At 36.1% G+C, this 72,089-nt stretch overlaps 2 protein-coding genes and 1 pseudogene across 3 annotated transcripts in view; 2 read left to right on the top strand and 1 right to left on the bottom strand.

Moving 5' to 3' along the window:
* The window catches only part of LOC148940526 (uncharacterized), an 18,104-nt pseudogene extending 6,659 nt beyond the window's left edge, over positions 1-11,445 (top strand). Inside the window, exons 2-3 of the transcript XR_016143399.1 lie at positions 8,237-8,410; positions 10,047-11,445. The product of XR_016143399.1 is annotated as an uncharacterized LOC148940526 (transcript). The remainder of the gene's footprint in view (positions 1-8,236; positions 8,411-10,046) is intronic.
* Positions 11,446-42,630: 31,185 nt separating this feature from the next.
* Positions 42,631-44,076, bottom strand: LOC148940525 (uncharacterized). Its single transcript, XM_089105008.1, has one exon. It carries the CDS (start codon positions 44,074-44,076, stop codon positions 42,631-42,633), a length of 1,446 nt encoding a protein of 481 aa, XP_088961134.1.
* Positions 44,077-46,522: 2,446 nt separating this feature from the next.
* On the top strand, positions 46,523-69,589 carry LOC148940524 (uncharacterized). The gene is made up of 4 exons (XM_089105567.1): positions 46,523-46,798; positions 55,128-55,244; positions 57,052-57,225; positions 69,356-69,589. Exons 2-4 carry the CDS (start codon positions 55,202-55,204, stop codon positions 69,574-69,576), a joined length of 438 nt encoding a protein of 145 aa, XP_088961693.1. The 5' UTR covers positions 46,523-46,798; positions 55,128-55,201; the 3' UTR covers positions 69,577-69,589.
* The last annotated feature ends 2,500 nt before the right edge of the window (positions 69,590-72,089 follow it).

Genomic DNA, 72,089 nt, shown 5'->3' with positions numbered 1-72,089 from the left:
GCAGGCCAAACTATAAAGTCTTAAAAAACGAATAGACTTAAAGTATTATTTTCTTTTTTCCTGAAAAGACTATGTCAATATAAAACGAACAGAAAAACAGTACTGGTATTCTAAATCTTTTATTCGGATAAAATATAATGGAGTAGTTTCTGATTCAAATGTGTTTATTCGGTGTGGGGTCTGTCAAGGTGGTGTACTTTCTCCAAATATTTTTAAGTTATGTATTGGTCCTATACTTTCATCTTTGCCTTCGACTTTCATTTCTGATGGAATTGATGTCTCGTATCTCGCTTATGCGGACGATGTTCTCCTTGTCAGTCGTTCTAGGGCTGGGCTCTCACATTCTGTCAGCTGGATCTCAGACCAGTTCAGACGGATTGGGCTTATGTTGAACGTTGATAAGTGCAAATATACTTCGTTTAATTTGAGTGTGAGTCTCCCTCATAACTTTTCGGTGGCTTGGTCTTCACATTACTAATAGTCTCAAAAAACATCGGGCTCTGAAAGTTTCTAATGTAAAAAAAAAATTCAGATAGGACATTCAAAAATTGTTGCAAACAGAGGGAGGTACAATATAAAAGTTTCTGGGAAATTATATTCTTCATTTTGCGATCATTATATTCTTTTTTTTATCTGGTTTTCTTCCAATTCTGAAGTCTAAAGATCTGAAATCTGTCTGGATCTATTATTTTTAATTTTCTTTAAAATTTTATCTTTGCATTAAACTTTTCTGTAAGACCAAGACTATCTGATTCTGCAGATTAGATTAGAATAATTAATTTTGATTAGTACCATATGATTTTCACTTATTTGGATCTACCATGAAATAAATATTGTCTCGGTGCATACTTGACTCCAAACATCTGTTGTTTTTTTGCTTTGTTTACCATTAGCACGAGTTACTCTTTGCTTTAATTGTAGTTGTTTACCAAAATCTGTTCAATTGTGCTATAACGAAAACAAGAAAAGTCAGCCATCCTTCCCCCTAAAAGATGTGTCTTCTTTTTTTGAACTTTTTTTAGGAAGTTTTCTTTTTAAGAATTTCTTTGGTATATTTGCCTTTTATTTACTAATAATAAAAAAAAAACGCTGTATTAAGATGTTCTGTTATATCGAAACTGGAGTGGAACCCGGACATTATTCAGCATGGATTTCTGACAGAGTTGAACATTTAACGTTTGGTATTTTTTGCCAGTGACATAATCTTATTCTTTAGTGTTTGTATGGGTTCATTTGATGGAGATTTAAGATTCGAAAGACAGGGAGGAAAAATATTAGATGTCAGGATTGTTAAATTTAGCGAAATGTATATTTTGGAGATAATATCTTGTTGGTGGATGGAGTTCTCTATAACTTGTTTCGCTTTTTCTATCTGGCAACCAGCATAAATTATGTTTTTTTGCTTTTTGACGTCTTGAAATTTCCCCGAGAAAGCTCACACATATGTGATAGTAAAAAGAGGATGGGAGAAAACACTACGTCACCTACTCTTTACAACTAAGACATTTGAAAATACAAAACAAATGAAATTTAAAGAGCTTCACTATAAATTTGTTATTTGCTTTTAAGATAAATCTTCTGATCTAGAAGATTTACTTATTAGTAAATCTTCTCGTAACTAATGACACTACGGGTATTTAGTTGAAACGTGTAGGGGAATTTTCAATTAAACAAAAAAACTATACGCATGCAAGTATTACAAGGGCATATAAGCAATATCATAGGTAGCGCTGTTCTATCATAGCAAGTAATGTCATTGATATTTTAAAGTAGCTAATTTGATTTGAAATTCTAAGTTCTAGTATCCTTTTTAAGAATGGAGTTGATACAAACCGTCAAAGCCTGGGGGCGAGAGTTCTAAGTTAAGCCCCCCCCCGAAAACGCGCTAATCACCCAACGCATCTGATTGGAATCATGAGATAGTGACTTTGTTTAAATTAGTCCTGAGAACATATAATAATGCCTCTAGGGTTGACAAAACCCTCCAGCGCCCTGAGGATAGGGTTGAAAAGTATTCCATGAGAGTATATAAGGTTTGTATGGAATGGGCGATCGTATAAACTTCAGTTGGGGCTCATTTGATTTGAAATTGAAATTTATAGTGCCCTTTAAAGAGTCATAGTGATTTGAGAGAAAACAGTCACACCCTCCACGCCCGTCATTTCTATTAACACCTCCAATCAAAATTTGGACAGAAAAATTTTTTAGTCTAGGGGTCCGCAAATTATATCTGTGAGGAAAACAAACCCCCTCCCCTACAGCTTTCAGGGCAAGAGTTGTAAGTTATTTCCTGGGGGCATATAAGGTTTTTATAGAAAGGATGGTCGTATATGCTTTTTAGGGGACACATGTTAATGGTAATCAGAAGTTCTAGTTCCCTTTTTAAGAGTCAAAGTGATCAGGGCGCAGTCAAATCCCCCCTCCCTCTCCAAGCGCACACAAACACGTCGGATTTTACCGAGATGCATCCAATAGATATTTTGAGACAGTCTTTTTATTCAAAATAGTCCAAAGATCTTATAACAAGGATTTTGAGGTTGATTCAAACCCCCAGAGCCCGAGGGCGAGGGTTGTAAGTTGCCCACTTTAGAGATGGCTTCTTTGGTTGAAATTCGGAGTTTGTGTTCCCTTTTAAGAGTCAATAGTGATGGATGTCAAATAGCTCCCCTCCCGATTACCCCTCTTTTTATCAAATGTATCTGATGGAAATTGAGCGATGACAATTGGGTTGGCAATAGTCCAAAGAATATATAACAGTGCCTCAAGGGTCGGCACAACCCCTAAGAGCCCTTGGGTAAGGTCTTTGAGTTATGCCCTCGGGGCATATAAGTTTTTTAGGGAATGGGTGGTCGTATTAAATTCAGATGGGTCTCATTTTATTTTAAATTTGAAGTTATAGTTCCCTTTTTAAGAGTCAAAGTAATTTGAGAGAACCCCCCTCACCCCACGCCCAACATTTTCCATAATCAACATCCAAACAAAGTTTTGAGCCTTTTTTTAGCACTGTTGAAAGGTTCAGTAATTATGAGTTTGGGGATGCCCCCCCCCCAAGGCCTCAGGCAGGGGTTGCAAATTATGCAGTTTGTTCATTGTTCACATATAGTAAATTTTATTGAAAAGAGTGTGCATGTTTGACTCAGGAATGACTGAGTATATTAATTTGGAATTTTTAGGAAATGGTAAGGGAGATGATCAATTGACCAAAATTACTGCTACTACTATAACTACATGTGCTACTACTACTACTACTACTACTATTAAACCTAAGGGTATTAAGAAACAAATTTTGGGCAATATTGTAACTGTATTGACATACACTATGCCCATATAGGTTTTGCTCTTAAAGTCAAAAGTCTTAAGAGTCAAAAGTGGTTGGAGGGCAGTCAGCCTTCCTCTTTATCTCATAATTTTCCAAACACTTCCATTCAAAATTTAAGATAGCCATTCGGTTCAGCATTGTTGAACGGTCTTGAAACTGTATATATAGGGCTATTGCGTAGGTCAAAGCCTCACAATTATCCAACTCGCCCATTATGTTTTAAAAACTGAATATTCCCTTTAGGTTAAATCCAAAGCATTTTGTGTATGCTAATTTTCAAGAAAACATCTCAGCATTATCCCAAGAACGAATGAGGGTATTATGTTCAATCTTTGGGGCTGCTTCTATAACCTGTTCTGCTCTTAAAATTTATCTAAATCAAAAGAGTTTAAGTGTATCCAAGCTGTCAAAGAGCATAGATATATTTTTTTTGAATGGTATCAAGTTTTATATTTCTGGTCAGCTAGAGGAGGTAAAAAACTAAATTAAACACTACTATTTGTTTTCAGATTTTTAAAAGGGTTTATATTGTTAAAAATTGTCGAAAAATTTACTCCATCATACTAATAGCAGGTCAAACTATACATTTTTAAAAAAAAATGAAAAGATTTAAACTATTATTTTATGTTTTCCCTGAAAAGATTATGTCAATATAAAACGAAGAGAAACTAATTAAAAAATACTTTCCACAAAAAAGTTTTTTCAAAGAAAAGTAAAGAGCTCCATTAGACCATAAATGAGCCAAAGTAAAATCAAATAATCCACCACAAATCAAGATCGATATATAAATAAAACCCAATGCGAACAGAAATTACAATAAATAACCAAGTCAAATTCAAAACGACCAGAACATAATTTGCACTTTACTAAAAAAACAATTTCCTAATGTTATTACTTTAGGAAAAAAAAACAATTCCCTATCATTACTTTAATAAATCAATTATTATTAGCATTTTTGAGGAATTAATGTCAGCTTATGTATACTGAACTGACTATTTACATTCATTTGTATTTTTTAAATAAAGTGCAAAACCTTTTGGTAAAGCAGCTGCACCCTCTGACATGCAATCTGACCAAAAGAATCTTGAAATTCTTGGGACTTGGGCTGATACATGGCTCCTCTCTTTCAATTCTGATAATTGACATGTAATACACTTCGGCAGTTATAATCCACATCAACAGTAAAATCTCCATGGTAACCGCCTCTCTGCAGTTTTTGAAAAAAAAATCTTGTAATTATTGTTGATCATCAACTTAAGTTCAACACCTATGCAAAATCTGTATCGTCGTCTGCCCTACAATCTCTCGGAATGATCAAAAGAACTATCTCCAGCAGACGCCCAAAAGTATTTATGAAGATCTACAAGGCACTTGTTTTTGTCAGCGCCTAGAGGCTGGAATGTCTCTGGCGTCACTCTACTTCAAGAAGGACAAGGAAATAACAGAAAGAGTACAACGAAGAGCAACCAAAATGGTTGAAGGCCTCAAACAAATGCTATACGAAAAAACGTTTACGTAATTTGAAGCTCCCTACTCTCGCATACTGGAGTAACCTGGCAATTTGATTATGGCACGCAAAATTATTTCCAAAAAAATTTTCTCCCTGGGCTCCTTGCCCCCCCCCCCTTCCAGAACGCTATGAATATGGAGACATTCAAATAAAATCTTCAAGAAACACTCCTTAATCTGAAAAAAAAGCCATTTCTTCAGCCAGTAGGTAGCAAACTTGTGAAATCAACTCTGAAAATACAGTGGCTGCTGATTTGACGGGAGCATTCAAGAAAAATCTGGACAAAGAATGGCTAAAGCAGAAGTTCCTGTATAACTGGGAAGCTATTGAGTCCTCAACTCAAATGTAGCAAACAGTCCACAGAAGTCATCATGGAGTATCAAAAGGACGGAAAATCATTAGATTCGCTCCAAGGTTCTTTATTATAATATAGCCATAAATTACACAATTTCATTCATTTTTTGGCGAGCAGAGTTCATATACCAATGAAAAAACAGTCAACAGAATTAACTCATCATGCCACTGAAAGAAACACAACTATTCTTGCCTGAATTTCTTAATTAAAAAATAACATTGACATGCCACTCCAACTTACTGCCAACAAACGTTCATTCGAGACAGGGCTTACTTTATAATACCAATTATCAGGCTATAATGGGCAGGGAGTGCAGACAGATCATATCTAAACAATCACAAAATAATAGAAATAATAAAAGCAAGACACCATTCTTCACCAAAATAAGTTTTTAATTTTTAAAGCATTGAATAAGCAACGTTCAGAGCCGAGGTCTAATGGCAGTAAGTAACAACCTTACATTTGTAGATGCAACAAACTTTTACCAAATCAATGGAATCCTATACCGCACTGGAAGGAGACGGTAGAAACGACTTAAGGACACGAGCAGACTTATTCTGTAGCTTTGTATTCTGTAGCTCACGTATTCTGTAGACCTCTCACATTTTGGCATAGAGATTAATAGACGAGATCAGATTGAGTAGAAATGGGCATTTTGGACATAAAAAGCACAGTTTCATTTGATAAAACTATTTAGGAAGAGCTCCACGGTCAAATTTAACTTTAAACAAAATTAAAGAAGACTGGACACTAAGACTCAGCGGGTGCATATCCACAATATTATATGACGATTATGTAATTGATTTATTTGGCAAAAAGTAAGGAGACCGTAGAAACGACTTAAGGACACGACCAGACTCATTCTGTATCTTTTGAAGTGGAATAAGAATAGACTTAAACGTATTGAGGTAAACAAATCCCGCATAATCAACACGAGATTGTACTAGAGTAAAACTTCAGTGCCGAGTAAGGAACCAGGTTTTTCAACTGGTTTATAATACCAACACCCCGTGGCGCTTTCGCACGAATAACATTGATGTAATCCTTCCATGAAAGATTCTCGTTGATAACCACGCCTAGATAATGAATACTTCTCACTCTTTCAATGGATGATAAACAGTCTTCTATCTTAAAGCAGATGTTAGTTAGTTTTGGAATCCTGCACCCAACTCTAAAATAAATAATAAGTTTTTTTAAATAATAAGTTTTTTTTATTAAGTGCAAGTTTTTTTTCATGAATCCATTTCGAAATACGACTGTATGCATCGGAAATTATTTATTTGAAGCTCATTTAAAGACTTACTGCACCCAGAAGCAGCTATATCATCAGCAAATAGTATATCTAGAGAAGATGAACCTTAGCAAAACACAGATCGTTAATATAAAGTAGAGTGAAAAGAGGGCCCGTAATTGAACCCTGAGTGACACCAACCAATGAGGATGGTGGAAGGACAGAAGAAGCAGAATCATTAATTGCAGTAATTTGTATTCTTTCTGAAAGATGTGATTTTATTAAATCCAATGCTTTCCTACGAACCCCTAAATTATTAAGCTTAGAAAATAAAATTAAATGAGAAATTAAATCGAACACTTTTTGAATGTCCAGGAATGAGCTTGCAGAAATCTTGTTAGTAATGACAGACTCACAAACTGGTTAAATGATCATAGGATAGTCAGTCCCATATTCTGTTCGAAAATCAAGTTGAAGCTTTGAAAACAGTTCTTGTTTATCGAATAAAAGTAATGATCCAATTATATAACGCTCTTTTACGATTTTATAAAACGCAGACAGTATTAAAATTGAACGAAAATTTGGCGGACTATTATGGTCTTCCAACTTGTGTAGAGCAATAACATTTGAAGCCTCAAAAGAAGTGGGATAAGTCTTGCCTGAAATGTTAAATTTATTGTATGTGTAAATACAGTCTTAATACCAGGTATAAGGATTTTCACAAGGTTAGAATAAGAAACGTCTAATCCTTAAGAAACGTCTAATCCTTCAGAACTGCCACGCTTCATAAGCATAATGATGTTCATCACCTCGGAATCAGTGACTGGGGACAGGAACATTGATTTGTCCAAAGGTGGTGGCAGGTACTTATGGCAGGAATCATAATCTGACAAAGGTGATGATAAATTTGCTATTTTTTTTACCGATTCAAACAACATGATCATTTAAAGACATCAGAAATTTCTTTTTTATTATGTACAAGAATCCCATCTTAAACAATCATTTCACTCAGTTGTGAAGACTTCTTATGCTTCCCATCCAACGACTTAACTTAATTCCATGCCTTTTTTACCTTGTGATTGCGAAAACTGAGCCTCAAAATACAGCGTTTTTCCATTACAAATAAATTTTGATAATGTATTTTTATAATTGAAAATATTTGATTTATTCTCCTGATCAGGTTCTGAAACAAATTTTTTTAAATAATGAATTTTTTACCTGTATTGATCTCAAAATACCTGGCGGTATCCACGGCTTAGTAGGCGTATTATATTTTTTACACATACGAGACATAAACGAACATTCTTCGTTTAGAGCGTTTTGAAATTTTTCGAAGAACATCACTGTAGAGTTTTTACTGCACATAGATTCCAGAATATAATTCCAGTTCATTCCTGACAACTTATTTTTGAGATTAAAAATAATAAATTTGCAAAAATTTCATTTCTAATATTCATAACATTTTTAGGACGATAATTTAATCATAAATCATACATTACAATAAAGCGGTCACTCTCATCATTTAGAAGAAGTCGTGTTTGTAAAATATTAATTGAATTAAAAATATTATCTAATAACGTTGCAGTTTGCTCGGCTAATCTTGTAGGAATTCTACATGACGGAACTAATGTTTTCACAAAATTCAGACACGGAAAATAAAGTGACCATTTTTGAGTGTAGCCTACTAATTACGCAGGTCATAAAAATTTTCTAAAAGAAAGTTTTCTTTTAGAAAATAAAATTTGTCTTTTGAACTTTTTTACGCATTACTAAATCATTAATCCAAACTTTTTCAGTAAATTAGCTATAAAATTACTTTAGAGCTTGAAGATGCACTACCAAATGATGATGAAAATCTGTTTGAAAGTGCATATCCTTTTTTGTTACCGAAAGAAGAAGTTATGCAAGAGAAGACCTTTTTCACAGATGCTTCTGCAAAGCCTGAATCTAATTGCCAGCCTCTAAAATTGGAGCCAAGTATGAATTTGGACGGTGGTATGTTTTTTTTCCTGTACATTTGTGTGTTTAGCTGGAATATTAAATTTCCTAGTCCTTGAATTAAATTTTCCTAATCCTTGAAAAAATAAGCCTGAAACTCAGACAAGCCGTAGAGGGATTTTATAAACTCTAGAATACTTGACAGTACAAAGGTATACCTAAACTATTATTAATCATTTTGATAGTGTGGTTTAGTCTATTGTTATCTTTCGTACAGATTAAGAAATGTAAATGGTATCTGAAATATTTATGGTATAGGCTTTAAATCTCTGCTGCAGTCGGCCTTTGATTGCAAGTATAGGCAAGCCTAATTGCATCATAATGTTATTATAACAGTTGTTGACTTTGTTATATTTAGTACTATATTTGGAATGGATTTAGTTTGTTGTATTGATGAAAGTTAACCTAAGTGCATTAATCACAGGATTAGCAGCAAGAACAAGATGCAGAAACAAATCAAAGTACAAAATGGGCGCAACAAAACCCAATAAATTAATCCAGAGCATAAGCTTTTAAATTAACCTAAAAAAGGAACCAATCGACAAGAAGGAAAAAGGGCATCTTTTTAAAAAGTTGATATTTTTCTGACGATTTTGGTCTTTTTTTGAATAATTTAGGATTATATGAAGTATATGTGAATCTAATAGTTTTTAAATGAACTTTTAAGTTGAAATGAACAGTCGTAAGGGTTGTTCTCATGCCCTTGCAGAGCATGAGAAAAAAAGAGAACGGCCATATCAATGTTTCAAGCTCTTTCTTGAATTTACTAAAAAAAAACATAACTAATAGCAAAATGTATATTTTGGAGATGTTATGTTGTTGGTGGATGGAATTGTCTATAACTTGTTTCGCTTTTTCTGTCTGGCAACCAGCATAAATTATGTTTTTTTCTTTTTGATGTCTCAAAATGTCTTGAAATTTCTCCGAAAAAGCGCACACATATTTGATAGTAAAAAGAGGGTGGGAGGAAACACTGCGTCACCTACTCTTTACAACTAAGACATTTGAAAATGTAAAACAAACGAAATTTATAGATCTTCTCTGTAAATTTCTTTTTTGCTTTTAAGGTAAATATTCGATTGTTTTGACCACCATTTACAAACATTTTTGATAATATGTAGCATTATTTAAAATACCATATAGAAAACAAAATATAGCAAATTATTACAAACTAATATCAGTATTATATGTGAATAAACTGAGTTACTTGGTGAATGTAGAAAGTTAACATAACATAGTCCATGGATAGCATATAGAAATATCTAATAGAGGAACCCACGTTTAAGCAGATTGATGTCTAACCATAAGTTTAAGATTTTGAAATAACCGAACTGCTATAAAAGCTTTTTTCATTCAAATTCAGTAGGTGTTGGGTTTTACGTGCGATTCTTAGAAAACAAGGACTAAAAGTCAAAATTTAGCGTAGAAAAACAATTATAAAAAATACGTCGGCTCTTTATTGAGTACCAAAGGAATAAAGAATTCGTAACAAAATTAGAATAACGTTTCATGTTCACTGTTATAAACTAATTACTTACAGAAGAGTCATTGAAAATTAATGTATGTAGCTATGTAAGGTAAAAATTTTTAAGAGTGGGATGATTTATTTTGAGTAAATTTTACATTATTTTAGCGTTCCCTGTGGCAGCGTTGTTTGATAACGGTATCTTGTGGAAATGTATGGAGTGTGGAACATCTAGCATGCCCGGTGTGACAAGAATATGTCTAAAAACAGAATCGAATTTGAATTGTCAAGGTGAGATACCAAGTAACATTAGTGTATTTGCTGAAGATAATGTAACAAAATATGAGGATTTTAATGGTGAAGAAAAATCTTTCAAGTGTAATGTATATGAAAAAACATACTGCCAAAAATCCGATTTATCAACTCATCAAAGAACTCATACTGGAGAAAAACCGTTCGAGTGTGATACATGTGAGAAATGTTTTACTTCAAGTTCCAAATTAAACAGACATCTAAGAACTCGTAGTGGAGAAAAACCTTTCAAATGTGATATATATGAGAAAACATTCTGCCTGAAATCCGTCCTATCATCTCACCGAAGAACTCATACTGGAGAAAAACCATTCGAGTGTGATGTATGTGAGAAACGTTTTACTTGTAGTTCCAAGTTAAATGTACATCTAAGAACTCATACTGGGGAAAAACCTTTCAAATGCGATATATGTGAGAAAATATTCTGCCAGAAATCCGTCCTATCGTCTCACCAAAAAACTCATACTAGAGAAAAACTTTTCAAATGCAATATATGTGAGACAAAATTCAGCCAAAAGCCCCACCTGGCTATTCATCAAAGAACTCATACTGTAGAAAAACCGTTTGAGTGTGATGTATGTAAGAAGCGTTTTACTTCAAGTTTTGGTTTAAATAGACATCGAAGAACTCATACTGGAGAAAAACCGTTCGAGTGTGATGTATGTTAAAAACGTTTTACATCAAGTTCCGATTTAAATAGCCATCGAAGAACTCATACTGGGGAGAAACCTTTCAAATGCGATATATGTGAGAAAAGATTTCGCCAAAGCTCCGCCCTGTCTTATCATAAAAAAATTCATACTGGTGAAAAACCTTTCGAATGTGATATATGTGAGAAAACATTCAGCCCTAAATCCTCCTTATCAGATCATCTAAGAACTCATACTGGAAAAATACCATTCCAATTTGATATATGTAATAAAGGTTATACATCAAAACAGGGTTTATCTTATCATCTAAGAAATCATCCTATCTGATCCACCCTATCTGACCATAAAAGAACTTATACTTTAGAAAATCCTTACCAATGTTAAATATGTTATTAAAAATTTCCCAAAAAGTCCTAGTTATCTACCCATCAAAATACTAGAGAAAAGGCTTTCGAATGTGATGAATGTAAAGAATGTTTACTTCAAACTCTACTTTATGCAATCATCAACAAACTGTACTGGAGAAAAATATGTCAAGCGTGATTTTGGTAAGATACATTTTACTTTCAGTTAAGATATACGATTACCAAAATTGTATTGACGATGAGTTACGTGAGAATTTATACATGTTAAAAATAGACCGAATATGATGTATGTCAGAAACCTTTTACTTCAAACTGTAATTTATCTTATAGTGGGAAACTCAAGGATTTGTTGTACAAGTTTATTTTATATGTTCGCAGTGTTGATTTTTTTGACTACCTGCTGTTTAATGTAAAATTAACTAAAAGTATAAATATCGATCCTATGTAAAATAAACATATGTTCTACTTTTATTGATGCACGTGAACCCGCTGAGACTTTTTTAATGTTTTTTTAATGTATTCAAGTTACTATATTTAACATTTCTTGTTGTGTTAGTAAGAACAACCAAAATTTGTAATTTTGGTTTTTTATATGGAAAAAGTCGAGTTTAACTTATTTTTGCTTGTTGTAAAACATTTGATCCATAAGATATGAATCATCTTAGCACAATTGATTATTTCTCATGAAATAGGGGAGAGAAAAAATTTTGCTTCTGGGTTTGGTAATTGGTGTCAGGGTGCTCGTAATAGGAAATAAAACTTTTTCCAGCAAATAGTTTGAAACATAGAGCCATGAGTAGTTCAAATCCTATTACATTTTGCAGAAACAGGCTCGGGTTTTCATTCCGCCTCCTCTTGTTAAAGTTAAACCGAGGAAAGAAGCAAGAATTTAGGAGTCTTTTGGTCAAGGGAAACTGCAACTCTTTGGGTCGAGATCAGGCTTGGAAATAGTTCCAAAGTGGCCAGTAGCAGAATTTGACAGAATTCCAAAAGTTGCCGACACTTTAGCAGCACAACTGGTGTTTTGACTGTTTTTATTTGAGTCGAAAGTATTCTCATATTTAAAAATGGGGTTTTCAGGCAAAATCTGCCGACAGATTTGAAAACTGCCAAGTAGCATTGCTACTTTGCTACAGCACTTTTTTCACGACAGGTAAGACGAACATAACGTAAAAAAGCGTGAAGTTTTTTGCACCTCTCTTCTTTCTTCTCTAAAATAGGTTTTGCCGTGAAAGAGCCAATAATTTTTTTTCTAATAGGCTCAAAAGCTGAGCATAATCAAAATAGCAGGAGAAGAATATTTGTTAATGCCCAGCAATATCCAAATAAAGATTGTGTTTTACTGTGAACCACTTCAAACCACGTTTCCCTATGCCAGGGAGATCTTAATATACAGACAGAATTCAGTTTTGCAGTACAGGGTCAAAGAATTAATCAAAACAATTTTTAGGGATGCATAGGTTGTCAAATATAGTTCCTAAAAATTTACTAGGATATTTAAGAAAGATTACCGTATTATTCTAATTAAACAACCCTTAAATTTCAGGAGTTGTTCTTAAGGAATTGGGACAAAAATTCAAACTTTAGCCTAAAGAGCGAGGTATTGAGGATAGAGCAGCCCCCCTAATATACGTAATGCTTTGTGTTCGTTTTAAATTTTTATATTGCTCCTTACTTTCAGTTGAAGAAATTTGGTTTTTTATTTAATATCTGATTGTTTTTAAATAGTGCCAGGAAATCTGGCTGCCCTCCATGGAAATTTCGGTCCCCCCACGTAAAATTCCCTACTGGATATTTCTTCCCACGAATAACACCCCCTCCACAGGAAAATTCCTCCCAGAAAAATATTATTCTAACTAAAAATTTCCTCCCGAAAAGTTCTTGCAGACGATTCCGGATGAAATTTTTTTTTAGCGTACTTTCATTTGAAAAAGAACTTAATTTTGATTGTTTTTAAAATCAAGGCGGAAATCCCCTCCTCCTTGGGAATTTTTTCCACAAATACCCTGCCCCCTAGTAGAAAGTTTCTCTTGCAGAAAATTCCCCTGGAGAATTCCCCTGGAGGAATTTGGGCAAATTCTGTCATGTAAAATTTGCCTTGGAAAGTTCACTCCCGGGAACTTCCCTCCCAATGGAAAACTGAAAATTCACCTCCCTCCCCAAACCAAAAATGTATGCATAATTCCCAATAACACATACGACCTTTTTCTATGGGCTTTGGCGATCTTGCTATCTCCGAAGGCATAATTTTGGGCCTTTCAACTATGCTGAACAATATGGCTATCTTAATGTTTGATTGGAAGAATTTGAGAAAAAGGGGGGATCGGAGGGGGCTAGTTACCCTCCAATATATTTGGCTACTTAGAATGGACACTAGAACTTTTAATTTTCGTTCGAATGAGCCCTCCCCCCATATTCTAGGACTATTGGTATGATGCGATCACCCTTGGAAAGAACAAACAAACAAAAACAACTAATCAATTAAATACTCATTCCTGATCGTTCCATCTGCCAAAAAATACAATACCCTACAGTTTTGCAGATGGGATCTTGAAACTGCTACACTAACTTTATCGATAACCCTCAATCTGATGGTGTAATTTTGATTAAGATTCGTTGACTTTTAGGAGGAGTTTCCCCCTTTTTTCGATAATCGTGGAAATTTTTTTTAGGCTTGTAGCCTTTGACAGGTAAACTTAATGAATCTTATATATTTGGAAACATTATAACAAGCCAATTCGGTTACTATTGAACCGCGAATTCTTTGAAAAAGTTGTTTGAGACTGAAGATTCTAATGCTCAGGTTTGAAGGTGTTCCTGCAGTAATAACATGGCTTATCGTAGATTCTGCCAATTAAAAGTGTGATGGGTGGGGTTTTCACTCATTTACTTAGGCATGCTGAAAACAATGTTCATAAAAGGAATTGCAAGAGCATGGACAGTCAAATCAAGTAATTCTTGCTGAGCAGGGGCTTACCCTAATTGGCTGTTTCTGTCATTTATTTTCTGTTTGTTCGTCTACTGCCTGTAAAAAAAATAAATAAAAATAAAAAAATCCATCTAACATCGTGCAATCTAGCCATGACATTTATAAATACATTTTGGAATGTGACAAGAAGATCTGAAAGGTTTTCATTATTCTATCTCTCGCCATTCCTACCTTGTGTGGAACACCAACTAATTCTGCTACCGTATCAGTTCGAACAGATTCTAAATGTGATATTCCCTGGGGTGTTTATTATTATTTTTTACCAAGTAGCCAGTGTGGTCTTTACCTCTGTAGGGATGGTCATTGTGACTGGAGTGTATTTCACTGTCTTTAGAGATTGACGAGAAACTCTCCAAACTATAAGTGTGGCGGCAGCGATTCAAAATTGCGTTTCTGAAGATACAGGCTAGTATAGTCTTTAGAAACAGCGTATATGAAGGTCGTAATTGCCTATACTATAAAGTAATACCTTAATTGTTTTGAAATTTCAAAGGTGTGCCCAAAATCTGGGATGACCTGGAATGGCAAATGCTATTGAGTTGCAAAAAAACTTAAGAAGTAATACATTTAAAAAAATAATGCATCTTCAATTCAGTAGAGGATTATTTTACACAACACTAGCAGATCCAGGGGGTGGGGGCCCCGGACCCCTTAGATATTTTCTGGCTCCCTCTTATCCTGTTTTTTTGTGTTTTTTACTCTGTTTATAATAATTTCGTCAATAACTGACACCTTTGTCACATTGCCCCCCCTCCCCAATATTTTGCTCATGGGCACCTTTGTCACATTGGGTTTCACCTAAGATTTTACTCTAGGTCCGTTCCTGTTTGACAAATTATTGAGAATTTGCTGTAACTTGATAGCATGTCCATTTCAGTAGTTAAACTAGAAACTGTTGTTGAGAGTTCAAGTTGAGATCAAAATCTGAGGAATCGATATCAAATTGTTTGAAGCAGATTTTTTACCCTGTATGTTTTATAGTCTTAATATTTTATTACGAAAACTTACATTGCGCCTTGAAAAATTTGCTTGTGTGCTTTCCTTCTACAGGTTTAATGGTTGCAATTCAGGAGCTAAAAATTGCATGCTGCAGTGAATGAAAACCAGTAGTCATTAAGGCTACTACTTGGCAGGGGCGTCCCGAGGGGGGGGGGGGAGGTGCGCCGCCCCTCTCCAACTTCGTTGGAATTGGGTAAAATTTTCGTCGAAGGCGAAAGTTTTTGCAGAAATTTAGAAAAATAGGCCGAATTTAGCAAGATTTTGATTTATGCAGAAAAATTTGGCTTAAATGAGGTAGCAATTCGGTAAAACTTTGCAAAATCGGCTGAATTTTAGCGAAATTCTTGATTTCCGCAAAAAATTCGGCATAAATCACTTAGTAATTTGGTAAAATTTACGACCCCCCCCTCATAAAATGAGCCACAGGACGCCCCTGCCACTTGGAGACACAACATGTCGAGAAAGTTAAATTCATGTTGGAGCGTTAATAATTTGCTGCAAGTAATAAATTCTCTGGCTTTAGTTTCACCCAAAAGAGTGGACTCGTTTGATTTCACTACATTTATTAATTTATATACAAATTTACCCATTAAGTTAGTATTTATAAATTTAAAAAAGATTATTAATAAAGCTTTTCTTTTGTCTAATTTACTTTTTTTTAAAAATTGATACGTATAATAAGAAGGCGAAATGGACTAATTATTTTAATAGTACCTCTAGTTCAAGATGTTATAGCTTAGATATGATTTATGATCTACTAGAATTTGTTCTATTTAATACTTTATAAAATTTAATGGTAATCTATTTAATCAAAGAATTAGAATTTCTATGCGAGGTAATGTCAGTCCAGTTATAGCGGACCTGTTTTTAGATTATTTAGAATATGATTACATTATGGATAAAAATAATCTAAGTAAAATAAAATATTTGCTCTCAAATAATAAAAGATATTTAGATGACCTTCTGGTGATAAATTTTTCAGATTTTTTAGAGATTTCAAGTAAAATATATCCACCGGAGTTAAAGCTGAAATCCAGTAATGGGAATGGCAATTAAGACCATTTTTTAGATTTAGATATTAATGTTGCACCTAATAATACAATAATTTTTAAAATATATAATAAAAAAGACGATTTTAATTTTGAAATAGTTAATTTTCAATTTCCGAAAAGTAATATACGTTCGAATATAACATATTCATCGTATTTTCCCAACTATTTAGATGAACAGGAATTTATACTAATTACATCGATTTAAAAAACAGATGTAAATTACTTAGAAATAAGCTTATCGTAAGAGGTTTTTCTGCCAATATACTTGCTTGGCAATTTAAAAAGCTTCGTTTTCAGTACACTCAACTTTTACATAAGCATAATAAAAGTTATCAAGATATTTTGAACGACATTTTGCGGTATCCTGTCGGAGGAGTATGGCTTCTCTTCCCAGTAGTTTAGGGTTGGTTGCGACACATGTAGGTAAAGATTAACGTATGATACTTGGAATTTAATTCTTAGAATTTGAGTGAAAGTGAAAATGTTCCGGGGGAAAGCTAGTGCTATGCAATTACTTTGAGTTAAATATGCTAAAGGTTTGGCTCTCAGTGTTAAATGAAGGCTGATAAAAGATGCTTGGACAGGGCTGCCACCGGTGACACTTTAGTGTCACTTTTGACACTTTTTTTTAATGGCACTTTTCGGGACACCTGACAAAATTAGGACACTTTTTAGCAAAAGCGGCCCTTTTTTCTAAGTAGCACTATTTTACAAAAAAGATTTTTTTTTTACAAAAAAACAGAAGGAAAACTGTCAATGTAGATATACATCGATATCCTTTTTCTGTCAGTTAAGATTCTTATCTTAACTCCGCGCGAGGCAATATTGGATGCAAGAATTTTCTGTACCGTGAAAAACGTAAACGTGTTCGTCTCAATCTGTGTGTGAGAAATTGTTTTATTCTTGTTCTTATCACTGATAAGCGAAGATCACCCAGTGATCTTTGGTACGAAATAGTTGGCAATGAAGAGGACAGAGACAGACATTTAACTGCAATATGGTGGAGAAGCCTCCAATTGTTTTCAGTTGTTTAGTTCAACTATTTTGCGTTATTACTATAATTTGTAGGCTCATAGACGATAAGTCAGACAAGTGGTTTGCAATTCTTGAGTGGGTCCGAATTCAATTTTTATGTTTTATTAGTTGAGGGTTAACTACAATTCAAAAAAGAAAAGAGCAAGAAAAGTTAAGAGTGTATTTTATCGCCAATATATTAATAGCTGTTATTATGTTAACCAGTCACTGGGCCAGTGACTGCTTAACTTTACGCGTCTTTTCTTTGATTTTCGTGACTGGAGCTCTTGAAGCCCTGTGACTGAAAAGCTCACTGGTGACAACACACAACGACTAAGAAATGCAAAAACATCCACTAAGCTGACTGGTGTCCCACAAGAATATCTAGTGACTGGGCCAGTGACGCAAAAATGTGCTCTAACAAATCCGTTCACATTTTTCATATTATTTCTTACTTAAATTTATGTTACATCATTACAGAAATTGAATTTGGGTGCACTTACTCATTTTAGTTAGTTCTTTCCCACTAAATTTTTGATTGTAAATGTGCTTTCATATTGATGCTTTAAATGCCAGTTGACTCTTCCTATGCCCTAGTCCCTGAAGACATCTTAGAGTTAGTTCAGACGTTTGGGAATTCCCATTCTCCGTATCGAAATTTCGATAGGGAGATTCGTAATTCCAATTTTGAATGTGGTTTGGATTTTTTTTTCTAGCCTTTTCGTGCGGAGGGCTGAGAGGATTGGGAATTTATGTTGGGGCGGTATTTTTGAAATATGAAAAACGTCAATAGGCATTCACAGTGCCCAGTGGCAACGTTGCATTCTTCCTGTGAACACGTGCTTTTGGATTTATTTGAGAATTTTGGTGATTTTGATGGTTAAGAAGACTGTAAACTGAAGGAAAGTAAGTTGAATAGTGGTATTAAACTTGGAAGTGACGATTTGAGCAGCCAAGACCCCCAGCAGGGGGGTCCACTAATTCTTGGAGCTTCTCCAACTCCACCCTATATGATAATTCAACCGAATACCAGTGCTGGTGGGCAGTATAGTAGCACTGTGCAGTATATTACAGCTCCAATGCCATACAGCCAGTTTCAGGCTGCCCATTTTCCCCAGGAGAGACAGTTCCAGCCTCAGCAGCAAGTTTTGCATATCCCAGTTAGTGACTCTATTGGACGACTCAGTGCGCTTAGTATGAGTGGATATAATTTACATGTTAAAAACAGGTTCCAGGTGCTTGACAACAATAATGAATTTCCACCATTATCAGAGGATTCTGATGAGGATATGTCAAGTGTAAATCCAATATTGGCAGAAGGATTAACCGATGGCAGAGTGAATGAAAAAACTAGATTCCCAAGTCTGGGTTTGAATCCATCTTTGGGAAGAAAACGTGTGAGGTCCCCAGTAGAGAATTTGCAAAGTATAGTAAAAAGGCAAGAATTAGAAGCAGCAGTTTCTGGTCAAAGTGAGATTCTGTTGAATGAATTGCTTCAAGTAAGAGTGGAATTTGAAGTGACAGATAAAAATGAGAAACTAGTAGATGATTTTTCAATATTGAAATGTTTAAAGGAGAATGTTTTTCCCATCAAGTTCGAATTTGAATCAAATAGAGAAAGGAATGTGTTAATAGTTGATGTCAACGACAATGAAGAAGCTGAAAAAGTAACGAAAATACAATCACTTGGATTTTTATCAGTGAGGGGTAAAAAGAAGGAATGTTTCAAAAGAGGAATCATCAAGGGAGTGCCCTTGTATCTAAGCAATGAACAACTTAAAGAATGCATAGAGTTATCTGTTGAGATTAAAGAAGTAATTCGTCAAAAGAGATATAACAGGGATTTAAAGAAACTTGAAGATAGTTATGCAGTCATGGTCGTTTTTAACAGGCAATTTTATGCCACCCAGTGTATGGTGCTGTGGAAGGAAAAAAGAGATTTTTGTCTACAATAGTATAATTCTCCAGTGTTTTAAATGCCAGCGTTATGGCCATGTACAGAAAAATTGTAGAGCAAATGAGCCAGTCTGTTTGAGATGCTGTGGAAAACACGATTCTGTGAGTTGTCCCCTCAAAAACAGTGATCCTGAAGAAAAAGTTAAATCTTACAAATGTGCCAATTGTAAAGGCTGCCATTCTTCAACATCAAGGGAGTGTCCAATTAGGCAGCAAAATAGAAATATTCTGGAAATGGCAGAAAAATATAACATGGGATATAGGAGAGCACAAGTTATGTACAGAACGTATGCCCAGACTGTTCACAGTAACCAAATTCACAGTGCGAAATCAACACAGCGTAGTGGTCTTCCAAACCAAGGAACCGAACAAGACATATATAGAAGAGTATCAGACACACTTACAAAAATTCTTGTTGGATTATTATTATCCCCAGATTTGTCAGATATGGCCAGCCTTCCCCTGCTGGAGAAAGTGGAAAAACTTTGTTCATTTATCATGAATTAAATATGGGACCAATTCATTGTGAAGCAATAAGAAGCAAATGTATAGACAAATGACTTTAAAGTTACTTTCTTGGAATGCATGTTCAGTGATGAAGGAGAATAAGGGCATAGTACGCTGTTATGCGATTAACGAGAAAGTGGATATCATATGCATTCAAGATACATAGCTTAAACCTTACATTAAAATAGGATATCATGGATTTAATATAATAAGGAAAGAATAAACAAATAAGTAGAACAACAGGGAAATAAGGAAAGATAGAATAACAAAGGATGGAGGAGGTGTTATGATTACAATCCGTACAAATTTGCATTATGAACAGTGGGACATTGATTATGGTGATGAGCCTTCAGAAGAAGTGGAGGTAATTGGATGTGAATTATATCTTGACTCCAAAACTGTGATCAACATTGTGAATATTTACAATCCAAGCGGTAACAACAAGGAAGTTGGTTCCTTGGCAGCTGGAATTTTTGATGAGGTACCTAAAGAAGAAGAACTTATAATAGTTGGTGACCTTAATGCGCACAGTAAAATGTGGTGCAGATGTGATTTAATTAATGACTCCGGAAAAAGTATAGAACAATTTTTACTTGAAGAAGATATATACTTGGCCACTCCTAAGGGTTTACCTACAAGAAAGAATTTGCAATCCAGCACTTACTCAACTATAGACTTGGTGTTTACAAGGACTAGATTTTGCAACAAAGTAGATGTTGAGGTGGTAGAAGATCCTACACTGCATAGCGACCATTTACCAGTGGTAGTACATGTGGATAAGCCATGTCCACAGCAAACAACTAGCATTCCAAGATTTAAGATTAGAAAGGCAAATTGGAAGGAATTTAACTGTAAACTTGAAAATATGGACATTAAACAAATTGCGCAGCAAGCACAGTCCTTGGATGACAAAGTGAAAGCTTTTAGAGATGGAATCATAATAGCAGCCAAAAACTCTATACCCATGTCTGATGGATATGAAACCATAAGGAATTATTCTAAGTGGTGGAATGAGGAGTGCAGTCAGTTCATAAAGGAGTTAAAGTGCCAGCAAAACATTTACAAGCGGATATCTACAGTCGGGAATTATGTTGCAGTTAAAAAGGCTTACACCAAGTTTAAAAAATGTGTGACTGAGGCAAAACGTAAAAGTTGGAGAGAATTTGTTGGAAGTCTGGATTTTAGGAAGCCAGTGTCTAAAGTTTACCAGTTTATAAAGAATATGAAAGCAAAAGGTGATAAGACAGAACTCCCCCCCCCCTTACTTTTGAAAACAAGATATTGATTAGTGATTTAGAAAAAGCCAATGGAGTTGCAAAACATTTATTAAAAACTATCGGAAGAGAAGATCCCTTTCATGATGAGGTAGCACGATCAACAGCAAAAGTAAGAAGACTTAGTAAAGTTGGTAACGATGAACCCTATAACCAGCCATTTACCATGAAAGAGTATTATTGTGACGTGAAAATTGTGTGAAAATATTGTGACGAGTCTTCCAGATACTTCCCCAGGCACTGATATTATTCATTCACGATTCGTGAAAGCAATGCCCAATAAATGGATGGATGCATTATTGGAAGTAATGAACCTTGCTTAGGACAGTGGAGTGTCCCCTACTATTTGGAAAAAAGGCCAGGCCGGGATGATACCTAAGCCTGGTAAGTATATGTCAAAAATAGAAAACTATCGATTTATCACACTGTTACCAGTACCAGGTAAAGTTTTTGAAAGAATGATAAAAAGGAGGATAAATTGGGAGATAAAAAAGAGGGGTTTTCTAAAAGATATCCAGTGTGGTTTCAGGAGAAAGAAAAGCACAGCTGGAAACCTGCTCTGTTTTAAACAAGATGCCCTTTATGCATTGCAGAACGGATGGATTATGGTTATTGTCCATTTGGATGTGAATGGTGCTTTTGATTCAATGGTGCATCGTCATATATTGAGTGGGGTTATAGAAGCTGGAATCAGAGGAAGGACATTAGCTGTTACTGAGAACTATTTGACCGGAAGAGAAGACACTGTTAGAGTTGGCTCTGTAGAGTCTAGTATTATATTAAGTAGAAGACGCGGGGCTCCACAGGGATCAGCACTTGGTCCTGATTATTATAATATTGCAGAATATGACATACCGATTGAGAATGGAGAGTCGCAAAGGATAATATTTGCTGACGATAATTCTTTTTGGGCAGTAGCAAGAACACTAGAAGAGACAATGGAGGTTGTAAAATCCACATTACAACAAATCGAACATTGGACCGAGGGAATCGATTTGAAATTTTCCCCTCACAAATCTAAGATGATGATGACTACTTTAAAGAAAATAACGAACTTACCCATACTTTATCTCAATGGTAATCCTATTGAGTACGTGAAACAGACTAAGGTCCCTGGGTGTGTAATTACTGGCAAACTGAATATTATGAAGTTGCTCACTTCATACTCATGGGGGATGAAGGCAGATATGTTATTGGAGTTTTATGTGAAGTAAATTCGACCTAAAATTGAATACGCTTCAGTGATATATGGGTCTGGACCGCATTCAACATTAAAAAGGCTGGATGTAATACAAAATTCTGCTGTTCGAATCGCTTTTGGAGCAAGAAAAACAACACCAGTGATATCCTTACTATCTGAAAGTGGTCTACCGGAACTTGAGACTAGAAGGAAAATAAGTGTATCGAAGTATTAGCAGAGATTATGGATAGCTGATAAAACTAACCCTTTGAAGTCAAGAGTTATAAAACAAGGAAGAATCTTCACTGCAAGCCCCAAAAATAAGAGGTTCCAGGCAAATAAATTTGAACAATGTGACAGTATTGCAAAACCTCAGGGAATTGAACTGAAGTCTACTGAAATGTTAAGAGTACCTCAAGTGGTGTTACCACCTCCTTGGAAAGAGAAATCTGTAGTATGTGGTTTGGATTTTAAGCAGATTAATAACTTAGATTGGAATACCTGTTTCTGGATATGGAAGTTAGAAAAGTATCAAGGATACTTAGACATTTATACAGATGGATCAAAAAATGAATGGATGGTTGGTGCTGCATTTGTTGTCCCTAAAATGAAAAATAAAATAAAGCATCAGTTTTCCAAGCAGAAGCAGTAGCTCTTGCAGAAGCACGTGAGTTTTCATTATCAGAAGTGCGCGAGGAATATTTTGGCATATTGATATGCTCTGACTCTAAAGCTGTGATTTCTGCCATTAAGTCAATCCAGGCAGATCGGTACAAATCAGGAGAAATAGCTGAATGTTATTCAAAATTGGTTAATGTTGATGGAATCGAGGAGAGTAGCATTGCAGTGGGTTCCATCACATGTGGGAATATTAAGAAATGAATGATAGCATAGATAGCATGATAGCAATGATAGGAAAGATAGCAAAGCCAAACATGCAGCCACAGAAGGAATGATTCGTAATTGCTCTACCCCCATAGTGATCAGTCAATTGGAATGTGAGCGTAAAGCTGTATTACGAGAAAGCTTTGAGAATGTGAGAGATCAGACTAGCAATTTATTTGTTACAAGCGAGCTGCATGGGAAGTTCGAAAAGTCAATTTATAAAAAACTTAGCAGACACGAAGGACGCCTACTGTTCAGATTGAGGTCAGGTCACTGCGGCACGAATAACTACAGAGGTAGATTTTACGGTGAAGAAAGCAATTGCATGACTTGTTCGGAAGAAGAGTCTGTGGAACATTTAATATTGGATTGCGAGGAGTATCAGGAGCAAAGAGACAAGATATATGCTTTCTTAAGAGGGAGGCTTGACCCCATAAGTTTGCACTCCATTCTTGGAGGGCTGAATGACTTAGAAGACAACCTGAAAATAGTCAGAATTGTAATTCAATTCTTTAAGGAAATTGGAAAAGACTTGACGCTATAAAAAAATTTAAGTAATGTGAAGTGATATATATTTTGGTTCCCAAGGTGTTCAACACAAAGGGGAACTCAAAACCCTTGATGATGATGATGATGCATTCACAGTGCCTGATTGTATCTTAAGCTATGTTGCCACAGTCACAGGTTTCCTGTGAAACTTCACAGGTTTTTTTGATGGTCACAGGTTCATAGGTTTTTTCCGCTGAATGGTAGAAAGTCACAGGTTTTTGTGCTAAAGGCTCCTAATATGACCCAACACTCTGCTAAAAGTTGAATTTTGTAGAGCTCACATTTTCAAATTATTTTTAGTGATTTTGAGACGATATCTATGTATCATAAAGCTAAAGCTTCATCACATTAATCACAAATGACAGCCATGGTCATTTGGCAAACAACTATTTTGAATTGAATTGAAAAAGACGATAGGTCGGAGTGAAAAGGCTTTTATATTATTTAATGTTTTCCCTGTACAAACCAATTTGCAGAAATTATCTGTCTGTTATTAGATTGTAAAAAACGTCTTTTAACCTTCTTTTTATAAGTCTTTTAAGCTGCTGCTTCAGCAGCATCTAAAACCTTGCCAGACTGGTTAGAGTATTTTGTGCATGATACAATACATTACATTACCAATAGTCCAAAGAAGATTGTAGAATTCCATGACCACCAGAAGTTCGCTAAAATTGAAGTGAAACAGTTGCTATCGGTGGTTTCTACGAGATGGCTCAGCTTTGAAGCACCCATCAGACGGCTAGTAGAAACCTGGAATGCCTTGTTATTCTTTTACGGTGGTCACGCGTTAGGCGAGGGCACTGCAGACAAGGCGAGCAAGGAGAAGGCACTCAAAACATACAATGCTTTAAACAATCCTGTCGCGAAGGCCTCTCTCTATTTTCTTGCCCACGTTCTTGGGACTACCAACTCCCTAAACACTGACTTTCTAAGCAATGACACAAGAATCCGTAGGCTGGTGAGCAGCTTCATTACGACGGACGCAATATTTCTCCAAATGTTCATAAGAAAACGCCTGATACTTGTAGAGAAATCACCTTTCTCCATAGATCTGGTTCCCGCGAACTATCTTGAACTGGATGACATGAAATTAGGCACCAATACCGAATGTTACCTGGAGGAACACGGATCAAGGATTGCTGAGGACTCACTCAAAGCCTTTGAGGTCAACTGTCTAAGGTTCTGCAAGCAAATGAGACAAAGAATAAGCTGGGAAGATCCAATTTCGTCCAATCTTAAGATTTTGGATTCCTGTGTTGCCCTCAGATCTGAAGAGGTGTTCATTATTCGAATTCTCGTGCACTTTTCTACGCTTCTGGGAAGTGATGCAACGATTGTTGAACGCGAGAGAGAAAGCATTGACCGTCAGCTGCAAGAGCTCAAGTTGAGCCGAGCTGATCTTGGTCAAGATCTGGTCGACCAACCATCTGGTTTTTTGAAGAGTATTTTTCATCTAAAGAACAGTATTTGCGAAAAAAAGTTTGATGATCTGTCGAACTTTATGTTGCACCTCTGTTGTCTTCCCTGTACAACCACTGCTGCAAAGGGACAGTTCTCTTTCCTGTCACATGAAAATGAGACTGCGTAACAAGTTGAACACCGGGACAGTAGTGCATTGATGATGACCAAACAGTTATTTGGTAAAGCCGCTTCCTGCACTATTCCAAGTGATCTACTGGATAAGGCTATCAAATGGAGAAGGGCAGTTTGTAATAAAGAAGATCCTCGTTGTGCTGAACCTGACAGCTCTAATGGGGAGAGTATTTCGTTGCTTTTATGCATTCCAGTTCCAATGCAAAGCTTCAGATCGTAATTTTGCCTCGTAGCAACGATAATTCATCCTTTTTTCCTTTCGAAGAGAACAATTGTCTTTTATCATTAAATCATAAAGATATGAGAGAGAATTGTTACTGATTGATAAAAATAAACCAATGACTTATCTTACTGTAGATACTAGGCCAAAACGTTGGAATGAGCTTCAAGAACAGACTAAATAAAGATAATTTTGATCAGAAGTGAGGTTTGAAGATGTACTTTAAGGAGTTTCTTAGTAAGCTTTTCTTCAAAGCGCGAGAGGATTTCGAGTTTTTTTTTCAACTCGATCTTATAAGGTTAATAGAATTTTCATTATTACGAAAGAAAAAAAGTTAATGTTTCTTCAAGAAGAATCAGATTGTAAAGAGATTATTGAAAAATTATTAGATTATTAAGATTTCAGAAAGTTTCCCGTTTATTTTCTAAAATTGGTCTTTTTCTTAATGTTGAGAATTTTGAGTTTCTAGTTTTTAGTGGTTCAACTTCCTTTAATGTTCCCTTAGTTCATCGTGGTTTTTCCATAACCTCTGTTCCTGTTTTTCGATGGTTGGGTATCACTGCTACTAAATCAATTTCCAGCCTTCGCCAGTACACTGTTCGTGATGTTAAAAAGGAAATTCAAATTGTTTTTTTCTAAGATTACTGCCAATCGAGGGATAATATAAGAGACGAGAACTGGGTTCTCGTCTGTTATACGAGAAAAAGACGAGAAAAAATTATTAGATTATTAAGATTTCAGAAAGTTTCCCGTTTATTTTCTAAAATTGGTCTTTTTCTTAATGTTTAGAATTGTGAGTTTCTAGTTTTTAATATTTCAACTTCCTCTACTGTTCCCTTAGTTCGTCGTGATTTTTCTATACCCTCTGTTCCTGTTTTTCGATCGTTGGGTATCACTGTTACTAAATCAATTTCCAGCCTTCGCCAATACCCTGTTCGTGATGTTAAAAAGGAAATTCAAATTGTTTTTTCTAAGATTACTGCCAATCGAGGGAAGTATCACCGACAAGAACTTGGTAGGCTAAATTTTACTTTTTGTAATAATACTGTCCTTTAACTTTTTGGTCTTCCCGTTTTAAAAAAGAAAGACGTTAAACGTGTCCAGTCTTTTTATTTCAGATATTGCAAGTTCTACTTTGTATCCCCCCCCTTGGCACAATAGTGGTAAAATAATTCGTAAGTTTTAAGTTCTCGATGTAACAGCAAAGTTGGCTGTGCTGCAAGGAAGGCTTTCGGATTCATCTTTTTGTTGTTTTTCGCCTCATCATCCTTTGGTCCGTCTGTTCGGTTAATTTCATTGTTGCGTATTTTACTTAATTTTTTCTCTTTTTTTCCTTGTCTTACTCACAACTTTGTGTATGACATGGGTTATAACTACATTATTATTATTATTATTAGGGAAATAACTGAGAAAAGCCAGGCAACTAGAACAGACCTAAAAAATGCAGCGTAAGTTGATTTAATTGTTTTGGTCCAGAATCCGCATTGCCTAAGGACATGTTTTAGTTTTTTTCAAAATTCTTGCTTTAGGATTCGCAATAGGAATTAGAGAAAAATATCTCTTAACTTTCGAACAGATTTCCCTTCAGCCTCTAAAGACTTCCTTTCAGCCTCCAAGGAAAATTTTATACATCTGAACCTAGCATTAGATAACTGTTGATAGCATCTGTCTCTTGCTATTATTCTCCATGACCACACTGCCTATTCTATGACGAACACAATCAGAATTCCAAATAGGGATAAGTCCTTTTATTAGACAGTGAAACGAAAATATAAAAGAAATACTCTAAATATTTCGATGACACAGTCGGTCATCATCATCAGTAGAGTTACTAACTTATCAAAATAAAAAAAAACTGCTTTTATACTAAACAAAATAATCACTTCCGGGTCAAAGCAAGTTCCCGGTCCATTGACTTAAAAAGTTCACTAACTGTTCTTGAATTTTTTATACTGCGTTGAGTAACATTTCATTTGCTATTAGAAGAATAAAAAGATAAATTTAGCACCTATAAATTCAGCATTATTTCATTTTTAATTAGAAGAATATTCAACGCAGTATCACAAGATTCAAGAACAGTTAGTGAACTTTCTAAGTCAATGGACCTGTAACCTGCTTTGACCTGCAATTTCGAAGAAACTTTTACCACCTTTTCTCAACGCAGTATAAAATATTCAAGAACAGTTAGTGAACTTTTTAAGTCAATGGACCGGGAACTTGCTTTGACCCAGAAGTGATTATTTTGTTTAGTATAAAAGCAGTTTGTTTTAATTTTGATAAGTTAGTAACTCTACTGATGATGATGACCGACTATGTCATCGAAATATTTAGAGTATTTCTTTTATATTTTCGTTTCACTGTCTAATAAAAGGACTTATCCCTATTTGGAATTCTGATTGAGTTCGGCATCTGTCTCTTTTGCAGGGTTTAAGCTGCAGGTGGAATTTATAATACCATGACTGGGATCAGTTGTGACTTATCAACCAATATCATTATATCGATCAATCAAATTAACCAATTATGATTCGGATCAGTTGTGACTTATCAATCGATATAATTATATCAACCAATCAAATTTTTGTGTTTTAACGCCAATCTTGTTTGCCCAGACCTGAAGAACCGCAGCAGTGATAATTGTTTTTTTCTTCATTCGAAAATATCCCAGCATTTACTTGAGAATCATATGCAAGCGGTCTAGTTTAAACCTTGTGTACAAGACGAACGTGGCTGACTAATTTTCAGTACCTATTGCTTTAGATCAGAAGTTGCCAGAAATTGTACTCGGATCATCAAAATTACTCGGATTCATTCCCCTGTTGCCCTTTTGAAAACCTTAATATCATAACCTATGTTGGAAGCACTATAGATGGAAGCAGTATAGTGACCCCAATTGAAGAATCTGCAACCACACTGAAGCAACTTTGCAACACCTTCTCTTTGAATGCACTGCAAGTACTCCTGGAATTTATAAACTACATACCCTATCCTAAAATTTTAAACTTCCACTAGATATTAACCTGATTGTGGATGCTCCCTTGCCGGCCTCCATTAAAAAGAAGTTTTACAGAGAGGCAATTGATGTGTTAATGAGGTTAGATGTTCTCTGAGTGAATAACATCTTCCGAAGTATTGTAACTGTAAAGAAGAGGGTCGACAAGCAGAAGAAGGGGAGGGTCCTGTCACAAGAGCCGTAGAGGAACCTGCCGAGTTTACTCTTAAATTGCGGGGAAATGGTAGCAGGACCCTACGCTTCCCTTTTTTGGCCCTTATGAAAAAGCCAATTTAGTTTTCTCCCCCCCTTAGAAGAATATGAATTTAATGACACGGAGGAGAATCCAACAACTTGAAAGCCAGAAAGACACCATATGATTGAATCCGAGTGATTTCTAACGAAAAAGAAGAAAAGTGCAGTTAGAAGCCGAAAGGAGTCCGTTTAGGATTCCAGGTGCTTTTTTTAAGAAGAAGAAGAAGTTGTATAGAGCTGTATGCGGGGGACCGAGTTTGATGTCTAGTGATTGCTTGAGACCTCGGCAAAATTAACCTGCGAAGGCCCCTTTTCTTTTTTTATGATCTACCAACTTATTTTACTTCTGCAAGAAGTTTTGCTTTTTGTTAGTTAAATACAATTCTTTAAAGCAGATTTCTGGCCCGCCAAGTTTGGAAATGCTCAAAATTTATGAACACGGCATGATTTTAACTTAAATTAAACAAAAATGCAGTGAAGACTTTTCGCTAGATAATTCAGCCCTACAATTGCCTTAAGTAGCTCATGGCTACTTGTAAATGTTCAGAAAACGGCAAGATAGAGGAGTTGTTAAACAATTTTAACCACTTGACCAACCAGTTGGATGAATGATTAAGGTGATCGACGTCTTTTGTTCTAGATCTCAGAATCTGGTGGAGGAATCAGTTAACGAAGACTGAATTTAACAAAGTTGTTTTGCAACAAAGTACATCTTTTTATTTTACCTTCCATTATCTTGCGAACTTCTATCTAAGCAGCTTAATTTGCCATTCTATCTACTTACATCATAAGTTGCACTATGGGGCGAAACTTACAAAATTTGATAGAAAATGCACGAATTAAAAAATTGATAGCTCCTGCTTGGTATTGCAAATAGATTTCTAGTCTGGGAATTGGGATTTCTGTCAGGTTTGCACATGGTCTTTAAGGAAAATCCTATGTGCCTAAACTTAAGATGCAATTACACGATGCGGAAAACCGTGCAGAGGTGATCATACGTTTTTACATGCATATTGAACAATTTTACTTTAGATTTTAACCCATAGATCATTAATACATACCAACTATTAACGACTCGCATCTTTTTCAAATAATTAATGCAATTATCGAAGTGAAAATGAGTCTCGATGATTGGTCCTTTACTTTCCGACTAAACTAGGTAGCGGTATTTATATAAATTTCGCTCTGTTGACATTCTCATGACGATATCTTTCTGTCATCTATTAAAATTGAAAAGCACTACATGTAATCTATATGTAGGGTTAATGTCAAAGCTGTAAATACCTGCAGAACTCATGCATGGAACAAACCGCTTGGTAGCATGCCTCTTGATTTTCCATGACGTGTTTTCGGGCCAAAGGCAGATCTTCCCAGGTTTAACTATATTTGCTAGTGGCATTCTAGTGCTGCTACTTCAGAGTAACAAATGTGAACTGTAGTAAGAATGTAAGAATGCCTGAACACGCTCTAAAAGCTGTCACAGGTTTTTTGACGAATATCACAGGTTTTGTGGCATTTTTTTCACAGGTTTTGAAAATTCCTAGTGGCAACACTAATCTTAAGTGAATACAATCCCTGATCAGGGTTGCCACCGAGGTTATGTTCGTACCATTTTTGGTACCTTTTGAATGAAACGGTACGTTTCACGTTACGGTCCTAAAAACGTTACATTTTTTTACGTTTTTGAATTTATGTTACAATTATGTTACGCTTTTGAATGATAAGTAAGTTTCATATTTTCTGAGTAGTCTATTTTTTCCCCTGTAAAAAAAATCCGCAGTTTCCATTTTAATTACACTGACATGAGTATTGACATTCTTTCATATCGCGGTCATTTAATCTTATCACAGAATTACTCAGTTATTAGGATGAGAAAATACGCACTTCGCTTTCTCGCATTGTTAGTTAAGAAAACATCATGAGCATAAGATTATCATTTGCTTAGTGACAAGTGACAATAGTAGACCCCGGCGCCGCGCCAGTGGATCGACCGAACGCCGCCGACACGAGGCCTGGTCGAACGCCGCCGAAGTGTCGTAACGCCGCCGGCACACCGCATACACACCACTGTCGGCAAAGGCGACAACGTTCGGTCGACTTCAAATTAAGTTTGTGGCAATTCTTTATTGAGTCAACCACAAAGTCGGAGATTTTCCTTCTCGTGTGGTTTAGTATTTCGATTTTCCTGATTAGAAATCAAGCAGGGCTTGCACTATCCCCGAATTTTTGGGTATTTCCCCGAAAAAAACTTGGTTCCCCAAATCCCCGAAAATCACGCAATCACGGTGCCACCTCTAGCGATTTATCACCAGTGACTTTCCCTGCAAAATATTACTTTGCATACCATAATTCTTCACTGCTCTCTTGTTGATTAATTTTTGTCTCTTTCGTTACTTTGCATAAAAACCAGACAGATGCAATATGCAACTGCAAATATTACAATATACACAGTTCTTAATATGTTGACATAAAAAGTATCGTTTCATCATTCGTAGTCAAGAATTTTATTTTCAAGTTGAATAGAATTATAGAACGCATTCACTACTATACAGCTTCAGCCTTCAGTTCGATTTTGAAATTGACATCCGAAAGATTGTTTCGACAGCTATTGAGACAAAATTTAGCTATAGACTAAGCTATGTACAAGGTTAAGGAATTAAAGATCGAACCGGAAGTTAACCCAAAAATATGATTTATAAGTAAATTGTAAATTATTGCTTATAGGAGGGGGAAAGGGGGCTATCATTTTCAAATGATAATACCTCATTTTTTTTAAAGCATTGCTTATAGGAGGGGGAAAGGGGGCTATCATTTTCAAAGGATAATACCTCATTTTTTTTAAAGCAGGGATGCAAGAAAGATAATTATTTTTTTCATTTAAAGTGGAGACAGAAGAAAATGATATCAAATTCCCTGGGAAACCATTGAAATATTTTGATAGACCCAGGGCCTCCATTAGGACTTGTTTATTGTCTTGGGTATTTTGCGATTTCTAATAGGCTACTGGCCTAATTTGGCTTTTGTGTGTGTTCCCTTTTAATTAGATTCTTTGGATCTTACTGAATGCCACGGCGAATCTATGACTTAGTTTTCCAATAATTTGAGGTATATCTGAATAATTTTGACCTTTTTGTTGTTGTCTTTGTACCCCTATACACATTCCCTCAATTTTTTTTCAAGGAACACCAAGCTTTTTAATGTTATTTTGCGTGTTTGTTTGAACCATATTTAATGACGTATTTAAATATTAAGTAAATTATTTTTCTAATGAAAGCTCAGACGATATCCTATCAAGGTGGTATCCAGAGGAGGGGGGTAGGAAGGTATTAAAATTAAATGATAATATCTCGATTTTTTTTTTATTGAAAGCAGGGATCCCAAATAGTTGATTTTTTTCTTAACTTAAAGCAGAGACGGCATCCTATCAAGGTGGTATCCAGAGAGGGGGGGTAGTGAGCTATCATATTTAAATGATAGTACCTCGATTTTTTTTTGAAAGCAGGGTTGCCAATAAGTTAATAATATTTTTTTAATTTAAAGCAGAAGCAGTATCCTAACAAGATGGTATCCAGAGGGGGGGGGGGATAGGGAGTTATTATATTTAAGTGATAGTACCTTGAATTTTTTTTATTTAAAGCATGGATTCCAAAAAGTTGAAAAGTTGACAAAAATTAACAAGATTTTCGTGAGTTATACTTGATACAGCACTTGCATGGTTTTATTGTCCAAAGGGAAAGGGACATATGCGTCCAACCCGTTTTTTTCATATTGATGAAACGGGTTTACTTTGAAAACATTCATTCATAAGTACCAGGCAGATTTACACTAAAACGAATTGGTGTTACGAAAGTAATATCGACATCCCCACCTAACGTTGCGCTCGAGTGACAATGGCGCCCTTGGTCCAGTGCCCAAGTTACATTAAAAGGCCAGGTAATAATAAAAGCTTTCAATTTGGGTGATTCAAGGAGGAGTCTTTGACAGTCTTATGACCTCAGGGTACTAGATGTTGCAACGTTCTTACGTGTCTACAGTGGTTTAAAAAATTCGATCCCCCCTCAAATTATTACCAAAAATATGCACAAATATAACACATATAACATTTGGAATATTATAACACTTTTTTCAAATCTTTGAAGAAAAGCAAAAAAGGCTAAATACCCCTAACTACGCTTGAAAGCTATTTTAAAAAGAAACTCTTTGGAGATTTCCATGGAAATAACCATGGCAGAAGCTTTGAGCCTGGGTGGGGATCAAAGAGGAGTCTTTGAGTATTTAAACCACAGGTGACTTATTGTTGTGACTTTTTTAAATTTGATAATTTTTGTGAGCATTTGGAAATCAAAGCTTAAACTCAATAACTGATACTAAGTGTCCTAACATTTTGCTTTGATTAAAAGTGACGAACTAAGATGAAAATCTCAACATCTTCCTGGAGCTACTTCAGCCTGCTTACTATTTCATTTAATCACATTTAAAACGGATGAGCTTTTCATTTTTTTTTTACCTAAGAAAATAGCTGGCACTTCATTTTTCTTCATAACGAATAAACCATTAAGTATTTTTTGTTTCATTGTAATTGAAGTGTTCTCATGTGAAGTGTTCGTCATGTATTTTTCAATTTGATAAATTTACTCCTTAAAGATGTAGTTTATAATTTGATCGATATCAGGTATTTATCAGTTTATAATTTGGAATGAATCCCCAAAAGAAAAAATGAATAATAACCAAAAGAGCAGCCAAAAGCAATAAAAAAGCAGCAGTTCAGGCTTAGCCTACATGACATATATTCAATAAAGGAGCCAAAAAAAAAACTTTAAAATGTATTTTTCTTAAAGTTGTTATTAAAAACGAGTTTTTAACACAAAAAGGCTTTTTAGGAATTCAAAAGAGCAAAAAAAACAAAAAAACAATCAATATCAAAGTCACCCATTTCAACTGTTTTAAAGGTGACAAAATAGATATAGGCAAAGAGCATTATGAAAAAATTAAGCTTCTAAGTTCAAAGTTATATTCAAAGTTTTTACCTAGATAACTGACGAATTTTGTGATATGGTATTTTAAGTTTTGTATGTAGTAACGCTCGATGAAAAAAACTACTAATTTTGATAATTATTTATGTTAAGAATACATAGCTAATAGATACTTCAACTACTCGTATTATGCAAGGATTCTGAAACGCCGCAGCCATTTCGTTTCTACCAGATTTCTACTTCTCTTGATGAATAATGAAGAAGACCAGTTTCCAGCCAGCGACTTGTGAATTTTTGAACTCATGAATAGGCTCGAATCTGTTGTAAATTTAAGCTGTGATTTGAGAAAGACTGATGAAAACATTAATGTTTGCAGTCAACATTGATCGCGCCGGTGGCGCGCCGCCGACACCATACTGGTGGCGCGCCGCTGACATCTTACTAGTGGCGCAGCGTGGCGTGCTGTTTTTGGCCCCACCGCCACCGGTCTCCCCTCATCGGTGTGGCGTCAGGGTCTAGACAATAGTCAGTTAGTCACCTCACCAACTTTCAATTCAGTTTCATCATATGAGTTTGAATCTTGATCAGTCAACAGTCATACTGAATTGGTATGGGGAAGGGGCTAGCTGAAGGTTCAGAAGGAAAATTTATAATAAAAACAGGTAAATAATAATAAAAGTTATTTTCCTTGTAATTTCTTTTTAAATATTTGATTATAAGATGATATATGTATTATTCTTTGGGTAACAACCTCACCCCCCACCCCCCCTTTCTGCTTTGTTGGACATAATATCAGGTTATATAAAAACCTTGCTCTTTTTATATGGGATTATAAACAGCTGATATTGACAAAATACATGAAACTGTAAAACTGTGCCATTTTTTGGTTATAACCAAGCTATACCTAATCACTGAGGAGAGTTAGTTAAGCCAGAATTTTTCGATTTTATGGTAGACTTTCCAAGTATCATGGTCATTTTTTTGACATTATACTCCCCATCCCATCTGTATTTTCAGAAAAGGGGCCTTGATATTTATAAATAGTATAAAATGAAGGATTTAATGGTACTGCTCGTGTGTTTAGCATGTTTTCTTCAGAAAGGATAATCACTAAATATTTGGCTTTAGAAAAAGACAACTAGACTAGTGTCCATTTTTATGAAGAAGATAAACAGTCTTGTATCTGTATCGGGTAGGCTTGCTGTTTACTTAAAAACTGATTCATAGGGACCACGCAGGTTGGGTTGGAGCCCGAACCCCCTGAGAACTTAAATTTCTTCCAATTTCTTGGAATTTCTTTATTAAACTATAGGTTTTTTACTATCTCCCCTATTTTTTTTAATTAAACCATTTCCACTTCGTTTTTACTAACTCTTTTTACTAATCTTTTTGTTACATCTTCCATTAATTTCTTTGTCGCACAATTTATTTTTATTTGTGAACTATTTTTCAACCACTACCGAATGTTCAGTTACTCCCCACATTTATCAGTATAGCACAACTGTATGAGTATTTCATGAGGCTGTGTTAATTTAGGTTTTGATCTCTGATGAGACTTAAGGTTTTTTTTAATTGGAAAATTAAAAGTGAAAATTTTATTTCCAGAATCTATAAATATAAGTGAAAATTATGGGCAAAAAAGATTTTTTTTTCATAATTTGATCCTTTTTTCTTGTTTTCCTCAAGTCATCGACTTATTTCGCTTATGCATTCAAAACCTAGATAAATTTGGTGTTTATGTTATGTAAAACCCAATGTTTTTTGTACCACTCTCGTTCACTTATATTAATTTATTCTTGAGAAAAAAAAATTCTCTACTTTTTAGTTCAATTTGAAAATGAGTTCGTTTTTATTGTTTGACTCCCTCCCCTGACATTTCTTTGTATGTGCCTTGTCTTGTGAGAACGATCAAAACAGCTTTATGCTAACGTTCTTGTGGTTGAATTATATGAACTGTTTTAATATTTCTTGATTTCTTTTGGTTTGGAGTTACAATTCAAATTACAAACGGAAAAAGGCATTTTTTTTGTAAATGACTGCCGCTTCGCATAGGAACTGAAGACAACGATTGAAATATTATTTATTCGATAAAATAAAAACAAAACAAAAACTCTGTCACTCGGAATTGCTCAAATCTTCATGTAGGAGCGATGCAAATTTGAAGCTGGAGGAGGCGAGACTGAGACCGAGCCAATCTAAAATATTAGAGGGAAAGAGAGCGTAAATCATTAAAACGATTTTTTTGGGTCTTTTGAAGAAGCTGGATTTATTAAGATCGTTAAAGTTGAAATTAAACAATTAAAAAATCTAGTTGGTTATCTTCTTTTCTGAAAACTCTTTATTGTCCTGTGTTTATTGATTTGTCTTTTATCTTGTACGTATTAATCATCAAATTTTGGTTTAAATAAATAGATTCAAAAACTGTGTGTTTAAAACACCAATAATGTCAATTAAAAAATAAAAAAACCAAAACAATCAAACCAGTAGCCGGGGATTATATACACGCATCAAGGGGTGGGGGAGGTTGTCTTTCTGTTGTGCCGGTAAACCGGAAGCAGCACTTGCAGTTGAATAAATAGTAAATTCCTAAAGGTAACGAAGCATAAATTTTTATTATTGTATACTTTTTAGGCATCTTTTACAAGTTGGAAGGAAGATTTTAATTAGATAATATAAAAATATATTTTTCAAATTATAAAGGCAACAAAATTCCCCTCTCTCCTCTAAGTACTGCTCATGATAGCGAAATTAAGGCACCCTGCCTTGAAAAGAGACTTTCCTATCAAAAGTTACGAAAAAGTTACGTTTTAAGAGTCTGGACGTTAGAAAATTATTTGGTCTGGCGGCAACCCTGTCCCTGATGGAGTTTTGCTGATACCTGTCTTAAAATTAATTTATCTGAATAGAATATTGTCTATTGGGAAGACGAATTAAAATTGAAATAAACCAAATATATTCAAAATTGCTATTTCCCAAGTAGTGATAGCTGTGTGCCACGGTTTGTTGATTAAATCACAAGGGGCCCTGCCTTTGGGGTCCCTGACACCTGTATACTCGTTTCGTTGTGCATTTTGGCCTTTGGCTTGCTTTGACTGTTATTGTGCTTTGTGCAAATTTTCCCAGATTCCTGCATACTGCAACTATCAAAGTGCTGAGAGTGCTTAGTAACCCATTTTTATCCTGCTTATAAAATTAGTGCTGTGCCTGCTTTTGAATTATCTTGCTTGCTTATTTTATTTTTGATTGAGGGCTCCCCCCTCTGCTTGTAGCATTTTGTTTTATTTATTTGAAATTTTAATTCTTTTGTGATTTTATTCTGTTGTTTTACCTGATTATTTTTAACCCATGGGGGTTTTTTTTGGGGGGGGGATGAATGACAGGACAATTAGGAGTAGGCCTAGTCCTGACACCCCTGACCCAATTAATTCTAGTGTTAGGATTTTGGCTTTAGGTGTTGAAGGTCCAAATGAAACCACTAGGTTGTTGACATTGGGTAGTAGAACAGTCATTGCTAAAAATCTTTTTGAACATCTTCATAATCATGAGTGCAGGGGCCATTATGGTTCAATGTTAGAAAGACTTGGACCAGACGGCTCCATTATAATAATAGCTGCAAACCAATCAGTAGCTCTTATACTTTCAATTTCAGATATAGCAGTAAATGGTTGTAAAGTAAAGTTTGTGCTTGGTCCTAGTTCTAACCCTGCTTTGATAAGAAATAGAAAAGGAATTGTATTTATCCCATCTGAGGAGATCACTCATCTGGATGACTTTGTCAAGGAGGTCCAAGTTGATAATAGAATAGAACATGTGGCATTGACCTTTAAAACCCCAAACCGTTCAGTTATCCCCCTGGTTTGAACCTTCAATTGGGATGTTCAGTTCCCTCTTAAAGTCTTTGTTTGGGATGGAAGGAATAAGTTCAGCAGTTTATACCCTGGGCAATACAATGCTTCAATTGCCAAAGTTTTGGCCACATGGCTTCAAATTGCTGCAGAGGAAAAGAATGCCTACTGTGTAGTAGGCAACACACTCATAATGAATGTCTCAAATTAGAAAAAAATAAACAAGATCGGATACTCAAGTGCCCTAAGTAAAGTGGTAACCATGCTGCTAATGCTAGAGAATGCCCAGTATTCATGGAGAAGAAAGCAATTGTTACCTATTCCTTCACTAATAATGTCCCCATGAGGACTGCTGCTGAGGTCCTGAAGAAGGGACTTCCAACACAAACCAAACATGTCCCTATGGCCCATAAAAACTCCTTCCCTCCTTTGACACCTAACCACCATCCTGTTAAGGACCTGAACAAGAAATATATGACCATGTTTGAAGGTCCTACAAAGCAGATCTTTTATCTGGCTGAGACAATAACATCACTTTGTAAACTAGTATCTCAGATGATGCCCGCTAATCTTCAAAATGCAGTCCTTAGCCGCCTGTCCAACATTGTTGAAAACGTAAACAGAGTTGAATCAAGCCCTACAACCAGTAACAACCCTCCCCAAACCAGCAGCCCAAGGGCCCCTGAAAGAAAACGTAAAGGAAAAGAGGCTACACCTAGCCCAGAAGGTAGTAGTAATAAGCTACAAAGACCCAGGTTAGCCCCCTCACACAAAAATGACTAGCTCCCTTTCAGTGTTCCAACTAAATATCTGGGGATTCAACCAAGCCAAAAGAAAAGAACTCCAAAATATTTTAGTCAGGCATGCTCCTGATATTTTTCTACTTCAAGAAACTTTCCTAAAACAGGAGAATACTGTCCATGATTTCAAGGGGTACACTATTGCCCATTGGGACAGAGTCCTCAAAACAGGTGGGGGCCTACTGTCACTTGTGAAAAATGACCTAGCTTTTAGAATACATGACCCCAGTCCACAAGGGGAAATGGAGGTAGGCATAATTGACATAAAGCTACTGGGAAGTAACAAGTGGATTAGTATTGCTAACTGTTATGCCCCAAAGACAAATAAATTCTCCCTGAATCAATTCAAGCTGATTGTGAGTGCATGTGGCCCTGTGAAAATAATTAGTGGTGACTTTAACCTGCACCACAAAATGTGGGATACTGTATCACCAGAAGATCCAATTGCAACCCCATTAACTGATTACATCCTGGAACCCATAAATAAGTTGTCCCTTGTCACCCCCAAAGACCTAAATACACGGCTGAACCCTCAGACAGGCAAGTACTCAACCATTGACCTCACTTTCACATCATCAGATATTATAAATAGTGTAGAAATTCAGAAACCCTGTGACTTTGATTCTGACCATGAGGTTCTATCATTAACACTAGAGATCAACCCAGTAAGGTCAAGGTTCCAACCAGTGAAATTCTGGAAATTCCAAGACAAACTCTGGAACTCCTGGAAACACAACTTAAACCAAAAGGCTTCAGAAATTAAGACAAGTGACCAGTCAGTGGAATCATTATCCAATAAGATTACTTCAGCTATAATAGCTTATTCATAAATAATTTTTGTTTACAAACAACCTCATCCAAAGATACAAAATTCCACTCCTGTACGCAACAATAAATGCCAGAAAGCCTACCTAGAGAAGAAAAAAGCAAAAAATAACTTCTCTAGATACCCCTCAATTGAGAATAAAATAGTTTTCAAGCAAAAGACAGCAGAATTCAAAAAGACACTATAGACTAGACACAAGAGGGATGGAGAAGGCTCATTGAAGACAAATTTGGCCACAACACCCCCGTCCGAGAGCTATGGAGAAATTTTCAGGTAAAAAAAGAAGAATACCCATCCCTGCAGAAATACAGATGGGAAGGACTACAGAATTTTCAACCAATGGGAAACTTAATCTCTTCTTAGAAAAGTTTTTGAAAGTAGATACACCATCACAGCTCAAACACCATCAACTCAGTCTCAAAAACGGTACTGTTCCATTTTCTCACTTCAGCTTTCAGGAAGTTAAAGACACCATTTCAAAGCTCCAGCCTGGTGCAACTGGCCCTGATGGAATTCATAATTTAATGTTGAAAAATTTGCCAGATACATTTGTTGAGCTACTGACAGAGTTATTCAATAGATCTGTCATAGAGTCATCAATATCATCTGAATGGAATAAGGCAACAGTGATCCCACTTCTCAAGGCAGGAAAATACCCTAGGCTGGTTGATTCATACCGCCCCATATCACTCACCTCTTGTGTTGCAAAACTAATTGAGAGGGTAATAAAACAATGAATTTTAACCCCATTATCAGACCACATCCAAATTGAACAGCTCGGATTTCTCCCGGGAAGGAGCACCACAGATGCCTTAGTTATGTAATGTTTTGTCTCTTCAAGCATATACTTCAAAAACCCAGGTCACAAAACCTGAAATAATACAAGCATAAGCAAAGCACAAGCAATACATAACAGCACACATACACAAAATACAAGCAAAACATGGCAAGTAAGTAAGGAATATTACATCTCCCTTCTTTTCGGAAAAGCTTGTCAATCATAGGTTTATTCTTGACGGTGGCTTGACTTGTTGACCACTCCTGGTAGTTACAGAACTTCTGAGACTGTTGTCGACTTCGGCCGCGGAAGGCAGGGAGACCACAGTGTTTTCCTGGCCCACGGCGACCGGCAATTCTGGCATGCTGGCTTGGCGAAAGTGCACGTCCTCTGTTTGGGGTAAGTCCGGAGAGTGATGCCATGAATCGTGTACTGACGAGCTGCCAGTGTTTGAATCAGAATCAGAACTCTTCTCATCTGTAGTCACAACTTTCAAGTGCTTTCCATTCCGGCGGTATTGTCTGTTTGCTTTCGTCTGTACTACATACGATCGTGGCGCATCTGCTTCTCGGAGGACTGTTGCAGGTTGCCAGGTTTGATCGTTGGACCATACTCGAACTTGTTGGCCTATCTGCAGCAGATTAAGGCTTTTGGTATGTTGATCATAGTAGCGTCTCTGTCTTTCCCTTTCTTTATTCCTTGCGGACATGAATTCCTGCATAGGTACGACTTTTGGAGATAAGTGCTCAATGGTGCAGGGCACTAGGGATCTCAAGTTTCTACTCATTAGCAGTTGGGCTGGGGAAGCTAGACCATTGACTGGTGTGTTGCGGTACTCGAGGAGAGCTAGCTTAAGGTCAGTTTTTAATTTCTTTGTTTTCATGATCAGGGCCTTAGCAATACCAACTGTTGTCTCAGCAAGTCCGTTGGACTCAGGATGGTTTGGGCTAGAGGTTTTGTGTTGTATTCCCCACTGTCTCATGAAATCTTTGAACGTTTCTGAAGTGACTTGTGGGCCATTATCAGATGTAATCATCAAGGGTATCCCGAATCTAGAGAAGTGAGATTTTAGCTTCTGTATTATGAGGTTGGTGTAAGCATTTACTCCCAGCTCATCAGCTTCAAAAAATTGACTGTAATAATCCACTATGATCATGTAGTATTTTCCGGATATGTAAAACAGATCAATGCCAACATGCTCCCATGGGTAGCTGGGAATATTGTGATGAAGCAAGGGTTCTCTTGCATTTGCTTTAGAATAATTGCAGCATGCATCACACTTCTTGACGAAATTTTCTGTTGCCTGACTCATTTTTGGCCAGAAAATGACTGATCTGGCTCTGTTTTTCGTCTTCTCGATACAAAGATGTGAAGCATGGATGCTTTGCAATACAGCAATTTGCATGCTGTCTGGGATGACAAGACGGTCATCTTTCATAATGATGTCACCAACAATACTGAGATTAATTTTTACTGACCAGAATTCAGCTATGGATGATAGAACTATTGATCTTTTTTTGGGCCAACCTTCTTCTACCATTTTCCTCAGCACCCTCAGCTGTGGATTTCTGAGCATTCCTTGTTTCAACTCTGAGAGCTTTTCTTGACTGATTGGTATTAGTTTCATACCAGAGTGTACAAAGTATTCAATTTCTCTGTGAAGCAATGGTTCCTTAGTTTCTAAGTGGAGCCGGGAGAGGGTATCTGGGATCAGTATTTCAGTGCCTGGTCAATATGTTATACTGAAACTGTAGGGTTGTAGATGTAACAACATTCTTTGAAGGCTTGGCAACATCTTATTGATTGGGCAATTCAGGATTGTTTCCTGGGGTTTATGGTCACTAATAACTTGGAAGTGATGGCCATAGAGATACTGATGAAAATGGTGACATCCAAAAACAATGGCATACAGCTTCTTTTCGATTTGCGAGTATCTCTGCTCTGTTTCATTCAGCGATTTCGATGCGAATGAAACAATTTTATTCTCTTGAAGCAGGACAGCACCGAGTCCTGATTTGGAAGCATCAACTTGGATCTCTATTTGATTTTTTGTAGGATCGAAGAGCGAAATTGTTGTTATGATCAACGCTTTAATTTTTGTGAGTGTGGCTTCGTGTTCATTTGTCCAGTTGAATTGCTTCTGCTTAGCTAAGGTCCTAAGAGGTTCATTGAGGCTTGACAAATTTGAGATATAGCGTGAGAGGTAGTTTAACATCCCAAGGGCTGTTTGTAGTTCTTCCTGGGATTTGGGTGATGGCATTTTCTCTATTGCTCGGATTTTCTCGGGATCTGGATGGATTCCGTTTTCGGAAATGATGTGTCCAAAGTAAGGTATCGAAACTGATTTGAAGATGCACTTATCTTTGTTAAGCTTGACTCCCTTTTCTCTAGCTCTTAAAAGGGTTTTTTGAAGATTTCTGTCATGGTCCTCTTCAGATACACCAGAGATGATCATGTCATCCAAAATTACTGAGAATCTCTTGAGGTTGCTGAATGCCTCTTCCATGTGGCGTTGGAACTCATCTTGTGCAGACTTGAGTCCAAAGGGCATACGTCTAAATTTGTATTGCCCATATGGAGTTGAGAATGTAGTCAGTTTGGAAGATTCGTCATCAAGACATAAGTTCCAATATCCTGTTCGGGCATCTATCTTGGAGAAATACTTAGTGCCTACAAGCTTTTGCACAGCTTCCTCAAAAGTTGGCATGGGATGGTAGGGTCTCTTTATGGCTTTGTTGAGGTCATGAGGATCTATACAGACTCGAGGTTCCATCTGGTTTCTCAACAACTACAGTTGAGTTCACCCAATCTGTTGGATGAGTCTCCTTCTCTATGACTCCTAGGTTTTCCATACGATCTAGTTCTTCCTTGAATTTGGACTGGAGACTCAAGGGGATTCGTCTCGTGGGCTGAATGGATGGCTGTGAACCTTCCTTGAGGATTATTTTACATTCACCTTCCAGTTTCCCAACTCCTTCAAATAGGTCGGAAAATTCGGTGAGTATCTTATCGGTGCTGAGCTGTCCAGATTGAAGACTAAGTATCAGCTTTATCAGGTTCAGCTTACGACTTGCACTGAAGCCAAGGATAGGGGTAGGGGCTGACTGCACTACAAAAAACTCTATGGGTTGACTATCATTTGATTTGTAGGCACAGTCGATCTTACATGTCCCCAGGACGGGAATAGTCTGACCACAAAAGCTTGTTAAAATGTGGTTTGTAGGGTGGATTGCAGGTTCTGGATTCAGTCTTTCCACCGTCTGTCTGGTAATGATACTAGCTTGTGCCCCTGTGTCAATCTTGAATTTCACACTGAACTGGTTGGCGATTCTTAGTTTAGCATATGGCTGGTCATCAGCTTTATCCATCATTAGTTGATGGATGAATAGTTCGTCAGTTTGTTGAGCTTCAGAAATGATGATGTTCACAGTCTTTTTGCTACCACGGTAGACACGTGCAAAATGGTTGGGTTTTCTGCAGTTACTGCAGATCTTCCCTTTGGCAGGGCACTGGTGATTCTGTGAATAGTCTCCGCCACAGAAGTAACATTCACGGTTTTCAATTCGGTCACGATTGGGTTTCCACAGTCTATTTTGATTCTTCTTGATGATATCAACTTCTTGTTTTCCATGACTAGTTGATTCTGCTGACATTGTCTTAAGTTGTACCTGGGTTTCTGTGTAGGTTCTTGCTACTTTGATAGCATCTGAGAGAGTCAATTCAGATCCCAATTGCAGTAGTTTTTCACGAATCTTCTGGGATGATGTTCCGAAGATGAGGCGATCACGGACCATTTCGTCAACAATCGTAGCTCCATATGAGCAGTCTCGCACTAAGATTTTCAGTTCAGTTGCATATTGTTCTATAGTTTTGCCTTCCCTTTGGTCACGTTTGTGGAATGTATATCGGGAGAATATAGGGTTTGATTGTGGATTAAAGTAGTCATCAAATTTGGCAAGGTATACACAAATTTTGTCTTTTTCATCAGTTGCTAGCGTCCAAGTGCTGAACACATCTCGTCCTTTTTCACCAAGCCAAATTAGCAGATATGCACACTTGATTTTCTCACTTTTTCCGCTCAAGGGTCCATCAAACATTAGATTAGCATGACTTTTGAATCTAGTCCAAGCCTCTTTTAGATTGTCCGATTCCCAGTTCAGCTCAGGATATGGGACGGTGGTATCCATCTTCTACTCTGACACCATGTAATGTTTTGTCTCTTCAAGCATATACTTCAAAAACCCAGGTCACAAAACCTGAAATAATACAAGCATAAGCAAAGCACAAGCAATACATAACAGCACACATACACAAAATACAAGCAAAGCATGGCAAGTAAGTAAGGAATATTACAGTTAGACTAGAGCATCTCATCAAACAAAGCTTCAAAAAAGGAAAAGCAGTACATTTGATATTTTTAGACATGGAATCAGCATTTGATAGAGTAGATGTGAGGCAACTAATCAGAAATCTATCTGTAATGGGTTTACCAGACCCACTGGTAAATTGGATCCACCAATTCTTGATGGGTAGGGAGGTTCAGACCTCCTTAGGGGGCTCCTTCTCAGAATTTAAGAGGAAAGCCTTTGACATTGGACTCCCTCAAGGGGCTGTTCTAAGCCCACTTCTCTTCTCAGTTTATTGTCATGATATAAGCCTGGAAAATGTTCTTGGAGCAGAGCTCTTTCTGTATGCTGATGATATTGCTGTTGCAGTTGTGGGGAGAGACCCTGCATGCTTACAGTCAGCCTCTCAAAAAGCTTTAGATATGCTATCAACTTGGGCAAAAAGTAATAATATGGTCTTCTCAAGCCATAAGTCAGTTAGTGTGTTTTTCCACAAATTGCATAACCTGGATGCTTTCAAACCACTGGTGAAACTGAATGGACATGGGATTATCGTTGCAGAACATGCACTCTTTCTGGGAATTGTGGTTGACCAAAAATTGACATGGAATCCCCATCTGGATGAGCTGATTGGCAGTCTCAAACAAAGACAAAACTTCATTAATGCTCTCTGCCTTGGAAGAAAAGGAGCCCCTACAGCCTTTGCTTCAACTATTGTCAAGTCAGTGGTGATATCCAAGAGAGACTGTGGATCATTTATATATGGATCTGCCAAGAAATGTCTCCTAAAGAACATTAACACTACCCTCCACGCAATCTTACAAAGAGTCCTTGGCTGCCTAAAATCAGCTCCTATTGCAGCTATGTACTGTGAAGTGGGGATCTAGTCCCTCCACTCCAGAAGAAAATATCTCCTTGCAAGATATTTTGCAAAGAAGATGAGACTCAAGAACCACATTATCTACAAAGGAATCATTAACCACCACAACCCTGATGTCCGCTACAAACCAACAGAAATGCCCTCTTTTCAGAGATTCCTTTGCCTTCCTGGCATGGAAGAGTTCATAGAAAATGGCAGGCTGACTTATAATTTGGATGATGATTCTCCCAGCGCCTCCAAAGGAATTGGGGAATTGATTACTCCTAAGATCAGCATTGAAAAAAAGGAAGACCTCCCCCAAGCTGTGATGAAAATCATATTCCTGGGAAAGTTGGCAGAATACCAGGACTACATCCAAATTTGCACAGATGGCTCTAAGAAAGAAACGAAATGCAGCTGCGCAGTATTTATACCCTCCCAGGGCCTGTCTCTTTCCTACCGTTTACCCCCCTACCTGACAATTTTCTCTGCAGAACTTATGGCACTTAAGTTTTCTCTCCAAGCCATAGCAAGCCAAACAGTGACCAAAAATCGGAAGTATATTGTCTGCACTGATTCACTGTCAGCTCTGGACTACCTTTCACACCAGCAACACCAAGCAAGAAATGTTGCCATGGAGATTGAAAATCTGACTACACAACTTGCAAGACAGGGTATACCAGCCCTATTTATATGGGTCCCAGCACACTGTGGTTTAAAGGGAATTTAATTGGCAGACCGGGCTGCAAAACAAGCCTCCCATCTTGGTCTGGTCACTCAAACCCCTATTACTGGACCTGAATTCATGTCTTCAATTAGTTCAGAAATTTTGGAGGAAGAAGAGGCTTGGCTCCATTCTTTCCATACCCAGCTCCTGGATCTGCATAATTACAAGCAGCCATCAAAAGAAATGTACCTCTCATCTCGCATTCTTTCAACTTGTCTCTTTCGTCTTAGATGTGGCCATGCAAGGACTAAATCAACACTCTTCCATTGGAAAATGACCCCTTCCCCCAACTGCGACACATGTGGAGTGTACAAACACATACGTCACATCATCTTCAACTGTAGAAAATATGAAAAGGAGAGGGAAATACTAAGGAATTGCTGTGAGAGGGCATTTAAGGCATTCACAATGCGCTCTGTTCTGGGACATTACATGTCTCCTCCTTGGGCTAGAAAACTAAGCACAAACCTTTTAGGTAGATTTGTTAAGACTACTGGTTTGGTTCACTCCCTTTAAGTTTTTTTTTTTTTTTTTTTTTTTTTTTTCTTTATTTTCTCTTTTACACCCTTATATTAGCTCATTTTAGAGTCATCACAATTAGTATATTTTTCCCTTTTATCTATGTTATATCAGTTTTTTTTTTTTTTTTCTTTTTTTTTTTTTTTTAGTTAACGCATGTGACAGGAATTTTGTATATTGGCATTATTTATTTAATTGTGTTGCAATTGTATTTTAATTTTTTTATGACAAAGCAGTGCCGAATTACTCTGATTCTTGTTTTTTGACGCAGGCATTTGCTACATGTGAATGACCCCCTACCAATAGCACAATAAGTGATACCTGACATGGCTCAATGAATATTGACTAAAGTGACACCCAAGCAAGCTAGTGATTACAGAAGGCACAGATTAATCGAGTGATACGAACGCATATGACCGATTGGTCGAACGCGTCAAACCCCAAACAACAACAACATGGTAAAATTCTACTTTACATATTTTTGGCTATCTTGGAAAGGGGTTAGGTTAGGAAAACGAAACTTTCAGGGATGGGTATCCAGGCTAAATATATATTCTGGGAAGGTATTTAGAAGTACTTGCCTCCACTCCTCTCTTTAGAGGGTTTGGTAAAATTCTACTTTAGCTGCTTTTGGCTATCTTGGAAAGATGTTAGGTTAGGAAAATGAAACTTTCAAGGATGGGTCTACAAGATTAAATGTATCCAGGACTAAATTTCTTTGCATTCTCATATAAGGTTTCTAATTCAAGTGGTTCAATTCCCCTGTCCCCTCTTTGCAGGCATTGTAATATGAATAATGAAACAATTGACCATTGCCTATTTGAATGTAATATGCTGACGTCTGCACAACATACCTTGCTTTATAAACTGTTAAAATGTTTTAAACACCACAAAATCTGACTATCAGCCAAGAGCCTAGCCAACTATACCTGTACACAGAGCACAGAAATTGATATCTACCATCTTATATTTGAAATCCTTGAGTCAAAAGATCTACTTAAAGATATCTGAGAATATCTAATAAATAAGAGACAACCAAGCCAGTAGCTCTGTAGCCCACAGAGTGAAGCAAAAAGAAAAGGGCTAAATAGTACTAACTGAATAGCCCACCTGCTGTGAATTAGAAGAAGAAGATGTATCCAGGAAAGGTATTTTGAAATAGCTACCTCCACTTCTTCTCCCTCTAGAAGGTCCTGAAATTTGCCTACATGACCTATTGAAATTTTGACAACAAAAATTACCTTAATTTTCAGTTATAACTTTATATTCTCTGGCTTTAGTTCTGAAAATGCAACTCCTGTGATTTGAGTAGTATTTTAAGCTACATTAATGCTTTTTATTCAAAATTTAGGAAATGTATTTGAATATCTTTATAACCTTATAAATTGGGATTGAGCAAAGTTGTGAAGCTGAAAACAATTGTGTTGTACTTAATTTAGGCAGAATGTCTAATTTGCAACGTTTCAGTTTTATAACACTCAGATTTTTAAAGGGAATCAGAGGTCAGGACCCTTTAGAGGGAGAAGGAGTGGATGTAGGTACTTCAAAATACCTTCCTAGGACATACATTAGCATGTAGACCCCTGCCTGGAAGTTTCATTTTCCTAACCTAACCCCTTTCCAAGATAGCCAAAAGTTGCTGAAGTAGAATTTTACTGTGAAAATGGCAGTAACTATGACTTGAATTGTATTTTTAATATTTCCTATTTTTCAAATAATTTTTATTCTCTGGTCAAATTGATGTTCCTGGCTAAGTGGTTGGCACTCTGGGTTGGGAATCCTTTGTCCAAGGAGCACAAGTTTAATTCCTGGCATTGCCAGTTAATGTGGGTTGGGATAGGGGTCAGTGAAGTGACTCAGCTCAGCAAGAGTTGGTTGAGCTTTAAATGGGCACCTGGAGAAATCTGGGGAAGATAAGCAGGAAGGGTATGCAAAAGTAAAGGATAGCTGGTTCCTAGCTTCCTATTGCTCTTTCTGGCTAAAGGACCACAAAATGGAGCTCTACTGCCAGTTTGGACCTTGAAAGTCTAGAACCACCATACTTACTTACATATTGGTGTTCAGTTTGCAAACAACATTTTATCTTCAGTTATTTTTAAAAGCATTTAGACAATCAGCCAGTCAGGTATCTAAGTATTATTATTAATAATTGATTTTTAAGGCCATGCTGACTTTTGATTTTTTATAAAATATGTTTTGCTGTGTTTAAAGTAGATTTTAAAGTCATTAATAATTAGAAGACCTTTCTCTGATTTTGCCAACTTTTTAGGCAATAAACAACTTTTAATCACCTTAAAATATTTCTTTTGGTCCTTTACCGGTGGTTATCCATTCTAATACACTAAACAATGATTGAAATTTACTATCATCACTAAAAATTCTGAAAGTCTAATCTATTAGACAGAGTAATCACTAAAGAAAACAAAAAGAAAATAAAGAAGAAAAAGAAGGACACAAACACACATTGAAAATTCAAATGCATTGCAAAAGAAAACTTCAAATATAAAGTTAATATCAGTATGTATATGTATATTAAACTGACAATGCATATTCATTTTTATTTTTTTCAGTAAAGTTCAAATTTTGTTCTGGCCTTGGGAAGTCATAGGGGTTTTGAGCCCAAATTATTTTAATTTCTGCTCATTTTGAGTTTGACTCCATTACTTATTGTAATTCCTGTTTGTTTTGGGGTTCATTTATTTATTGATGCTGATTTGGGGTAACTTTAGGCTTGGTAAATTATTTGATCTTATTTTTGCTCATTTTTTGTGTAATGGAGTTCTTTACATTATCTTTGAAAAACTTATATTGTGGAAAAAGGTTTTTAATTGATTTCTGTTTGTTTTATATTGACATAGTCTTTTCAGGGAAAAAGAAAGAATACTTTACATCTTTTCTTTTTATATGACTTTATTCACCCTTTTAAAAATCTGGAAACAAATAGTAGTGTTTAAATTAGTTTCATACCTCCTCTAGTTGACCTGAAATGGAAAACATGATACCATTGGCAAAAAAATCTGTTTACTTTCTTTGATAGCTTGGATACATGTACATTATTTTGATTTGGTTAAATTTTAAGAGGAGAAGTAGCCCCAAAAGTTTGAACATAATACCCTCAGTCATTCTTGGGATACTGCTGATGCCTTATTGGTAATTAGCATTAACACAGTGCATCTTGATTTAATCTTAAGGCGACATTTAGTTTTTAAACATAATGGGGAAATAGGAGGGTGGGCGTTGGAGGAGGATTAGTTGCCCTCCAATAAAAAGAGCATCAGCCCTTTCTATTTCCAATCAAATGAGCTCATTTTGAAGTTCCCACAGTAACTCCTTTGATACAAAGTGCCCTGGTCTAAAGAACAACAACAACAACAAAAAATGCATTATATCCACATCAATCTTTTCTATAAAATGTCAAGCCTTCTAATCACTTTTGACTATTAAAAAGGGCACTAGGCCTTTTGATTTCCAATTGAATGTGCCTTTTTTGAAATGACAATGCATTCTATAAACACCTCATATGCCCCCAGGGCATAAATTACAACCCTTACTCTAAGGGTTAGCGTGGTTTTCATCCTATAAGGCCTAATTTTCAGAACTTTCAACTACATTAAACAAATTGGCTATATCAAAATTTTGATTGGATATGTTAGTGGAAATGGTGGGTGGGAGAGGGGCGTTAGTTGCCCTGCAATCCCTCTCAACTATTATAAATGGCACTAGCCCTTTCAATTTCCAATCAAATGAACCCTTTTGAAGTTTCTACAACAACAGCTTCAATAAAAACCTTATATGGCCCCAGGGCATAACTTACAACCCTTGCCGTGAGGGCTGGGGGGAGGGGTGTCAATCTCAAAGACCTAATTTCCAGAACTACATTGAACAAAATAGCTATCTGAAAATTTTGATTGGATGTGTTTGGTGGAATGGTGGGCATGAGAGAGAGGTTAATTACCCTCAATCACTTTCAACTATTAAAAAGGGCAGTAGTCCTGTCAATTTTCAATTGAATCAGCCTCTTTTGACAGTTTACAACAACTCTATGTATAAAAAACCTTATAATATGCCCCCAGGGCATAACTTACAACCTTTGCCATAGGGGGTTTGTCATCCTTAAGTACATAATTTTCAGAACTTTCAACTGCGTTGAACAAAATGGTTGTACCTAAGCTTTGATTGAAAGTTTTTGGGGAAATGGTGCACGTGAGAGAGGGGTTAATTACTCTCCAATCATTTTTGACCATTAAAAAGGGCAATTTCAATTTCCAGTCAAAGGAGCCCTTTTTGAAATTTCTAGAACAACTTTCTATATAAACCATATGTGCCCCCACAGCGTCTACTTACAACCCTTGTACTGAGGACTCTGAGGGGGCTATCATCCTAGAAGACCTAATTTCCAAAACTTTTAATTATGTTGAACAAAATGCACAATCTAAAATTTTTTTATTTGATATATTTGGGGAATGGTGGGCGTGAGAGGGGCGTTAGTCACCCCTGTATGACAAAACTTTCAATAAAAACCTCATATGCCTGTAGGGCATAGTTTACAACCCTTGCCCTGAGGGCTGGGCTGGGATGCCAAATGGACACTTTTAGTGGCTTTTGGACACTTTTTCACTCTAGGGACACTGGGACACTATTGGGTCAAAAAAGGCAGCTTTTTGAAAAAAGGGACACTTTTTGGACATTTTTCCAAATCAAAACCAAATGTCTTTATTTTCTTCTCTTTTTATAAATACGACTGCTTTTAATTGGTACTTTACTTTTAAGCAGTGGTAATGGCTTGGGGATTTTACTTAGATGTTTTTGCGCCCTGTGTAAACACCATGTATCAACTGAATAAGAATAGGACCTAAAATCTTAACCAATTTGGTATGCAAGAACTATAGAATCCATCTTTTTCTTCTATCTTATGGATGACGTTTGTCATCAAGTCGGTCAACTTCAAGGACCCACCTACTGCTGGTGGCAAAGCCACAAAGGCCGCTGAGAAGGCTGGAAAGAAGAAGTGAATGGCCATTCCCTGCTGGCATGTTCCGTTTAAATCCCTGTCACGTGTAGCCCTTTGCATATGGCTATTATTACACTGCTGTCTTTAATAGAGAGAAAGGAGTTTCACAGAAAAGCTGTGTTGTGGCTCAATTTTATTTATAGCCGCTAGCAACTGTTTCTGTTTTATTTTCTATACTTTCAGCTGTATTTTTTTGTCAAACGCTGGTCACCAGTTCCTATCGAGTATAACTCAAGCGAATTTATTTCAATTGGCCTTGTCTTCTCACTTTTTTAGTTCTTGAAAACATCATTTTTGCTCAGGGCTACTGCTAAATGTTCAGAAAACGGCAAGATAAAGGACTTGTTAAACGATTTTAATCCCTTGACCAACCAGTTGACTGAGTGGTTAAGGTGATCGACGTCTTTTGTTTAACTTTAAAACCATGTAAGTCAAAATAGACATATTGTTGCTACAGCAGTTTGGACCTTGTTGCACCCAAAGATCCTTAATAGCTACCAAAGATTGACAGCTTGCATCTTTTTTGCATAACTTATGAAAATGCCAAAGTGAGAATGAATCTCTAAGATTGGTTCTTTACTTTTCGACTAAGATAAGTAGCGGTATTTGCTCTTTTGACTTTCTCTTGACGATTTTTTTCTGCCATCTCTTCAAATTGAACTAACACTTGACTTAATTTATTGGTAGTGTTAATGTAAAAACTGGAAGTACCTGCAAAGCTTATGAAAGTAACACTAGGTAGCAGAACAAAGAAGGACAAATTTCACAGGTTTTTTGGAACTTTTTTCACAGGTTTGAAAGATCATAGTGGCAACCCTGTATATTGGCTAATTTTCTAGAGGGACACTAAAGTGTCCTTTTGACTGATTTGGACACTTTGACCTTTAAAAGTTTTGGCAACCCTGGGGATGGGGTGGGGGTGTCATTCTCAAAGACCTAATTTCCAGAACCTTCTAGTTTGTTGAACATAATAGCTATCTGAAAATTTTCATTGGATGTGTTTGGAGGAATGGTGGGCATGAGAGGGGGGTTAGTTACCCTCAATCACTTTTGACTATTAAAAAGGGCACTAGCCCTCTCAAATTTCAATTGAATGAGTCCCTTTTGAAGTTTTACAACAACTCTATCTATAAAAACGTTATATGTCCCCAGGGTATAACTTACAACCTTTGCCCTGGGGGCTTTTGGGGGTTTGTCATTTTTAAATACATAATTTCCAGAACTTTCAACTGGGTTGAACAAAATGGTTATCTCTAAACTTTGATTGAAAGTTTTTGGGGATATAGTTGGCGTGAGAGAGGGGTTAATTAGTCTCCACTCACTCTTGACTATTAAAAAAGGCAAGTTCAATTTCCAATTAGATTATCCCTTTTTGAAATTTCTACAACAACTTTCTATGTAAACCTTATATGGTCCAAGGGCACAACTTACAACCCTTGTCATGAGGGATGTAGGGCAAAGGGTTTGTCATCCTTAAAGACATAATTTTCAAAACTTTCAACCATGTTGAATAAAATGGCTATATAAAATTGTGATAGGATGTGTTTGGGAAAGAGGTGGGTGTGAGAGAGGGGTCAGTTGCCCTCAAGTTCCTTTTACTATTAGAAAGGGCACTAGCCCTTTGAATTTCCAATTGAATGAGCCCTTTTATGCCCCCAGGGCATAACTTATAACTCTTGCCCTGAAAACTGTGGAGGGAATGTCCTGCTCCAAGGTATAATTTCCTGAACTTTGAAGTGCGTGGATGTCTCAAATGGCTATCTCAAAATTTTTATTGGATGTGTTTGGGGAAATGGTGGACATGGAAGGGTTGCTAGTTGCCTTCCAGTTGCTTTTGACTATTAAAAAGGGCACTAGTCATTTCAATTTCCAATCAAATGAGCGCCTTTTGAAGTTTCTATGACAATGCGTTCTATAAAAAACCTTATATGCCCCAAGGGCATAACTTGCAACCCTTGCCCTGAGGGCTCGGGGGGGGGGGGGGTTGTTCTCCTTAAAGACCAAAGTACTAGAACTAACAAATACGTTGAATTAAAGGCCTATCTAAAAATGTTGATGGGCTGGGTTTGGGGAAAAGGTGGGTGTGGGAGGGGGAGGGTTAGTTGCCCTCTAATCACTTTCGACTATTAAAAAGGGCACTAGCCCTTTGAATTTCCAATCAATTGAGCCTTTTTTGAAGTTTGTACGACAACGCCGTCCATAAAAACCTTATATGCCCTGAGGGCACAACTTACAACCGTTGCCCAAGGGCTGTTGGAGAGTTTCCTCCTCAAAAACATAATTTCTATCTGGAAATTAACTATGCTGATCAAAATAGCTATCTTAAAATTTTGATTGGAAGTATTTTGGGAAATGGTGGTGTGGAAGGGGTGTTAGTCACCTTCCAATCATTTTCGACTATTAAAAAGGGCACAATCCACTCCGATTTCCAATCAAATGAGCCCTTTTTGAAGTTTCTACAACAACTTCTTTGATACAAAGTGCCCTGCTCTAAAGGAAAAAAAATGATAAATAATACATTGTGCCAACATTGTTCTTATATGTAATACATTGTGCCAACATTTTGTTATATGCCCCCAATGCATAACTTAAAGCCCTTGCCCTGAGGGCTGTGGTGGAGTGTCCTCCTCAAAAACATATTTTTTATCTGGAAATCAACTATGCTGAACAAAATGGCTATCTCAAAATTTTGATTGGATGGGTTTGGGGGAATGATGGGCGTGGGGGAAGGCTAGATGCCCTCCGATCACTTTCGACTATTAAAAAGAATACTAGCCACTCCAATTTTCAATCGAATGAGCACTTTTCGAAGTTTCTACGACAACGCCTTCAATACAAAGTGCCCTGGTATGGAAAAAAACAAAATTAAATAAATGATACATTCTGCCAACATTGTTCTTTACTTAGGCAGTGCGTTTGCGCTGCTTATGATATTGTCATTATCATTATCTAATTCAAAAATGACTGAAGAAAAATATGTATAGGGTAGCCTACTGGGTAGAAAAATTAATTTCCCTAAAGTTGTAACCTATCTCTATCATTTTTTTCACACCAGAAAATATTAGGAAGCTAATTTAAATGAAAAAAAAGTTTGTTTAAACTTGACAACACAACTATGTGATTTTTTTAATTCTTGTATTCTGGTTATTTGTTTTTTGATTTCAATTTTCTTTATTAAATGAATCTTTTATTGCTCAACAAGTTGAAGAGGAAGATAACTTTCTTATCATAAGTCCAAAGAGAATATGAGGCAAATTCTCAGTGAGCCAGTTCATAAACTGTGAAATGTTTGTTTGGTCTTGCCATATCTTTTGGGAGGTGGCTGCCTCCCTCTGTCACCAGCATATATTTACAAATGCCAATAGTGAGTCTCCAAGATTAGATGCTTAGGCTGATTTTCCTCTAAAGGGCCATATTTTGTCAAAATATTCTAAATGCAGCAACTAGAATTAAAATACATTGGTCCAATTGGATCAACCAAATTAATGAGGTATTTAAAAGCGTTGTAAGCAGTAAGTACTACACACGAGTGTAAGATCTAATCAAGCTTTGTACTTTACCTTTTAATTTTTTCATTTGAAAGCTGCTGACTCTTATAGTAACTGAAGATTTGCAATGGATTGTTTTGGGAAAGACCATTAAAAGTCTACATACCTTACAACTATCTTTACTGCTGTTGTTCAATATAAATTTAAAAATAGCAATAAATTGGTCTTTAGCTCCAGTATATGTCTGATCTATATTCTTCTTTCTTGTATCTCCCATCTATTTTCTAGATTTTGTGTTGTTTTGAACGTATATTATTCAGATTTGTGAAAGAATTCTGACTTTGTAACTCAACTGAAGAAGCATGGAAATACCCATCCTCTTTGGTGTCACTGCTGTTAAGCAAGGTAATTAGTATTATGGGGGATCCAACCAATCTCATGATTATTTATGTTACTTTTGTGCTTTTTTACTGTTCTTATTTTGTGCTATTATATTGAAAAGAACAATCTTAATTATTGTTCTAAGTCAGTTTGATTGTCAGACTGTTCGTCAAATAGAATAAACAAACTGTAAAACCTGTCTGTTATCAATTAAAAAATGAAAAATCCAGTAAACAGCTTCAGACCAATGTAATAAAAGCTGTGCTTTTTTATTTCCTTTGTGTAATTTAAATAAGATCATCTTCTCCCTAGAATGCAAATTTTAATTTTTTAACTAATTTTTTTAATTTCTTAGTCCAATAAGATCATCTTTTCCCTAGAACACAAATTTTAAATGGAGGTTGAAAGATTATGCCTATCCCTAAAAAATGGATTGGCTTTAAGGAAGAAAAAACTTACTAATAGAATGGATGGGAATAGTAAATTCTGTTATCCCTTGTTTCTCCTACCCCATTAGGCCACATATCCAAGGTATGAAAAAGAACCAGCTGAGACTCATCATTAAAGTAGGGCTTTTGTCTAGTTTACCATGTATAACCAGACATTTTTAAGTAGGGGAGTTTCCAAGATATCCCTCTAGCAATATCTGTGTAGATAAGAGAATAAATTCCTCTGGGCTAAATGACTTAATTTTCCTGCTGACTGCAACAGTTTTGAACTGCCACAGGTGCATCATCAGGTCTTATCTTTGCATTGCATTGTAGACTATTAGACCATCTTGCTCTTGGGTGACCACAGGATTGAAGGGTTGAAAGCATAAAATACATAAAATTCTCAGTGTGCTTTTTTTTTGTTGCATTGTAAAATATTGGAATGTATATTTTAAGAAGAGGCTGAAATTGCAGAAAAGATTTAAAAGAAAGCATAAATTGTATAGAGTATGTCTAGGACCTCTGCTTGGGGTGCCTTATATGCTTCTTGTGGTAAAACTTTCCTATCTCCCCTTCGTCAATTTAGATTATCAAGAGTCGCTCCTCCCCTAAACTCCCTAACTCTTTAATTTCAAGTCTCATGGTACAGTAGATGCTAATTATACCCTACCCTTAATAAAACATATTCCACATTTAATGGCAAAAATTATCTATGTAAGGTGGTGTTCAATTCTGTCTTATGTAATATTAGTTTGTTTTTTGTATTTTAATTATATTTTGCACCCTTTTTGTAACATAACTTTTCTTAAATGAAATTTGAAAAAAGTGCCAGATTCGCCCCCCTGCTCCAGACGCTTTCCCTAAGAATTTAAACTTTGCTTTACACTTTTCCTAGATTTGGAATTGCCTTTTTAATTTGCTAAAGAGAAGACAGGTGCTCTAAATGCAAAAATTATTTTTCTTGCATTGATGTTAAAATAGCTAAGTTAAAGGGGGAGCCATCCAAATAGCTTCCTGAGGCTGCTCCAAAAATTAAAAAAGTTGTAAATTTTAAATCCTTTTGATTCTACAAAGGTTAAGCATGTGAGGTTTTGTTGCGTTTTCGTCCCAAAACTTTTATTTTTTTTGTTTACCACTTTCAAGAATTAGCTTTTGCTTTGCTTACAGTAATTTGCCATAAACTCTTCTATTTTGCTACGATAAACCCAGGTAGTCAGCCAATCCTGCAAGATTTTTTTCTTAAGCTTTTCGAAATATTTTACTATCAAAGTCCTAAGGTTGTTTAAGCTTTTTTTGAAAATTTTCTCTTAGAAAAGAAAAAACTTCTTTTTGAACGTTTTTACGTATCACTAAATTACTGTTCTGAGTTTTCGAATAAATTAGCTTTAAGTTTTCTGTAGAACTTAAAGACGCTCTACCAAATGATGCAGAAAGTCTGTTTGGAAGTTCTTATCCATTTTTGTTACCTAAAGATGAAGTTTTCCAAGAGGAGACTTTTTGTACAGACGCATCTGCAAAGCCTGAACCAGATCGCCACCCTCTAAAATTGGAGCCAAATATTAGTATGGACAGTGTATGTTTTTTTTTTGAACTTCCTTGTACATTTGTGTTGCAATATAGAATATTGAATTTTCAACTCCTTGGGAATATATGGCAGAAACTGAAATATACCTTTAATGGATAGTCCTTTAATGATGGTATAGGTTTTAAACCTCTGCCACACTCGGTCTTTAGTTTGTCGGTTTAGACAAGCCTAATATTGATTTTATTATACTGGTATCATAAGAATTATTGATATTGTCATATTTAGTAATATGTTTAAAATATATTTAGTTTGTTGCATTGATCAAAGCTAACCTAAGTGCGTTAATTACAGGATTAACAACGGGGAGAAGATATAAAAATCAAAATACAAAATGAGTGCAACGAAACCGAAAAATCAGCGCAGAGCATAAGCTTATAAAATACCTAAAAAAGAAACTAATCAATAAGAAGAAGAAATTATTGTCCTTGTTGTTGACAGTGAGTGACTGTAAGTATCTAGTAAAGGGTTTCTGACACTGCGGGTATTTGTTTTGTGTTCTGTGTTTATACTTAATGTCACTTTAAGAGCATGATCTTCTTAGAAATTATCAAAATTTGTTCTCATTCCTGAAGAACCACTGTGCTGATAAATTTGACAGGCTTAGGATTAGGATTTTTAACACAAATTAGGATTTTGTCTAGAAGTTACAATAATAATAAAAAACTCAATAAAGCAATAGAGCAATAGTTTAATTGTCTCTAGTATAATAGTTTAAGAGTCTCTAGTAAAGGGTTTCTGACACTGTGGGTATTTGTTTTGTGTTCTTTGTTTCTATTTAATGTCAATTTAAGGGCATGCTCTTCTTAGAAATTCTCAGAATTTGTTCTCAGTCCTGAAGAATCACTGTGCTGCCAAATTTGACAGGCTTAGGATTAGGATTTTAACACAAATTAGGATCTTGTCTTGGAATTACAATAATAAGAAACAAACTCATTAAAGCATTAGAGGAATTGTTTAGTAACATGAAGAATTAAGTCAGAAATTTATTTTTATAAAAGATATTAAAAATGCAACAGCACAAATTATAAGTTATGAAGAAGTCCGGAAATAATGTTCCGGACTTCTTTCCAGGAAGTCCGGAAATTATCCATCACTCCTTGGGAGAATGATGGTAGGAACTGAAATATGTCTCTAGTGGATGTTCTTGAAGTTAGTAGACTGAAATGTATAGGAATGTATTGGCCGTATGTATGGACAGACATTTTTATACCTAAACTGGATCTTTGAAGGAATAGTCCAGTTAAAAATAAGGTTTAACCTATAAAAAATTGTAATAGTTTTATTTTGGTACCTTTTGAAACGAAAAAAAAATTTCTACGACCTGTAAAAAATCGGTCAAATTCGAAAGAAGCGGAATTGACCGTTGTTCATCTTTTCATCTAAAATGAAGACTTTAAAAACAACTCAATTTATATGTATAGAAAGTTCGTAATAGGTAAATCGGGTACTAAGATCACGAATATGCACTTTTTTCTGTTTTAAAGGCTTACGTTCAGTCCCCCTTCCCCTTCCTGCCCATAGATCGAGCAGCGATGTAGGTCTGAGAGCAACATTGCGCGAAGTTCAATTCACACAGGAAAAAATTGATTTGCTAATGCATAAAAGAAGTCGTGTCCGTATCAACTTACCCAACCCTCCATCCTTAACGTGACCATCTCAAATTCTAAGAGTCCAATAAGCAACTTCTCAAAACTAGCTAAATCATTGATTTTAATTTGAACAGAAAATCACCGATATTTTGAAATTGTAAAAGGGTTGGATATTCATCACATTTTTTAGTTAATCACATATCTTCTTTAACTCTGATTTGGACCTGAGCATTAGAGCAACTAGTTCCTTTGCAAGATTTGCAAGCAATGTTGCATTCGATGTCATTTCGATGACGGCTGTACCGGTCATTGTCATTGGATCCCGTACAACCACACTTCACGACGATGAGAATTTTCTTTAGTGCCACTGGAAGATTCGTCAGGATAGTAAACAGCCGTTCTTAAGTCTCCATCCGCAATTCTTAGGATCAAGGACAGGGCTCTGAAGTCCAATTCAATCTTGTACTCTCCTAAGATGGCTTTGGAAACAGTGAAATTTTGCTGCTTCTGAAGAAGAAGGTAGAAAATGGGGATGAACAAAAGTTGTGGACATTGCTACTTTCAGTTATAGAGGGCATTTACCCCCCCCCCCCCGAACACCCCGCTTTACACCAAACGCACCTTAATGAAATTATGAGATAGCTATTTTGTTCAAAACAGTCCAAAGAACATATAATAATGCCTCTAGGGTTGACAAAATCCTCCAGCGTCCTGGGATAGGGTTTTAAGTTATGTCATGAGGGCATATAAGGTTTCATGGATTGGGCGGTCGTATAAACTTCAGACGGGGCTCTTTTGATTTGAAATTGAAAGTTATAGCTCTCTTTGTAAGAGTCATAATGATTTGAGAGCAACTAGCTTCCCCCTCTCTACGCTCATCATTTCTCTTTACACCTGCAACCAAAATTTGGATATAACAATTTTGTTCGTCGTAGTTGAAGGGTCTGAAAAAGATTTTGGAACAGTAAGAAAACACTGTGTATTCTTTTGATTCTAATTCTACAGTTACTGTAACTAATGACTCTAGGGGAATTTAGCTGGAACGTTCAGGGGGATTTTCAATTAAACGAAAAACTGTATGCACTCAAGTATTAAAATGGCATATAAGCAATATCATAGGTAGTGCTGTTCTATCATAGCAAGTAATGTCATTGGTATTTTAAAGTAGCTAATTTGATTCGAAATTCAAAGTTCTAGTATCCTTTATAAGAGTGGAGTTGATACAAACCGTCAGAGCCTGGGGGTGAGGGTTCTAAGTTGTGTGGTGGGCTATTTAAGGTTTTAATGGAAGGGATGGTTGTTTAACTTTAGATGAGCCTAAATTGGATTTTCACTATATCTATATTAAACTGACTATGTACATTCATTTGTATTTTTTCAGTAAAGTGTAAAACTTGATGGTAAACCAGCTAAACCCACTGATATGGAATATTTCCAAAAGGACCTTGACATTCTTGGGACTTGGGCTGATATATGGCTCCTCTCTTTCAATGCTGTTAATTGCCATGTAATACACTTTGGCAATCATAATCCACATCAGTAGTACCATCTCCATTGTACTCTGCAGTTTTTGAAAAAGAGATCCTGGAATTATTGTTGATCATCAACTTGAGTTCAACACCTATGCAAAATCTGTATCATCGTCTGCCCTACAATTTCTTGGAATAATCAAAAGAATTATATCCAGCAGAAGCCCAAAAATATTTGTGAAGCTCTACAAGGCACTAGTTCGCCAGCGCCTAGAGGTTGGAATGACTCTGGTGTCACCGTACTTCAAGAAGGACCAAGGAATAATTGAAAGAGTACAACGAAGAGCAACCAAAATGGTTGAAGGCCTCAAAAAAATGTCATACGAAGAATGTTTACGTCATTTGAAGCTCCCTACTCTTGCAAACCGAAGGAAACGTGACGAAATGATTATGGCTCGCGAAATTATTTTCAAAGATCCTCTCCCTGGTCTCCTCCTCCCCTTCCAGAACGCTCTATGACTAGGGGGCATTCAAAGAAAATCTTCAAGCAACACTCCTCAATCCGAGAAAGAAGCCATTTCTTCATCCAGTAAGTAGCAAACTTGTGAAATCAACTCTGAAAATACAGTGACTGCTGATTCGACGGGTGCATTCAAGCGAACTGTCGACAAAGAAGGGCTAAAGCAGAAATTCTTGTACAACTGGGAAGCTATTGAGTCCTCAACCCTAATATAGCAAACAGCCTTCAGAAGTCATCATGGAGTATCAAAAGGACGGAAAATCATTAGATTCGCTCCAAGGTTCTTTATTATAATATAGCCATAAATTACACAATTTTATTCATTTTTTGTGAGCAGAGTTCATATACCAATGAAAAAACAGTCAACAGAATTAACACATCATGCCACTGAAAGAAACACAACTATTCTTGCCTGAATTTTATAATTAAAAAATAACATTGACATGCCACACTAACCTACTGCCAGCACACGTTCATCTGAGACAATGCTAACTTTATAATACCAATTATCAGGCTACAGTGGACAGGGAGTGCAGAAAGATCATATCTAAACAATCACGAAATAATTTAAAAAATAAATGGAAGACACTTTTCTTCATCAAATAAGTTTTTAAATTTTAAGGTATTGAATGAGCAACGCTCAGTGCGAGATCCAATGGCAGTATTTGACAAGGTGACATTTATAGATGCAACAAACTTTGACCAAATCAATGGAACCCTATACCGCACTGGAAGGAGACGGTAGAAATGACTTAAGGACACGAGCAGACTTATTCTGTATCTTTTGAAGTGGACTAAGAATAGACTTAAAAGTGTTGAGGTAAACCAATCCCGCATAATCAAACCAAGATTTTACTAAAGTAAAACTGAGGTGCAGAGTAGGAGACTAAGTTTTACAACTGGTTCATAATACCAATGTCCCATGATGCTTTCGCACGAACAAGATTGATGTAATTCTTCCACGAAAGATTCTCGTTGATAACCACATCTAGATAATGAATACTTGTTGATCTTTCGATGGACGATAAACGGTCTTCCAAGCTTAACGCAAATGTTAGTTAATTTTGAAACCTGCACTCAACTCTACAATAAATAATAAGTTTAGTTTGTTGTATTAAGTGCAAGTTTTTTTCATCAATCCATTTTGAAATACGACTGTATGCATGGGAAATTATTTATTTAAAGCTCATTTAAAGATTTACCGCACCCAGAAGCAACTGTATCATCAGCAAATAATATATATAGGGAAGATGAAGCTGTAGCAAAACACAGATCGTTAATATAACGAAGAAAGAAAAGAGGACCCGTAATTGAACCCATAGGGACACCAACCAATGATGATAGTGAAAGGAAAGAAGAAGAAGACTCTAAAAGATATGATTTTATTAAATCCAATGCTTTCCCAAAGCAAGCCAGAATATATATTGTACTTTACTGAAAAAATTCAAATGAATTGACTGAAAAAAAATATGCATTGTCAGTTTAATATGCATATGCTGATATTTATTCCTTATAATCTTAACTAATTTTTGATTTCTTAAAATTATAAAAGGGAAAACATTTAAAATAATTTTTTGGGCTTTTGGACAGCTGTTTAGAACCCTTCTCAGATTGATTTCTGCTCGTTTTAAGTTTGACTTATTTTTATTTCTGTTTGTTTTGGGTTTCATTTATTTATTGATGCTGATTTGTGGTAGTTGTATGCTTGGTAAATTATTTGATTCTATTTTTGTTCATTTTTGGTTTAATGGACTTCTTTACATTTTTTTTGAAAAAATTATTTTGTGCTAAATATTTTTCTGATTAGTTTCTGTTCGCTTTATATTGACATAGTCTTTTTCAGGGAGAAAGACTGAGTCTGTTCTGAAGTTGAACAACCATCCCTTCCATAAAAAATTGAAAGGGCAATAGCCCTTTCAATTTACAATCGGATGAGCCCTTTCTAAAATTTTTACGGCAATGCTAAAATTTTTACGGGAATAACTTATAACCTTAGCCCTGAGGGCTGTGGGGGGATTTCCAACCTCAAAGACCTAATTTCCAAAAATTTCAACTACGTTCAACAAAATAGCATTCTTAAATTTTTGATTCGATGTGTTTGGAGAAATGGTGGGCGTGAGAGGGGGGTTAGTTACCCTCCAATTACTTTTGGCTGTTAAAAAAGGCAGTAGCCCTCTTAATTTCCAATTAAATGAGCCCCTTCTGAAGTTTCTACGACAACGCTATCTCTACGAACCTTATATGCCCCAAGGGCCTAACTTACAACCTCGGCCGGGGGGCTCGGGGGTTTGTCATCCTCAAATACATAATTTCCAGAACTTTCAACTACGTTGAACAAAATGGCTATCTCAAAACTTTGATTGGATGTGTTTGGGGAAATGGCGGGCGTGAGAAGGGGTTAGTTGCCCTTCAATCACTTTTGACTACTAAAAAGGGAAAAAGCCCTTTCAATTTCCAATCGGATGAGCCCTTTTTGAAGTTTCTACAACATCGCTTTCTATAAAAAAAACCTCATATGCCCCCTGGGCAAACTCACAACCCTTACCCTGAGGGCTGTGGCGGGGTTGTCATCGTCAAAGAGATAATTTCCAGAACTTTCAACTACATTGAAAAAAATGGCCATCTCGAAATTTTTATTATTTGTCTTTCGGGAAATGGTGAGCGTGAGAGGGGATTAGTTGCCCTCCTATCATTTTGAACTGTTAAAAAGGCTACCAGCCATTTCAATTTCCAATCGAATGAGCGCTTTTTGAAGTTTCTAAGACATAGTGTTCTATAAATACCTTATATGCCTCCAGGGGATAACTTGCAACCTTTGTCCTGGGGGCTGTGTGAGGGTGGGGGTTGTCATCCTCAAAGACCCAATTTCCAAAACTTTAAACGTCGTTGAACAAAATGGCTATCTAAAAATTTTGATTGGATGTGTTTGGGGAAAAGGTGGGCGTGACAGGGGGTTAGTTGCCCTCCAGTCACTTTCGACTATTAAAAAGGGCACTAGCCCTTTCAATTTCCAATCAATTGAGCCCTTTTTCTAGTTTCTACGACAAAGCTTTCAATAGAAACCTTATATGCCCCCAGGGCATAATTTATAACCTTTTCCCTCAATACTGGGGGGGGGGGATGTCCTGCACGAAGACATAATTTCCAGAACTTTCAACTACGTTGAACACAATGGCTATCTCACAATTTGGATTGGATGTGTGTGGGGAAAGGGTGGGCTAGGAAGGTGTATTAGTTTCCTTCCAATCGTGGGCGTGAGAGGGGGTTAGTTGCTCTCCATTCACTTTTGACTTTTAAAAAGGGCGCTAGGCCTTTCAATTTCCAATTAAATGTGCCCTTTTTGAAATTTCTATCACAAAACTTTGTATAATAACCTTATGTGCCCCCAGGGCATAACTTACAACCCCTGCCCTCAGGGTTGTGGGGGGAGAGTTGTCATCCTCAAAAACCTAATTTCCAGAACTTTCAACTTCGTTGAACAAAATGAATATCTCAAAATTTTGATTGGATTTGATTGGGGAAAAGGTGGGCGTGAGAGGGGGGTTAGTTGCCCTTCTATCACTTTCGACTATTAAAAAGGGCACTAGCCCTTTCAATTTCTAATCGAATTAGCCCTTTTTGAAGTTTTTATGACAAATCTTTCTATAAAAACTGTATGCACACAAAGGGCATAACTTACAACCCATGCCCTGAGGTTTTTTTTGTGTGTGTGTGTGTGTGTGGGGGGGGGGGTTGTCATCGTCAAAGACCTAATTGTCAGAACTTTCAACCACGTGGAAAAAATGGCTATCTCATAATTTTGATTGAATGTGTTTAGGGAAATTGTGGGCGTGCAGGACAATGTCCAATTGGATGAGCCCCTTTTGAAGTTCCTACGACAATGCTATCTGTACGAATCTTACATGCCCCTTGGCATAACTTACAACCTTGGCCCTGGCTTTGGGGGGTCTATCATCCTCAAATACATAATTTCCAGAACTTTAAACTACTTTGAACAAAATGGCTATCAGGGACAAAATGGGAAGGGCTAATTATTGCCCTTCAATCACTTTTGACTATTCAAAAGGTCAAACTTACAACCCTTACCCTGAGAACTGTGGGGGGGGGCGGGTTATCATCCTCAAAGACGTAAATTTTCAGAACTTTCAACTACATTGAAAATAATGGCCATCTCAAAATTTCGATTACATGTGTTTCGGGAAATGGTGAGCGTGAGAGGGGGCTAGTTGCCCTCCAATCATTTTCAACTATTAAAAAGGCCACCAGCCATTTCAATTTCCAATCAATTGAGCCCTTTTTGAAGTTTCTACGACAATGCTTTCTACCAAAACCTTATATGCCTCTAGGGGATAACTTACAACCCTTGCCCTGTGGGCTGTGGGGTCGTGATCCTCAAAGACCTAATTTCCAAAACTTTCAAAGACGTTGAACAAAATGGCTATCTAAAAATTTTGATCGGTTATGCTTGGGTAAAAGGTGGGCGTGAGAGGGGGTTAGTTGCCCTCCAATCACTTTTGACTGTTAAAAAGGGCTCTAGCCCTTTTAATTTCCAACTGAATGAGCCCTTTTTCAAGTTTATACGATAAAGCTTTCAATAAAAATCTTATATGCCCCCAGGGCATAACTTATAACCCATGCCCTGAAGACTCTGGGAGGGACTGTCCTGCTCGAAGACATGATTTCCGGAACTTTCTACTACGTTGAACACAATAACTATCTCAAAATTTTGATTGGATGTATTTGGCGAACTAGTGGGTTAGTAGGGGGTGTTTAGTATCTTTTCAATCATGGGCGTGAGGGGGGGGGGAGTTAATTGCTCTGCATTCACTTTCGACTTTTAAAAAGGGCACTAGCCTTTCAATTTCCAATCAAATGAGGCCTTTTTGAAGTTTCTTTGACGAAACCTTGTATAATAACCTTATATGCCCCCAGGGCATAATTTACAACCCTCGCCCTGAGGGTTGTGGGGGGGGGAGTTGTTATCCTCAAAGAATTTATTTCCTGAACTTTCAACTACGTTGAAACAAACGAATATCTGAAAAATTGGATTGGATGTGATTGGGGAAATGGTGGGCGTTATAGGGGGTTTACTTGCCCTTCAATCATTTTTGACTATTAAAAAGGGCATTAGCCCTTTCAATTTCCAATTGAATGAGCCCTTTTTGAAGTTTTTATCACAAATATTTCTATTAAAACCTTATATACACAAAAGGCATAATTTACAATCTTTGCCCTGGGGACTTTTAATGGGGGGGGGGGGTTTCATCCTCTATGATCTAATTTCTAGAACGTTCAAGTACGTTGAAAAAATGGCTATCTCAAAATTTTGATTGTATCTTTCTGGGGAAATGGTGGGCGTGAGAAGGGGGTTAGTTGCCCTCCAATTACTTTCAACTATTAAAAAGGACTTTAGCCATTTAAATTTCCAATTGAATGAGCCCTTTTTGTAGTTTCTACGACAACAATATATAAAAAAGCCTTCTACGACAACAATATATAAAAAGGTCTATAAAAACCTTATATGCCCCCAGGGTTCAACTTACAATCCTTGCCCTGAGGGCTGTGTGGAGGGGGGTTGTCATCCTTAAAGACCTATTTTCCAAAACTTTTAACTAAGTTGAACAAAATGGCTATCTAAAAATTGTGATTGTATGTGTTTGGGGAAAAGCTGGGCGTTAGAGGGGGTTTATTTCTCCTCCAATCACTTTCGAATATTAAGAATGGCACTAGCCCTTTGAATTTCCAATTGAATGAGCCATTTTTCATGTTTCTACAACAAAGCTTTCAATAAAAATCTTATATTCCCCCAGGGTATAACTTATAACCCTTGCCCTGAGGGCTCTGAGGAGGTTATCACCCTCAAAGACCTAATTTCCAGAACTTTCAACTACATTAAATAAAATGGCCATCTCAAAATTTGATTGAATGTGTTTGGACAAATGTTGAGTGTGGAAGGGGTGTTAGTTGCCTTCCAATCACTTTCGACTATTAAAAAGGGCACTAGGCATTTCAATTTCCAATCGAATTAGCCCTTTTTAAAGTTTCTATGACAACGCTTTCTATGAAAAACCTTTTATGCCCCCAGGGCATAACTTACAACCCTTGCTCCGAGGGCTATGGTGGTGGTAGTGGTGGGGGGGTGTCATCCTCAAAGACCTAATTTTCAGAACCTTCGTTGAACCTTCGTTGAACCTTCGTTGAACCTTTGTTGAACTACGTTGAACAAAATGGCTATCTAAAAATTGTGATTGTATATGTTTAGGGAAACGTTGGGCGTGAGAGGGAGGTTAGTTCCCCTCCAATCACTTTCGACTATTAAAAAAGGTACTAGTGTTTTGAATTTCCAATTGAATGAGCCCTTTTTCAAGTTTCTACAACAAAGCTTTCAATAAAAATCTTATATGCCCCCAGGGTATAACTTATAACCCTGGCACTGAGGGCTCGTAGGAGGTTATCGTCCTCAAAGACCTAATTTCCAGAACTTTTAACTACGTTAAATAAAATGGCCATCTCAAAATTTGATTGAATGTGTTTGGATAAATGTTGGGCTTGGAAGGGGTGTTAGTTGCTTTCCAATCGCTTTTGACTTTTGAATATAAAAAGGGCACTGGCCATTTCAATTTCCAATCGATTGAGGCCTTTTTGAAGTTTCTATGACAGCGTTTTCTATAAAAACCTTATATGCCCCTAGGGCATAACTTTCAACCAATAATTTTTTTTGATTATCCAATCAGTAATTTTGATTGGATGTGTTTGGGGCAAAGGTGGGTGTGAGAGGAGGGCTAGTTGCCCTCCAATAACTTTTGACTATTAAAAAGGGCACTAGCCATTTCAATTTCCAATCGAATGAGCCCTTTTTGAAGTTTCTGCGACACCACTTTCTGTAAAACCTTATATACCTCCAGGGTATAACTTAAAACCCTTGTCCTGAGGTCTGAGGGGGGGGGGGCGCTTTTACCCACAACTACCAAATTTACAAAAAATTCAACGAAGCTGAACAAAATGGCTATCTCATAATTTTGAATGGATGTGTTTTGGGAAAAGGTTGGCATGAGAGGGGGGTTATTTGGACTCTAATCACTTTCGACTATGAAAAATGGCACTAGTCTTTTGAATTTCCAATTGAATTAGATCTTTTTGAAGTTTCTATGACAAAGCTTTCTATAAAAACCTTATATGCCCCTGGGCATAACTTACAACCCTGAGGGCTGTGGGGGAGGGTCCTCCTCAAAAACATAATTTTTATGTGGAAATCAACTACGCTGTACAAAATCTCAAAATACCATATTAAAATTTTGATTGGATGTGTTTGGGGAAATGGTGGGCGTGGAAGGGGTGTTAGTTGCCTTGCAATCACTTTCGACTATTTAAAAGGGCACTAGCCATTTCAATTTCCAATCGAATGAGCCCTTTTTGAAGTTTATATGACAACCCTTCTGATCCGCAGTGACCTGGCCAAAACAAGAAAATAAATGATACATTGTGCCAATATCGTTCTTTACTTAGGTAGCGCTATTGCGCTGCCTATGATACTGGTAAAAATCCTTCAGATTATGCTGATTTTTTTTTCAAAATCTCTCAGCCTCTCCACCATTGTCCACTAATACAAATTGTTGTAAAAGTATTCCGGATCCTTTAAGATTCGTAACAGATTCAAGGATCCTTTAGATCTTAAGTTCATTACGTTATGAGATGAGGACAGGTCTTGCTTTGGGCCTTCTACGCACGTTAACCCCACTTATTAGTTTATCATAAAAACCGTATCATTTTGTCACATGAACAGTATCAGCTGCTAGGCCCACTTTTTTTTTTAATAAAAAATTCATTATTAGATTTGGCATTTTGACCGGGGCTCTCGGACGGTAAACCCTGAATAATTATATTTAACTGTCTATCTTTAATTTCAAAGTCCAGTACTTTTTTTTCAAGCTCATCAAAATGAGCCTTTTGAAGAATAGAATCCTGCTAAAAGGCTGCGATTTTACTAGCGCGTGAAGAAGAGTGGGTTTTCAGCTCCATAATCTCATTGTTTATACAATCAGGCTTATTTTAAAGTTGAGACTGGGACAGGAGGATTGAGTCCAGTTTTAAATTCAGACTTTTTGAAAATGTATCAAAGCTTGTTTCTGTCACAGCCGGAATCATTTGTTACAAGAAATAATTTTCTTGATCCGCCTTCATTAAATTATAACTCCATTTGATTCATGTCTCTCTTAGTCTTGTCTTTCTTATGTCTATTAGAACTAATTTTTATTTGCAGAAAATGGTCCTAAATAGGAAAGTTGTAAGATGTCCGCTTTAACCAAAGAAATTGGCTCGAAAAAAGTATCTTCAAATTGTTTTATAGTCTATTGAAAATTTTCAAAAACCTAGGTATCTTCTTCTGTCATCCACCAGACGACTTATAGAATAAAAATTTTTTTATAAAATTTTCGGAAAGTTTTTTTTTGGTAAGGAAAATTTTTCTTCTTGAAACTTTTTACCCATCACTAAATCCTTAATCCAAAATCTCTAATTAAATTAGCTATAAAATTACTTTAGATCTTGAAGATGCACTACCAAATGATGATGAAAATCTGTTTGAAAATGCATATCCTTTTTTGTTACCGAAAGAAGAAGTTTTGAAAGAGAAGACTTTTTTCACAGATGCTTCTGCAAAGCCTGAATCTAATTGCCAGCCTCTAAAATTGGAGCCGGGTATGAATTTGGACGGTGGTATGTTTTTTTTTCGTGTACATTTGTTTGTTAAGATGGAGTATTAAATTTTAAATTCCTTGGAAAAAAGAGGTTAGAAACTCAAACAAGCCATTAATGGATAGTCTACAAACTAGAAGACTGTAAAACATAAATTTATCTCTAAACTATCATTCAACATTTTGAAAATTGGGTTTAGTCTATTGTTATCTTGTATACAGATCCATACATGTAAATGGTATTTGAAATATTTACGGTATATGTTTTAAACCTCTGCTATAGTCGGTCCTTTGATTGCAAGTGTAGGCAAGCCTAATTGATATTATCATAATGTTATGGTAAAAGTTGTTGATTTTGCCATATTTAGTACTATATTTAGAATGAATTAGTTCGTTGTATTAATGAAAGTTAACCTAATTGCATTAATTACAGTATTAACAGCAAGAAGAAAATGCAGAAATAAATCAAAATACAAAATGGGTGCAATAAAACCCAATAAATTAATCCAGAGCATAGGATTTTAAATTAAACAAAAAAAGGAACCAATCGATAAGAAGAAAAAATGTCATCTTCATTACAGTTGATGTTTTTTTTACGGAGTTGGTCTTTATTTGAATAATTTAGGATTAATAGAAGAGGAAAGACAAAAGAAGAGTTCTAAACTGACAGGAATCTAGACTGACAGGACTAATCATTATAAACGTTCACCAAAATATTGAGGTAGACATCGACTGTGTAATAAATAGACATAGCGAGAGTAGAAATAGAAAAATATACTTTTTCTTTATAAAATTGTGAATGTAATTCAAAAAAAATATATCAAAATCTTTAAAGTGGAAAGATACGCTACATCGTTATTAAACAGAGATTAGTTAATGTTGTTATTGCCTATACTTAAAACCATGTTTTTATCTTTGTTATTCTTTATTTCTGCTTGCTTTTATTTTAAATCTACACTCTTTACTTTCATTTGAAATTTTCTAATGTACGATTTTGTTGTAATTTTCAACTTATCATAAGAGTTATTGATTTTGTCATATTTAGTACTATATTTAAAATGTATTTAGTTTGTTGTATTGCTCAAAGCTAACCTAAGTGCATTAGTTACAGGATTAACAGGAAGGAGAAGATGAAGAAACAAATCAAAATACAAAATGGGTGCAACGCAAACGAATAATTAGTCCAGAGTATAAGCTTATAAGTTAACAAAAAAGGAACAAATCAATAAGAAGGAATTTTTTTTTTTTTTTTTTGAAAGTGAGGAAGTTTATGTCTCTATCACAGGATTTTTGACAATGAGATTTCAATTGTATACTTCTGTTTCTATTTCTTTATTCTAAATATTTTATTAGTAATATTATTGTTCTATTCTAATATCTCTAATAATTATTATTTTTCGATTTACAAATGCTAAAAATTTTGTTTCAGTCTTTAAACATCACTACGATCCTAAATTTGGCAAGCTATTGTAAATAGTTGCCCAAAATTTTAACAATGATTAAGCTCAGTTTTTGGTAATTACAATTACCAAACTATTACCTAACACAAATTAGGATCTTGTCTAGGAATATATTAGGATCTTGTCTATAAATAATTTTCCATTAATAACAGATTTGTATTATATTCGACTTCATTAATTTTTGTTTTATTTTCAAGGATTCGAGGTTTTTTTTTTTTTTTATTGTTAAATGCTTCTAGGAAACAAATAAGCCAATCTTAACATAAAAATTGGGGTATTGAGGAGAGACAAAACTCGCCGAAATGATTTTGAAGATAACGTAAATGTTTAAGAGCATGCCTAACACCTCTACTTGGAGTCTCTAATATGCATCATTTGGTCCTAACTTCCTATCTCTCATCCCCAAAACTCATCCCCAAAGCTTGTCCACTCTTTCTTTGAAAGTTTCAAGAAAAGGTAAATGCTTATTATACTCTTGATAAAGCATATAGCAGAGATTCTCTGTCAGGAAGAGTTTGGGGGGGGGGGGGGTCAGACCCTTTATATGTAATATCAGTTTGTTGTAGTTTTGTTACGATCCTTTCAATTTTATGAAGTTAAAGCATATGATCTTTATTTGTAATTTCACACAGCATTTTTGCTGCAATGCGTATGTAGTTTCGTGCTGTATTTTTTCAGTATAGCTGCAAACATTTTTATCTGCCTCTTTGCATTGAACTTTTCTGTAAGACCAAGACTATCTGATTCTGCAAATTAGTTTTTAAAAATTAATTTTGATTGGTACTAGATGATTTTCACTTAGTTTAAACTACCATAAAATAGATATTGTCTCGGTGCATATTTGTCTCCAAACATCTGTTGTTTTTTTTTTTTGCTTTGTTTTTCATTAGCACGAGTTATTCTTTGCTTTAAGTGTAGTTGCTCACCATAATCTGTTCAATTGTGCAGTGACGAAAACAAGGAAATTCAGCCATCCTTCCCCCTAAAAGATGTGTCCTTTCTTTTCTAGAACTTTTTTAGGAAGTTTTCTTTTTAAGTATCTTTATAAGTCTTTTTAGGTATATTTGCCTTTTATTTACTAATAATTCAAAAAAACCACTCTATTCATATGATTGTTTTTTT

Source organism: Artemia sp. Qi Xiang Cuo, chromosome 19 (genome assembly GCF_049724085.1).
Source record: "Artemia sp. Qi Xiang Cuo chromosome 19, ASM4972408v1, whole genome shotgun sequence".
NCBI lineage: Eukaryota > Metazoa > Arthropoda > Branchiopoda > Anostraca > Artemiidae > Artemia > Artemia sp. Qi Xiang Cuo.
The sequence above is the reverse complement of the archived record's forward strand: the minus strand, read 5'-3'. Positions and strand labels throughout refer to the sequence as shown.

Coding starts and splice junctions, on each gene's coding strand:
- LOC148940525 (XM_089105008.1), bottom strand. CDS start 44,076: ATGGATACCACCGTCCCATATCCTGAGCTGAACTGGGAATCGGACAAT.
- LOC148940524 (XM_089105567.1), top strand. CDS start 55,202: ATGGAAATACCCATCCTCTTTGGTGTCACTGCTGTTAAGCAAG. Junction 55,245..57,051: donor TGTCACTGCTGTTAAGCAAG/GTAATTAGTATT, acceptor AGTTTTCTGTAG/AACTTAAAGACGCTCTACCA. Junction 57,226..69,355: donor AAATATTAGTATGGACAGTG/TATGTTTTTTTT, acceptor AAATTACTTTAG/ATCTTGAAGATGCACTACCA.